This window comes from Eleutherodactylus coqui, chromosome 11 (assembly GCF_035609145.1).
Source record: "Eleutherodactylus coqui strain aEleCoq1 chromosome 11, aEleCoq1.hap1, whole genome shotgun sequence".
NCBI lineage: Eukaryota > Metazoa > Chordata > Amphibia > Anura > Eleutherodactylidae > Eleutherodactylus > Eleutherodactylus coqui.
Genome location: NC_089847.1, coordinates 7310843 through 7379186, shown reverse-complemented (window position 1 = coordinate 7379186; position 68344 = coordinate 7310843). Strand labels below are relative to the sequence as shown.

The 68344-nt window shown below is 49.1% G+C and overlaps 1 protein-coding gene across 1 annotated transcript; it reads left to right on the top strand.

Moving 5' to 3' along the window:
* Positions 1-14291: 14291 nt before the first annotated feature.
* On the top strand, positions 14292-58525 carry FA2H (fatty acid 2-hydroxylase). Its single transcript, XM_066582478.1, has 7 exons — positions 14292-14584; positions 45098-45184; positions 53041-53183; positions 55689-55795; positions 56796-56968; positions 57580-57832; positions 58015-58525. The coding sequence occupies exons 1-7, from the start codon at positions 14327-14329 to the stop codon at positions 58089-58091; spliced, it is 1098 nt and encodes a 365-aa protein (XP_066438575.1). The 5' UTR covers positions 14292-14326; the 3' UTR covers positions 58092-58525.
* Positions 58526-68344: the final 9819 nt, after the last annotated feature.

The following is a 68344-nucleotide window of genomic DNA, read 5'->3' as shown; positions in this document are numbered from 1 at the left end:
AAAAAAAGATCAATGTAGCGGGAGGGAATGTAACAGCAGACAAAACCGGTTTTGGGATGGCTGCACACCGGCGGATTTGCATTGCGAAATCCAGAGCGGGGGTCTGCATCTTGATTCCGCAGCAAATACCACCTATAGCCTATAATGGAAAAGCGCTTTTTCCTGCACACAAGCGGAAATCTATTGCAATTTTCCACTCCCGGAAATAAAAGGCTCTATTTTTTTAAGTGGATTCCATGTGGACGGCTTCCATTGAGCTCAATGGAAGCTGTCCGACCCGCTGCCCTTCACAAGTTGACATTGTGGAAAGGTTGCAGGCACCCTCGTCATCGTCCAGTGACGCCGCAAGAAAAACAGGGACTTAAAAACTGTACTGCCCATGTCCGACGGCTCGCCGTAAGGACCATTTGCATTACAGAAAAGAAGACGCAAAGACAGGTACGCATGAAATCAATGCGAGCCGTGTCTGCAGTTACAAGTGCCGGCCACTAGATGGGAAGTTGGTGCTCAGCTGATCGATCAGGGTCTCGAGCGACGGCCCCCGGCTGATCAACTATTGATGACCTATCCTGATAAGTCAGCAACAGTATTTCCCTGGAAAACCATCCCGTCACCCTGATCCACCCCAGCATCACCACTAACCAAAATGGAGCACTCTCCCTGAAAAGGACAACCCAGGTAATTGAAGCTGACCTTGTGTGGCCCTATTTGCAGATGGCACTTATTATGGCTTGAGGCCGCGATGTTAGAGTACCTCGGACCCCTAGAAATAAAGCAAGCAGTGTTCTGGATGACGATGGATAAATCAATGAGTGAGAAATGGTCTGTACTACGTGCAGGATGACGATGGATAAATCAATGAGTGAGAAATGGTCTGTACTACGTGCAGGAGTCTGCGAGGACAATGTTATACAGCGGACCTTATATGATGATGATGAGGATGATAGTATGAAGTCCAAAGGCAAAGATATATCGACGCTATCGTGTGCCGAGCGACTCGCCATTCTGAAGACGCTATATCTTATGAGACCTGAGTGACACATGATGTTCCTTCTGGTTAAAGTTATCATGCAATGTTGGGAGTATTACTACCTACTGCCCCCTTGTGGAGCGGAGAGACACCTGGAAAGTTTCACTTCAAGAAAAAGTGTATTATTTATTTAAAAAAAAAAAAAATTATGCTGACTCCGCCTCTATCTGTCATCGCCGCGCCATACGTAACACCAACATGTACTTCATGAGACTGAGCAGGGATGACCAGATATGTGATTGGTCCTGGGGAATCCTAGTCATTGTTTAATCTCTGATGATCTCCCCCCTGACAGACCCCACTGATTAGAGGATTTTTCCTGTTTGCAGTAAATGCTGACCCGCAGAAGGACAGGCCTGGTGCAGGCAGTTGCTTTTTTTTCCTCCAAGCAGGGGAAGGGTGAAAGCCCACATTTCCTCAGTGAATGGCGCCATTGTTGGGCTCTTTATAAGGAGGAGGCTGGCATGAAGATCATCACCAGATCTGGACAATAGACTCCAATAAAGGTGCCCTTTGCATCCTGAGCGCCAGCTGTGACTGGCAAGAACCTCTCATTGTCCTCACACAACACTGGCCGAGTGTCTCCCACCACGTCCATCTCCCTCTGCTGAGCTTACAGGAACGCGCTCCAAGGATTGTGGGGTGATCTATGGGGGCGCCCAGCATGCTACGGCTGCCCGGGACATACGTGTGACGTGTTGCAGATTCTGTCACCGCTTCTGCTATAATTTGCAGTTTGTGCATCTTGTGAACACGGAATGTAACATTGGAGTCACAAAACTAGCGCTCCTGTGCGACACAGAAGGGGATTGTGGCTCAGAGAACCCCGTCTTGTGATCCAGAATACATCATTTTGTAGGAAATGACATTTTTGTGACAGATCAGCATTCTGTGGCGCCGGGTGACGTATAATATCACTTTGTGTGGCATAGAATTAGCTTGGGTAAAGTTGGGTTTAATGTTACATCTGGAGGTGCGAAGGTTTAACTGGGCGATCCCCTATCCTATAACTAGTGCTTAACTTTATTTGTTGGGGCAAACCCTTTAACCCCTTAATGCTATATGCCGTACGTTTACATCCTGGGCGCAAGGTACGTAACACAACAGGATGTGAATGGTACGGGCTAAAAAGCTTAAAACCTCCAAAAACACAATAAATTGAACACATACAGAGATCTCTCCCATCATCTGTTATACCCAGGACTGTAACAAGGGGGCGCTCTAATAACTATGTATAGATATATCAGGGGTCAATACAGAGATCTCTCCCATCATCTGTTATACCCGGGACTGTAACAAGGGGGCACTCCAATAACTCTGTATAATATATCAGGGGTCAGTACAGAGATCTCTCCCATCATCTATTTATACCCAGGACTGTAACAAGGGGGCGCTCTAATAACTATGTATAGATATATCAGGGGTCAGTACAGAGATCTCTCCCATCATCTATTATACCCAGGACTGTAACAAGGGGGCGCTCTAATAACTCTGTATAATATATCAGGGGTCAGTACAGAGATCTCTCCCATCATCTATTATACCCAGGACTGTAACAAGGGGGCGCTCTAATAACTATGTATAGATATATCAGGGGTCAGTACAGAGATCTCTCCCATCATCTATTATACCCAGGACTGTAACAAGGGGGCGCTCTAATAACTATGTATAGATATATCAGGGGTCAGTAAAGAGATCTCTGCCATCATCTATTATACCCAGGACTGTAGCAAGGGGGCGCTCTAATAAATATGTATAAATATATCAGGGGTCCGTACAGAGATCTCTCCCATCATCTATTATACACAGGACTGTAACAAGGGGGCGCTCTAATAACTATGTATAGATGTATCAGGGGTCAGTACAGAGATCTCTCCCATCATCTATTATACCCAGGACTGTAACAAGGGGGCGCTCTAATAACTATGTATAGATATATCAGGGGTCAGTAAAGAGATCTCTGCCATCATCTATTATACCCAGGACTGTAGCAAGGGGGCGCTCTAATAACTATGTATAGCTATATCAGGGGTCAGTATAAAGATCTCCCCCATCATCTATTATATCCAAGACTGTAACAAGCGGGTGCTCTAATAACTATGTATAGATGTATCAGGGGTCAGTACAGAGATCTCTCCCATCATCTATTATACCCAGGACTGTAACAAGGGGGCGCTCTAATAACTATGTATAGATATATCAGTGATCAGTACAGACATCTCTCCCATCATCTATTATACCCAGGACTGTAACAAGGGGGCGCTCTAATAACTATGTATAATATATCAGGGGTCAGTACGGAGATCTCTCTCATCATCTATTATACCCAGGACTGTAACAAGGGGGCGCTCTAATAACTATGTATAATATATCAGGGGTCAGTACAGAGATCTCTCCCATCATCTGTTATACCCAGGACTGTAACAAGGGGGCGCTCTAATAACTATGTATAGATATATCAGGGGTCAGTACAGAGATCTCTCCCATCATCTATTATACCCAGGACTGTAACAAGGGGGCGCTCTAATAACTATGTATAGATATATCAGTGATCAGTACAGAGATCTCTCCCATCATCTATTATACCCAGGACTGTAACAAGGGGGCGCTCTAATAACTATGTATATCTATATCAGGGGTCAGTACAGAGATCTCTCCCATCATCCATTATACCAGGACTGTAACAAGGGGGCGCTCTAATAACTATGTATAATATATCAGGGGTCAGTACAGAGATCTCTCCCATCATCTATTATACCCAGGACTGAAACAAGGGGGCGCTCTAATAACTATGTATAATATATCAGGGGTCAGTACAGAGATCTCTCCCATCATCTATTATACCCAGGACTGTAACAAGGGGGCGCTCTAATAACTATGTATAATATATCAGGGGTCAGTACAGAGATCTCTCCTATCATCTATTATACCCAAGACGGTAACAAGGGGGCGCTCTTTACGTCTAGAGGAAAGAAGGTTTCTATACAACATAGAAGGGGGTTCCTTACTGTAAGAGCAGTGAGACTATGGAATTCTCTCCTGAAGACGTGGTGATGGCAAATTCGATAAGAGTACAAAAGGAGCCTGGAGTGTGATAATATTACATGTTATATCACTGATTACTCAGAAGGGTCGAGGATTACTCTGATTGACAGATTGGAGTCAGAAAGGATTTTTTTCCCTTAAATGAGGAAAATTAGCTTCTTCCTCATTGGAGTTTTTTGCCTTCTTCTGGATCAACATTGGGGGTTAATAGGCTGAGCTGGATGGACAGGTCATTTCTCAGCCTGACATAATATGTTACTTTGTGAATTACACGACCATCCGGCATTTACTATTAAAGAACCATCCTCAGGTTGGGTCATCGATAGTTGATTGGCGCTCTGGATCCCCACCGATCTGCTGATCCTCTATTCCGGTGCAGCAGAGCCAGACATCCCCACCAGCGCTCAATGTCCGAAGTGTAATAGAAGCGATCACTCCAATTGACTTCAATGGTTTCGAAGCCGCTGGTCACACTTCCAGTTCTGACTGCCCACATGGATTGACTGCACTGGCAGTGGGCTGGAGGACAAGGTAAGCGGGAATCCTGAGTGGCGGACCCCTGCCGATCAGTGGTAAATGCCTGGAATACCTCTTTAAATTTGACATGAAGCAGACTCCAATGTCAGCCTGCTGATTCCATCTTTCACCATTAGGTGGCTCCCTCTGCAGCAGATCAGAAAGCCAGGACCGTCACCTGCTGATGTAGAACTACAAGTCCGAGTTACTCCAGAAATTCCTCCACTCACATCTCCCAAGGAGTTTTCCGGCATGTTCTTTTAAGGCGCATTTATATGGATGAGCGCGATATCGGTCGGAGAAACTCAGATTGCATTGAAAAAAATGGGTCATGATCACGCTTGATATCTGACCGTATCACCCATGTGAATGCACCCTTAGGGCGCATTCAGACGACCGTATATCGGACGGGTTTTCACGCCCAGCTGATATATGGTGTCCTTCTCTGCAGGGGGAGGAAGCTGGAAGAGCCAGGAGCAGGAACTGAGCTCCCACCTCCTCTCCGCCTCCTCTCCGCCCCTTGCCACTATTTGCAATTGGAGGGGGCGGAACAGGGGCGGGGCTTAATTTCCTCCAGAAACAGAGCAGAGAGATGTAAACCCTGAACTGACCCTAACACAGGTGTGAGAGCAGCCTCACCTGAACTGACCCTAATGCAGGTGTGAGAGTAACTTACATATTATACGACAGGTATAATGTTTTTAGTTTTTTTTATCTGTAGTCCCCTTCCCAATCCTACTAGTCACGTCTGGGCCTGATCTATGAATCCTCGATCAATTTTTTAGGACTTTGTCCAGAAAACACAATCAAAAAGGGAAATGTTGGACGCCAACGCAAACAGAGCGCGCCGGCGCTGACCGCCCTCTCCTGACACTTTTATTGATTTTTGAGATTTTTCTGTCATTACGTCAGAATTTGTCCAGAATAGGAAACATTTGTAATTCAGAGGAAACTGCAGCAGGTGGAACTACAACTCCCAGCATTGCCCTGACAGCTGCAGGCTGGGGGTCGTACCGGCACCACAGCTGGAGAGTCGCTTGTTATACAGCCGTAAAGCTGAAACGCTGCGCTAGTGTAATTACTGCGGGGATTCCGCAGCGTTCACAGTACGAGCCGTGTGGAGGGGATTCAAAAAATCCTCATACGGTGCGAATATTTTCCACGGCGTTTTTGAAATCCGCAGTAGATTCTAAACCCGTCGCATGTTTATTTATACTGCGGAATCACGCTGTGGGAATACAAGGGTTAAATTCCGCCAGTAAAAATGAAGCCGCATGCACACCTTTCATGCGGGTATTCCGTTGCAGGACGCTCGCAGCGTTCTGAGGATGTCGCTTCAAATTTTTCAGCGCGGATTCCGTCTCAAAATCCGTTGGAGGAATCAGCAGCGGAGCCGTGGACTCGCGCCCGTGTTTCCTGCGGATTTGGATGCAGATTTAGCCCTTTTCAATGGGACAAACCCAGGTGCGGATTTCTCAATACGGATTTCACATCAAGAAGTGAAATTACGCCTTTTTTCCTGCACGCTAATATCCCATCCGTGCATAGCAAGAAGAATCCATGCTGCACCGAGTTTGGCGCAGATTTCCATTAAAGCCGAAAGAGAACTTTGTGGATTTGTGAGGGAGTCGGCGCAGGTGCAGCGTCAAGTCGGCAGAACAATCCATGGTGTAAAAAAGGTGACATACATGCCGTCCGGAGGTTTGTCCGTGTGGGTTCTAACGCCACTCTCACACATGCGTTCACAAAACGCCATCTTTGAAACCGAAGCGTTTACCTCGATTTCGCGCAGCATTTTCTAACTCATTCTGCAGCATTGGACATCCGTTTTTAATGCAGCCAATCATTGTGATGGGTGATGAGAGGCATTAAGAAGCGCAAAAATGTACGAAACGCCGCTCTGCACACCGTAAAAAGCTGATTGTGTGAGAGCAGCCTAAGGGGCAGATGCTCGTCCGAATCTGCTTATAATCCGCGGCAGGGCGCTGAGACTTGGAGTTCTGCTGTGGATTTATGCAGCCACCAGCACGGTTTCCGCATCAAAAACTGAGATGTCCGTTTTTTTCTGGAGCGCGGATTTCAGGTCTGCATATGGAAAAATTTGCGCCATAGTTCTTGCCATGAGGGCAATGGAAAAACTGGACCGATCCCGACGCGATTTTGATTGCACAATATGTCGAAAACCGTGCTGTGATATCATACAGCCGCTGCACTCAGGGAAGTCGCAGTGCGAGACGCGGGTTACCGTTGCCAGCATGCGTCAGAGATGGCAACCTGCAATGGCAGTATGATGTCACTGCGCTACACATCGGTCTTGACCTCATTGCAACACCCCAGAGAGATGACCCCGAGCTGGGAGGGATAAGTGTCGGCTTGTCACGGCGGCATTTACCAGGTTCTGGTCCCGGAGGGATGACACATAGCCAAGGCCAGAGCGGGATCACAGGACACCTTCAACACCCCTAGGATAGGGAGTGCCAATACACAGGATGAGGGGGGTAGTAGTTATCACTCGTGACGCCACCGTTCCCACACGCCAGTCTGTTACGCGGCAGAGAAAAGAACACAGAGACTTGCGTATGGTACCTCGGGTCCCCAGGAACTGTTAGGGCCCGGTATAACTTTACTTCAGGAATAAATTTTGATAACAGATAATAAATGCCCTACAGTACAATTCTCTTTAAGTGCCAGCTGCCTCAGAGGTAGGGAGGATACTCAGGATGAAAACAGTCCTACAGTCCACGTTACCTGTACGGTACCGCTCCTGGACTGGGAGCACTCCAGAGGAGGAAGGGGAGTAGGGGTCACTCCACAGACTCTCCGGCAGACCATTATTTAAAGCAAAAGACTTAACACTAAACAGACATGTGGGTGGGACTCAGTAGAATACCTCTGTGCGGTGATCCTGACGTTGGACGGCCGCACAGAAAAAGCCTGTAGTGTAAACGGGTACCTGTACAGTGGGCTCCTCTATACAGAACTATTGGGGGATGTTCTCTTTCTCTCTTAGGATCGTGGTGCCTCACTCCATTCACATCCAGACTCCAATCATAGCGGGATATCTCTCCTTCTCCTCCATCTTCACCTACATGGAAGCTGAGGGTGCTTCGATGTGGCTCTGTGTTGGCCCTCTCTCAGGTAGACAAGGTGGAACTCCTCTGGACACAGATTGAAGACCTTTTCCTGCTCTCAATCACTCCTACCGGTATTTATACCTTCACCCTGTGACTTGCAAGTACATTAGAGAAAAATCTAGCAGGGTGGACAGAATCCAAAGGCACTAGTATTGCTATGGAGCTTCTAACATAACACTTTGCTCCAAAGACTAGTAGTGTAAGACCAGTGGAATGACCATCACTGTTTCTTACTATGAGGAGAAATACAGTGTTACCATACACAAAAATATGAAAAGGCGACTGGCAGGAAAAAGAGCAAAAAATATCATCAGAGCCGTCAGTAGCTTAAAGGGGTTCTGCCAGTGAAATAAAAAATATGCATACTCACCCACATCCCGCCCTGCATCCCTTTAAGAGTTAAACCTGTAAAAAGAAAAGACTGAAAAACAGAAATAACTCACCTAATCCCGTTGTTGTTCTCCTTCTGCTGTTTACCTGCCGAGTGCTGGGTCAGCTCCTGCGCGCTCTTGCTGTCCTGGCCGCGTCTCACCTCTGCGGTCCACAGAGAGATGACGGCGAGTGCGCATGCACGCCAGGAAGGGGGACGCATGCGCACTCGCCGTTGACTCTCCGAGGACCGCAGAGGCAAGATGCGGCCAGGTCAATCAGCAGCATCTGTGGGAGTAAACGGGCTGGAGTCTGTCGCTCTCCCATGAAATGGAAGCTGAAGTTGGCATCCCTATAAGTAAGCATAAATGGATGCAGCAATTCTGGGATATACTCCCGGACGACTCCATTACCCAGGTGGATCAGGATCCAAATCGGGTGTCCCGCTTGGGCTGTCATTCCATTCCTTCTAAAGAAGTGCTGCGTTGGAGGCCTTGTAGAGCCTTCTATGTCCTCCGGCGTTGGGCAGGTGGGCAGCCTAGTGATCAGCGAGTCCTCCTTCCAGTACATCGGCAGCCTCCAAGGAACCGGCTCCACAGTAGCCACAAGAACTCGGCGCAGCCTCCGTGTTCTATCAGTGGGATTCTTCTTGCTTTCTGCCTGGCTAACAATGCTCTGTGCCCAAGAGTCTGCAGCCGCAGTTAACTCCTCCCACTTTGGGCACCAGCAAGTCCATTCAGTAGGAGTATTCCCCCCCTACTTTGCGCCCAGCCAGGGCGTTGTCTTTTTGGTACCATGTAGCTTTGGCGGGAGTGAACCATAGAGGAGAGCATTATCATGAAATGGGCGCCATCATGGGTGGCCTCATTAAAATTTAAGTGGCAGTCCATTAGACTTGTTTTGGCGCAGCAGATCCTGTGCCAAGTGACGCCAGAAAAAGAGATGCTGTTTTTCTGGCCACTACATGATGACACCGTCGTGGCCAGATGGTAGCATAGCCTAAAGGTCACAGGGCCGTACTGCCGAATCACAAGGAAGGAAGGCAATGCGGTCGTGTTTGATCTGCAAGTTACCGGTTAACTCAGTCCGGTCAACAGAGATCCAAACTCCCTGGATATCAATACGGCTGCATCCACTTTCATGCGTTGTAGCCACTGAAACACTTGGGTCATGTGACGTGACATGCGGCTGAAGTCCCCGCACAGCCCCGGGCTCTGGGTGCAATCACACATCCAGTTATTGGAGCCAAAAAAGTAAAAAATATAAAGGATTCTGATTGTTCTCCTTCCTGCTGGATCCACCCGTGTGTTTGACTCAAAAACTGCATTTAAAAAATGGCCCTCAGTGGGATCCTATGGGTATAATTGTGTGGCCCTCGGGATCCTATGGGTATAATTGTGTGGCCCTCAGTGGGATCCTATGGCTTTAATTGTGTAGCCCTCAGAGGGATCCTATGGGTATAATTGTGTCCCTCAGCTGGAACCTATAGGTATAATTGTGTGGCACTTACTGGGATCCTATGGGTACAATTGTGTGGCCCTCAGCTGGATCCTATGGGTATAATTGTGTGGCACTTACTGGGATCCTATGAGTATAATTGTGAGGCCCTCAGTGGGATTCTATGGGCATAATTGTGTGGCCTTCAGCTGGATCCCATGGCTATAATTGTGTGGTCCTCAGTGGGATCTCATGGGTACAATTATGTGGCCTTCAGCGGGATCCTATGGGTATAATTGTGTGGCCCCTCAGTGGGATCCTATGGGTACAATTGTGTGGCCTTCAGCGGGATCTTATGGGTATAATTGTGTGGCCCTCAGTGGGATCCCATGGGTATAATTGTATGGCCCTCAGTGGGATCCTATGGGTACAATTGTGTGGCCCTCAGTGGGATCCTATGGCTTTAATTGTGTAGCCCTCAGAGGGATCCTATGGGTATTATTGTGTCCCTTAGCTGGAACCTATGGGTATATTTTTGTTTGGCCCTCAGTGGGATCCTAAGGGTATAATTGTGTCCCTCAGCTGGATCCTATGGGTATAATTGTGTGGCACTTACTGGGATCCTATGAGTATAATTGTGTGGCCCTCAGTGGGATCCTTATGGGTACAATTGTGTGGCCCTCAGTGGGATCCTTATGGGTACAATTGTGTGGCCTTCAGTGGGATCCTATCAGTATATTTGTGTGGCCCTCAGAGGGATCCAAAGGGTATAATTGTGTGGCCCTCGGCTGGAACCTATGAGTATAATTGTGTGACACTTACTGGGATCCTCTGGGTATAATTATGAGGTCCTCAGTGGGATTCTATGGGAATAATTGTGTGGCCTTCAACGGGATCCGATGGATGTAATTTTGTGGACCTCAGCAGGATCCTATGGGTATAATTGTGTTGCCCTCAGTGGGATCCTATGGGTATAATAGTGTGGCCCTCAGTGAGATCCTATGGGTATAATTGTGTGTCCCTCAGTGGGATCCTATGGGTATAATAGTGTGGCCCTCAGTGAGATCCTATGGGTATAATTGTGTTGCCCTCAGTGGGATCCTATGGGTATAATAGTGTGGCCCTCAGTGAGATCCTATGGGTATAATTGTGTGGCCCTCGACAGGATCCTCTGGGTATAATTGTGTGACCCTCAGCGGGATCTCATGGGTATAAGTGTGTGACCCTCAGCGGGATCTCATGGGTATAAGTGTGTGACCCTCAGCGGGATCTCATGGGTATAATGGTGTGGCTCTCAGTGATATCCTATGGGTATAATTATGGCCCTCAATGGGAGCTGATGGGTGTAATTGTGTGGCCCTCAGCAGGATCCTATGGGTATAATAGTGTGGCCCTCAGTGGAATCCCATGGCTACAATTGTGTAGCCCTCAGGGGGATCCTATGGGTATAATGGTGTGGCCCTCAACAGGATCCTCTGGTATAATTGTGTGGCCCTCAGCGGGATCCTATGGGTATAATTGTGTGTCCCTCAGTAGGATTCTATGGGCATAATTGTGTGGCCTTCAGCGGGATCCTGTGGGTATAATTGTGGCCCTCAAGGGGATCCGATGGGTGTAATTGTGTGGCCCTCCTCCGGATCCTATGGGTATAACTGTGTTGCTCTCAGTGAGATCATATGGGTATAATAGTGTGGCCCTCAGTGAGATGCCATGGATACATTTGTGTAGCCCTCAGAGGGATCCTATGGGTATAATTATGTGGCCCTCAGTGAGATCCTCTGGGTATAATGGTGTGGCCCTCAGCGGGATCCCATGGGTATAATTGTGTGACCCTCAGCTGGATCTCATGGTATAATGGTGCGGCCATCAAAGGGATCCTCTAGGTATAATTGTGTGGCCCTCAGAGGGATCCCATAGGTATAATTGTGTGGCCCTCAGAGGGACCCATGGGTATAATTGTGTGGCCCTCAGCGGGATCCTATAGGTATAATTGTGTGGCCCTCAGTGGGATTTTATAGGCATAATTGTGTAGCCCTAAGCAGGTTCCTATGGGTATAATTGTGTTGCCCTCAGTTGGATCCTATGGGTATAATTGTGTAGCACTCAAAGGGATCCCATGGCTATAATTGTGTAGCCCTCAAAGGGATCCCATGGCTATAATTGTGTGGCCCTCAAAGGGATCCCATGGCTATAATTGTGTGGCCCTCAAAGGGATCCCATGGCTATAATTGTGTGGCCCTCAGTATGATCCCATGGGTATAATTGTGTGGCCCTCAGCGGGACCCTATAGGTAAAATTGTGTGGCACTCAGTGGGATTTTAAGGGTATAATTGTGTAGCCCTCAGAGGCATCCTATGGATATAATTGTGGCCCTCAGCGGGATTCGATGGGTGTAATTGTGTGGCCCTCAGCGGGATCCCATGGGTATAATTGTGTGACCCTCAGCGGGATCTCAAGGGTATAATGGTGTAGCTCTCAACAGGATGCTCTGGGTATAATTGTGTGGCCTTCAGCAGGATCCTGTGGGTATAATTGTGGCCCTCAACAGGATCCAATGGGTGTAATTGTGTGGCCCTCCTCGGGATCCTATGGGTATAATTGTATTGCCCTCAGTCGGATCCCATAGGTATAATTCTGTTGCCCCCCTTGGGATCCCATGGGTAAGTTGTGTGGCCCTTAGCGGGATCCCATGTATATAAAAGTGTGGCCCTCAGCGGGATCCTATAGGTATGATTGTGCGGCCCTCAGTGGGATTCTATGGGTTTAATTGTGTGGCCCCCAGCAGGATCCTATGGGTATAATAGTGTGGCCCTCAGTGTGATCACATGGCTATAATTGTGTAGCCCTCAGAGGGATCGCATAACTATAATTGTGTGGCCCTCAGTGAGATCCTATGGGTATGACTGTGTGGCCCTCAGTGAGCTCCTATGGGTATGCCTGTGTGGCCCTCAGCGAGATCTCATGGGTATAATTGTGTGACCCTCAGCACGATCTCATGGGTATAATGGTGTGGCCCTCAACAGGATCTGGGTATAATTCTGTGGCCCTCAGTGGGCTCCTATTGGTATAATTGTGTGGGCCTCAGAGGGATCCCGTGGGTATAATTCTGTGGCCCTCCTCGGGATCCCATGTGTATAATTGTGTGACTCTCAGCACGATCTCATGGGTATAATTGTGTGGCCCTCAACAGGGTCCTCTGGGTATAATAGTGTGGCCCTCAGCGGGATCCTATGGCTATAATTGTGTAGCCCTCAGAGTGATCCTATGGGTATAATTGTGTGGCCCTCAGTGGGATCCTATGGGTATAATTGTGTGGCCCTCAGTGGGATCTTATAAGTATAATTGTGTGGCCCTCAGTGGGATCCTCTAGATATAATTGTGTGGCCCTCAGTGGGATCTTATAAGTATAATTGTGTGGCCCTCAGTGGGATCCTATAGGTATAATTGTGTGGCCCTCAGCGGGATCCCATGGCTATAATTGTGTGGCCCTCAGCAGGATCCCATGGGTATAATTGTGTGGCCCTCAGCAGGATCCAATGGGTATCATTGTGTGGCCCTCACCGTGATCCCATAGGTATAATTGTGTAGCCCTCAGCGGGATCCTATGGGTAAAATTGTGTGGCCCTCAGCGGGATCCCTTGGGTATAATTGTGTGGCCCTCAGCGGGATCCCTTGGGTATAGTTGTGTAGCCCTCAGAGGGATCCTATGGGTATAATTGTGTGGCCCTCAGCAGGATCCAATGGGTATAACTGTATGGCCCTCAGCAGGATCCAATAGCTATAATTGTGTGGCCCTCAGTGGGATCCTATGGGTATAATTGTGTGGCCCTCAGCAGGATCCAATAGCTATAATTGTGTGGCCCTCAGTGGGATTCTCTGGGTATAATTGTGTGGCCGTCGACGGGATCCTATGGGTATAATTGTGTGGCCCTCAGTGGGATCCTGTGGGCCACATTTGTCATGACAGTCTAGCTGTAAACTGCCCTTGTTGCTATAGCAACCCATAATAATGCACCTGTCATTTTTTTCCCAGGAGATTAGGAAATGTAAGCTGCACTCTGATTGGCTGCGTTTGGTTGCTTTAGGCAACAAGGTGAGTTCTACTGCTAGACGGTCATTAAGGTAATTGAGGTATATAAGTATATAGCTGTGTGGCCCCTAGAGGAGCAGGTTAGGAGCCCCGCTCTACCGGTCATTATATATATAAGTATATAGCTGTGTGGCCCCCAGAGGAGCAGGTTAGGAGCCCCGCTCTACCGGACATTATATATATAAGTATATAGCTGTGTGGCCCCCAGAGGAGCAGGTTAGGAGCCCCCTATACCGGCCATTATATATATAAGTAAATGGCTGTGTGGCCCTCAGAGGAGCAGATTAGGAGCCCCGCTCTACCAGACATTATATATATAAGTATATGGCTGTGTGGCCCTCAGAGCAGCAGGTTAGGAGCCCCCTCTACCGGACATTATGTATATAAGTACATGGCTGTGTGGCCCTCGGAGCAGCAGGCTAGGAGCCCCCTCTACCGGACATTATAGGTTTATGTGCCCCCCGCCGCTGCACTAACAGCAGGTGCGGAGCGGCTGTCATCAGCCTCTACTGACAGGACGGCTGCAGTAAGGCACTGCAACCACTGGAGGGCAGTGCAGAGCCGGCCACGCTGCTCCTCAGCCGCCTCATTATGTATGCGGCGCGGCCCCGCCCCGCCGCTGAATATTCAGTGTATGCAGATGAGGCGCTGCGGGGTGACTGTGCCGCCCGTGGCGGGCGCACACTTGTCTTTACCTCACGGTCTATGGCTGAGCGCCGGGTAACAGCCGCCGAGCTCCGGGACCGCTGCTCCGCGGGCGCCTGCTGGCTCCTCCGGGGGAGCAGCGTCTACGATGTGTCCGGCTTCGTCAAGCTCCATCCCGGCGGGGAGCAGCTGCTGCAGGACCGAGCCGGGACCGACATCCAGCGGGACCTGGACGGACCGCCGCACCGGCACTCGGACAACGCGCTGCGCTGGTTACAGCAGTACTACGTGGGGGAGATGGAGCCCGAGGAGCAGCAGGTGAGGGGCCACAGGTGTCTGTATAGAGGGGGCCACAGGTGTATATAGAGGGGAGAGGGGCCACAGGTGTATATAGAGGAGGGCCACAGGTGTCTGTATAGAGGGGGGGCACAGGTGTATATAGAGGAGGGCCACAGGTGTCTGTATAGAGGGGGGGCACAGGTGTATATAGAGGAGGGCCACAGGTGTCTGTATAGAGGGGGGGCACAGGTGTCTATAGAGGGGAGGGGGGCCACAGGTGTATATAGGGGGGGGGCACAGGTGTCTATAGACGGGGGGGCCACAGGTGTCTGTATAGAGGGGGGCCACAGGTGTCTGTATATAGAGGGGAGAGGGGCCACAGGTATATATAGAGGGGGCCACAGGTGTCTGTATAGAGGGGGGGCCACAGGTGTCTGTATAGAGGGGGGGCCACAGGTGTCTGTATAGAGGGGGGGCCACAGGTGTCTGTATAGAGGGGGGGCCACAGGTGTCTGTATAGAGGGGGGGCCACAGGTGTCTGTATAGAGGGGAGGGGGGGCACAGGTGTCTGTATAGAGGGGAGGGGGGGCACAGGTGTCTTTATAGAGGGGAGGGGGGGCACAGGTGTCTTTATAGAGGGGAGGGGGGGCACAGGTGTCTTTATAGAGGGGGGCCACAGGTGTCTGTATAGAGGGGGGGGCCACAGGTGTGTATATAGAGGGGAGAGGGGCCACAGGTGTATATAGAGGGGAGGGGGGGCCACAGGTGTCTGTATAGAGGGGGGGGGGCACAGGTGTCTTTATAGAGGGGAGGGGGGCCACAGGTGTCTGTATAGAGGGGGGGGGGCACAGGTGTCTTTATAGAGGGGAGGGGGGCCACAGGTGTCTATAGAGGGGAGGGGGGCCACAGGTGTCTATAGAGGGGAGGGGGGCCACAGGTGTCTGTATAGAGGGGGGGCCACAGGTGTCACATGTGTAGGGGGCCACAGGTGTCTATAGGGGGCTGCAGAAGTAACCTTCCGTATAGGAGTCAGCTGAAGTAATGTGTCTACAGGGGGCTGTATGTGTTATACGGTTCTATAGGGGCTCCACCTGTTATGTCCATAGGGGCCGCAGAAGTAACTTTTCCCTACAGAAGGCTGCACCTGGCACATCTATAGGGGATGTCTGAAGTGATCTATACAGGGGGCCGCAGCTGTAACATCCATAGGGGGCTCTCTGTCATATCTGTAGGGGACTGCATGTGTCATGCAGCTCTATAGGGGACCACACCTGTAATTGCTGCACCTGTTGTGTCTATAGGGGGCTGCTGGGAATATATAGCTGCACCTGTAACCTTTCTATAAGGGAGCTCCCTCTGTCATATCTATAGGGGCCACTGAAGCAATCTTTATATAGGAGTTGCTCATGTTATACCTCACCTGTAAGTGTTACATATAAGGGGTCCTAACAGTATAGGGGGCTGCCTCTGTCACATCATTAGTGTATAGGGGGCTTCACCTGTTCGGAGCTACTTATAGACCATCAGATGTCGTTCTCTGTATACAGGGCTCCTGCTGTGCTATAGGTGATGGGCCTGTCCATAGGGGCCGACCATGCTCTGTATGGGAGAGCCCTGAGGGCAGGCTGTGATGTTGGGGACAGCTGTGGCCCATCTACCTGCCATGGCCGCCCCTAGGGTGTAACTGGCAGAGCCCACCTGCTGTACAATGTCCTGCTGCGGGGTCAGTACCGCTTGTCACCTGTAGGGGTGTATAAGGTGTCACTGAGCCGGGATCTAAAGAGGGTGGAGGGTGTCACATGGGGTGGGGGATACTGTGGAGAGCTGGAGGGGCGGGACACAGGATTGGGGGGCTACAGGTGGGACACTTGGGGGGGGGGGGTATTAAGGAGAACTTCAAGTGGGACACAAGGGGGGATTCTGAGGGAATATTTTGGGGGGTCTGCTCGGGAGCTCCAGGGGGGACACAGGATTGGGGGGTCTGCTCGGGAGCTCCAGGGGGGACGGACGGACACTGTCGTACTTTTCCAGAGGTCCTTAGAGAAGGTGATGAGCCGGTATAGCAGAGGTGAAAGTGTTGTGTGACTGCTGGGTGCGGCTGTGCAGCTCTGTGTACTTGTGGGTGTGACCGTGACAATGACAAATCTGCCCGAGCTCGAAATACCGGCCTGAGCCCCCCGCGTAGCAAGGAGCGGGCTGCCCCCGACGTACCGGCCTGAGCCCCCCGCGTAGCAAGGAGCGGGCTGCCCCCGACGTACCGGCCTGAGCCCCCCGCGTAGCAAGGAGCGGGCTGCCCCCGACGTACCGGCCTGAGCCCCCCGCGTAACGTGCCGGCCTGAGCCCCCCGCGTAGCAAGGAGCGGGCTGCCCCCGACGTGCCGGCCTGAGCCCCCCGCGTAGCAAGGAGCGGGCTGCCCCCGACGTGCCGGCCTGAGCCCCCCGCGTAGCAAGGAGCGGGCTGCCCCCGACGTACCGTCCTGAGCCCCCCGCGTACCAAGGAGCGGGCTGCCCCCGACGTACCGGCCTGAGCCCCCCGCGGAGCAAGGAGCGGGCTGCCCCCGCCGTACCAGCTCGTTGTCCATATGTACAACTAACGGCACGTGGACCCCTTGCGGTCAGCGGCTGTACAAATAAACCGCGGCACGACCTGCGCTCCTCCAGTGAGAACCATCTGTTTGCGTCAGCGGGGCGCAAGGAAAAAGAATCGTATGACACGGACATAAACGGACGCGGTTCAGGCGCTCAGATGTCGCACGGACACGCGCATTAAAATTGGTTGTTTTTTCGTGCACCAAAACCAGAGAAGCTCGTAGAATAACGCTGATTAGATTGTAAGCTCCGCGGCCCGGCGGGGCGGGGGGGGGGGCGGCCGCTGGATCGGGGCGCAGGAGGCTCTTCTTCATTGATAGTTTTGTTGATTTGCAGATTTTACAAAAAAATGTCAGAAATGCGGTTTTGGATTTTCTTACATTCTTTCACCTGCTTCACCGGTTATCGCAGTTCTTCCAGTTTTTGCGCAGTGGGAGGGCTTATCTTGGTGGCCTTCAGGTTGGGGTTGAATGTTGTCGCCCTGCGATGAGGTCACAGCGGCCCCTCCGTATATAGTCATATAGTCCGTATATATACGCTCCGCAGGCTGGACCGACCTTTCCGGCTTTAGGTTTAGCAAAACTTAAAGGGGTCTTCAGATGTAACAAGTTGTTGCCTATCCATGGGGTTGAGGGTAACTGGCCAATTTGTGGGGGTCCGACCACTGCGACCCCCACTGATTCCGAGAGCGGGGTTATAGTCCGGCTGCTCCATTTATTCCAATGAGACCACCATAGATAGGCGAACGCCTGAACTCCGTAATCTCCGGTGGTCCCACTGAAATGAATGGAGCCGCAGTGCACTCCAGCCTCCACTCTCAGGATCAGCGGGGTCCCAGCAGTCGGACCCCCACCAATCGCTGTCCACGGGGTAACCAGCTGGAGAATTGTCCAACCACTGAACATCGGACTGCTGAGACCCCCAGTGATCCCTACAGGAGGACGCCTGATTGCCCCCTGTGAATGAAGCAGGGCTGCACATTCTCAACCATCCACTTCTAAGGGACGGAGATCATTGCTCGGCAATCTTTCCCCATCCCAGTGAACGGAGCGGGGGTCACGCGTGTGCAGGGGCTTATGGATGTCCCAATGGCGCCTGGGCCCTCCTATGTGAGGTGTTTTAGCGTATGCTGTCTGTGATGCCTTCACAGCTCCTACAAGGCTTCGTTGTCCACGTTCTGTCAGTTTACAGGGTCTCCCTGAACGTGGCGGCACAACATGGCCAACAGTGGCCTCTGGAAGGTCCAGAAGCTGCAATGTCCATACTGATGGGTTGGTGACATCCCCCCACCGTCAGACCCCGTTGTCAGCTCTACACCTGGTGACATCCCCCTGCAGGACCCCGTTGTCAGCTCTACACCCGGTGACATCCCCCCGCAGGACCCCGTTGTCAGCTCTACACCCGGTGACATCCCCCCGCAGGACCCCGTTGTCAGCTCTACACCCGGTGACATCCCTCCGCCGGACCCCGTTGTCAGCACTACACCCGGTGACATCCCTCCGCCAGACCCCGTTGTCAGCACTACACCCGGTGACATCCCTCCGCCAGACCCCGTTGTCAGCACTACACCCGGTGACATCCCTCCGCCAGACACCGTTGTCAGCACTACACCCGGTGACATCCCTCCGCCAGACACCGTTGTCAGCACTACACCCGGTGACATCCCTCCGCCAGACCCCGTTGTCAGCACTACACCTGGTGACATCCCCCCACCGGACCCCGTTGTCAGTTCTACACCTGGTGACATCCCCCCACCGGACCCCGTTGTCAGTTCTACACCTGGTGACATCCCTCACCGGACCTCGTTGTCAGCTCTACACCTGGTGACATCCCCTCACCGGACTTCGTTGTCAGCTCTACACCTGGTGACATCCCCCCACCGGACCCCGTTGTCAGCTCTACACCTGGTGACATCCCCCCACCGGACCCCGTTGTCAGTTCTACACCTGGTGACATCCCTCACCGGACCTCGTTGTCAGCTCTACACCTGGTGACATCCCCCCACCAGACCCCGTTGTCAGCTCTACACCTGGTGACATCCCACCACCAGACCCCGTTGTCAGCTCTACATCTGATGACGTCCCCCCATGGTTACTTCATTCACAGGGGGCGTTGGGGTGCACTGGTGCCAGGGTTTCTGGGGGTTTCAGTGGTCGGACGTTTTCTCCCATCCTATATTTTTAGTCATGTTAGTGCTCCGGTGATGCCCCCCCCCCCTTATTCATCCACACCGATACACTGTAACAACCCCTCACATGTATGGGACACGACTCCCATCTCTGGATTCTGGCGGTCTTCCAGTCACTGACAGCAAATGTTGAAATACTTTGTGTTTCGATTCCTCACCATATTAGAAGGTTACAGAACTTTGACCGCTGGCGCTGTGATCCCCGGAGAGCCGCCCGCCGTGTCATCTATGGGGCGGCAGCCCCCGGTCAGCGGGGAGCTGTTGGATTTGGCAGCATGATGTCATTGCAGAGTATTTGATCCTTTTACTACCCGGCAGAAGTAATCCGGGGGCGCCGCGTTACCTGTGGGGGGGGCGGCGCGTTACCTGTGGGGGGGGGCGGCGCGTTACCTGTGGGGGGGGCGGCGCGTTACCTGTGGGGGGGCGCCGCGTTACCTGTGATAGGGCGTCTGGGAATGCACGTGGGATCGTGGAGCCCCCATGTAATTGACCTAGATGTGCTGTCTAGGGTCCCTAAATATTGTCTATAACCCGCTTGTAACCCCGTTGCTGGTGAACCCCCTTCCTCTGGGAGCGGCTTTACCACCTCCCTGCTATCATTTTCGGCTCCCTGTAGCCTCGTCCGCCGGCGATTGTCGCCCCCCCCACATCTTACAAGTTCTCGGAGGAGCGCTGTGGATTTATTATTGAATCGGTAACCTATTTGTAGAAACGGCATTCTGCTGTGTTTTGATAAGTTTTCCGTGCGTGGCGCCCCAACGGGCACGAGACTTACCCCCTCCGCGGCGGGGATTCCGGACCGCAGAGACCTCGTTCCTCGATATCACGTGAATCGGGCTTAGCAATATAACAGTTATTGCGCCTTTATTCAGGTGACTGTGTCTTACACGCGCGAGATCGCGTCCGCAGCAGCCATAGAAGCCGCGCCATGGGGAGAGCTGGGACGGAGGCCGGCTTCATACGGACGCGGATCTCTCGTGACTGTAGTACGCGGCGAGATACAGAAGCTCACGTGAATATGACCTCCATTCTTTTGCCCAGCGTCGCACACGAGCGTCCTGGGGACTCCTCGCCTGTTGGTTTCAATGGGACCTTAAATGCCTCCCAGGCCGTGCGATGTGCGTGCGATGGGAGGCTTACTATTGGAATCAGTGCGAAACGCTTCCGATCCGCTATCACACGAGAATCGGAATTCCGAAGATACGATGCAAGTCATTTTTGCCTGAAAATCGGGTTTCTGGGCCCAACATCGTGCTTAACCGCGTGCAGTTAGTCTGAGGATGGGGTTTCCCAGCAACAGGAACTTCCAGCATTGGAGGGGTTAAGACAACGGGGTCCCCGAGTCCTCCGAACGAGTCACTCATAATGAATCTCATAAAAACAGATAAGAATTTGCTAAACGGAGATTCCAGGAGGAGCAGGGAGAGGGACGTGATGGGGACAGCGGGAGCCATGTAGTGTATGGGACTGAGCATGGTGGGACAGTATTCCCGGATTCTATCAGGGGGTTTTGGCCGACATCCTAAAGGGAGGAGTGGATTTTGTAGCCCGGAGAGGTTTGCCATTGGGCATAGGGTGGCCCCTAGTGTGTCAGAGCGATGGCCAACCTTCTACATGGTGCGACCACCGCCAGGTCCGGCACGGGTAAATACCCGCTCAGAACAGGAGTTTGTCATGATGGCACCTATAAGATGCCATATAGTACGTGTCAGAGGGCATCACGTTGTCTGCGGCGCACATCTCAGAAATGACCATCTCCAACAAGAGTTTAGTGGGGGTTTCCGCATACGCTGGTGGTCTCGGCCCTTTCTGTGTTTCCTGCTGCCATGTATTGTGAGGTAGGAACCAAGAACCTTGCAGAACCCTCGGCTTGTCATACTTAGACTGGAGGCACAAGAATGCCCCCCACGTGCCCATGAAGGCCGGGCAATAGATGCTCATGTGCACTAACCATTCTATCAGCCCCCTCTAGTAGCGCTGGACTCCTTTGGCCTTCAGACCTGCAGCGATTGGTTGTGGTGTAACCTAGTATGTAAGGCCGGATGAGGACCATGTCCGTCCAGTCCAGCCTGTTTATCCTCCTATGTTGTTGATAGACTCCAACAGGTGATGAAATCGTCCTGCAGGAATATTGGCCCCTGCGGACAGGAAGCTTCTTGTAGTTGTCGCAGATTAGATGGCGGTGCTGACATGTTCTGACCGGCTGACAGGAAGGGGTCAGCGATTCATGCTGCTTGTGCCAAATTCTGACCTCCCATCAGCAACAGACATCTGGACCCATCTGACCAGGTGATGTTTCTCTGCTGCTCAGTGATACAAGTTTTGCGCTCTGTTGCCCGCTGGAGTCTCGTCTTCCTGTTTCTCTTAGACACAATGGCGCTGAAATTGGTCGTCTGCTGTTATCCCATCCGTGTGGAGGAACGGCGAGTTGTGCGTTCGGACACGTTAGTTGGAGCGCCAGCGTTGTATTCGGCTGACTATGATTATCGCTCAAAACTATCGTTCAAACAATGCCTTTTGAGCGATAATCGTTGTGTGTAATCGCTACCATTGTTTGACGGCCAGCTGATAGTAGGGACCACAGGCTGTGATTCACCACAGCAGCGCTGATAACATTGCTTTCAGCTGCTGTCCCGCGGGAGAACAATGGAGCTGTATGCAGATAACAGACCACCCGCCGGTTTAAATGCAAATGAAGCAAATAGGCTACTAATAAGCATTCGTGCCCATTAGTAGCCATGCACAAGAATCGCTCAAACTGTCTCTTGAATGATCATCTTTGCGTGTAAATGGGCTTAACGCCTCCTGAATCCGCTCCTCTACAGATGATAGTCAGGTACATTTACAAAGGCAATGTGAGGTTTGGGTGTTGCGAGATGAACAAGTCACATGGCAGAGAAAAAAATGGCAGCTTGTCCTATTTTTGAGCGATTTTGTTCAATAATTGCCCATTCTATCCCATAGGAGGAAAACAATGGCCCCCGGCGTGCGTGTAAATGTGCACTTCATGCCAGCGCTGATCTGTTCCTGCTATTGAAATAACATGTAATTTGTTCACACGCGGGAGAATCGCAGCAAAATGATGCGCTTTTCTTGCACGATGCATCACATTTGGGTGGATATTGCGCTTACAAACCTGCGATTTCTTAGCCAAGTGTCTCGGACAGATATTACACCCACCCCTGTATATGCCCCCGAGAGCCGCCATGTCTGCTGTGAGGGCATCTCTGCAGCGCACTTCAGTAGGAAGATCTCATTGCAACGGATTCGCAGAGATTTCTGAGAAACCTCATCCACATGGCCGGCCAACCCCGGGATTAGCGGCCGCATGCGGATTTGTTGCGACGAAATTCCGGACGAATTTCTGCAGTGTCTCTGGCTGGGGTGTCGGGGGGGGGGGGGTCGTCTCTGGCTTGGGGGGGGGGGGGGGCGGCTGCGGTCGCTGGCTGGAATATTCGTTTTTTTATAGAAATCTACAGCTGAGAAACGAGAATAAGCAGACGATCAGCCGCTCGCTGCAGAGATAAGCTACTGCCTGTGCGCACCTCAGGTTTAACCCTTTAGGGTTGCAGTGTCATCAGTGCGGGGCGGAGGGGGATGGGGTTTGTATTGGGGTTGTAAAGGAGAACTCCGCTTCCACGCTCCATAAGTAGAACTGCTAACAAGTGCAAGGGCTGGTGCGGGTGAAGCTTATGTCGTACTGGGCCGCTGTGATGGGCCCATGTTGCGCTCACCTTTATGTTGGCCCGGTGTGATCACGGTGAGCGCAGCACATTACATGCCATCAGCTTCTGCTTTCGGTATTGCACTCGCTGATCTGCCGGTCGCTGCGCCGCCCCCGGGGTCACTCTGTGGCCGAGCGGACACTTTGCAGTTCTGGCAGGAGGCACTAATTAGTTGTTGACGGCCCAACAAGCCGCCTCGGGCATCGCTGCCATGGAGCTTCTGGTCGTGGGGCTGCTGTGTTGTTTGGCTCTGCTTTGGGTGGGGCTGGAATAATACCCCATTACGGAGCGCAGGATTTGGCGCTTTGGGTCGGGTTTTACTCTTCTGGTTCCTCTTTCTTTTTTTTTTCACAAGTGAAACTGTAAAAGTGGAAAATGAAGACCTGATGGAAAGACGGGGCGCCTTCATTTAGGGTCTGCGGCCGCTGGAGCAGATCTGACCTGCCCTCTATCTGCTCCACCCTTTTACTATATGTCTGACCACCTGCTGCATCATGTTTTATACTCCAGTCACCTCCAAAGCCGCATTCCAAAATCTGACAGGGTCTCATTACCAGAAAGCGGTGCATTGTAGGAGACGCTGGGGCTCTGACCAGGCCTCCCTGCCACAAATTGTGATGGTAGCACCCACCAGGAGAGGAAGTCGTGTGTGTGGGGCACTCTGGCTGGCACGGTTTATGGGGGCGATTTGACACTGTTGTTGGGGTACTATGGCATTGTGTTGTCGAGGTACTCTGGGGTCCTCCAGCACTGTTATAGGGCTGTCGTAATATTCTGGCACTGTTAGGCCATCCTGGAATGGTAGAGTTGGAAGGGACCTCCAGGGTCATCTAGTCCACCCCCCTGTGCAACACCCCAGAGGGCATACCCCGGACACTGGGAGGGCCAAGTGTTGTCTTGTCACGGCGGCACTTACCAGACTCTCTTCACACAGGGATGACACGTAGCCAAGGCCAGAGCGGGATTGCAGGCAACTTTTGACACCCCTAGGATAGGGAATTCCAATAAACAGGATGATGGGGGGAGTAGTTGTCATGCGTGACGCCACCGTTCCCACACACCGATATGCTAAACGGCGGAGAATGAACACAGACACTGGTGTATAGAACCTCGGGGTCCCGGGAACGGTTAAGGCCTGGAAGAAACTTTAGTCCTACAGTCTGTTATCTGTACGGTACTGCCCCTGGACTGGGAGCACTCCGGAAGAGGAAGGGGGTAGGGTCACTCTGGCAGCAATTATTTACTGTAAAGATGAGCACCCCGCACTGGGTGTGACTTAGTAACGTACCTCTACACGGCGATCCTGACTTTGGACAGACGCATAGGACAACTTTGAATTTTGAAAATGGTACCTCTGCACTGGGTCTCTTTATGCAGAATTACTCAAGTATGCGCTTTCTATTGTGTTTTGGGGGGCTCAGTCCACTCACATCCAAATTGCAGTCGGTACGGGATATCTCTCCTTCTCTTCCATCTTCACCACAAGGAAGCTGAAGGTGCTTCCATGTGGCTCTGTGTTAGGTGGTATTCTCTGAAGATGGGTTCTGAATACAGATTGAAGACCCTTTTCCCGCTCTCCAGCACTCTTATTTATACCCTCACTCACACCACATGACATGACAGACTGATACATTTACATGCAGGCAATGTTTTTATGAAGTTAACCTCTCAAGTGCTGCAGCTGTGCAACACGCACACTGGATATGACAGGACAGGCTTTGTACAGTGCATCTACATAGGACAAACATGTATGACATTTATGGAGGGGACCAGGATGGTGGGCTGCTTAATGCAGGATTCACTAAATCATCCCAGACAGATGTCTGTCCGGCCTTTGTTTGAACACTTCCATTGAAGCAGAACTCCCCACCTCCTGTGGTAACCTGTTCCACTCATTGATCCCCTCATTGTCTAATATCTAATCTGTGTCTCCTCCCTTTCAGTTTCATCCCATTGCTTCTAGTCTTTCCTTGTGCAGATGAGAATAGGGCTGATCCCTCTGCACTGAGACATCCCTTCAGATATTTGTAGACCGCTATTAAGTCTCCTCTCAGCCTTCTCTTCTGCTAACCACTTCACAGAGGCAGGAAGGTCCCCAGTTACTTAATCAAGCTCACTTTTAGGACCCAAAAATATAAATTCATAAAAATTAACTTTTAATAAATATTGCTTAAAAACCTTATGGACACACAAACAAAAAAATCCGGTAGGGAATGTGAAATTGTATCATACAGGAACACTTCAAGATCAGTATCGATCCTGGACGTTTTCTTTATTATGTCTTTTACGTCCATAGCTCTTTTTTTTGGGGGGGGGGGGGGGGTTTGTTTAAATATTCTAAAAAAAACCTATGCATTTTTTCCAACTCATATAGTCCAATATATAATAGACACGAGATGTTTTTATGTACAGAATAGACCTTGTAATTTCCCTACGCGTTTCGCCCACTGCGTGGGCTCCTCAGGGGCTCAGGTATCTCCTGGGATGATTCCCTGGAGAAAGGTTATCAGAAAATTGTTTATAGATTAGGACTGTAATCCATTAGAGGCAATGAGTAAGTATAGGTAAGGTACTGTATTGAATTAGCACCCCACTATGAGGAGTGATCGCTCCTCAGCTGATATGCGGTACTTGATAGCCTAATAATATTTCCTAGAGGAACAGTGCCCAGTTATCACTTAGAGGGATGTCTTGGTCAATACCCAGATAGTCTGCGCACTAAAAAAAGTTCCCCAGGTAATGCATCGCTGTCTATTAGATCCTTTTAGTAGGTGAGTTTTGATATACTCAAAGGCTATCAATAGTATAGCTCCCACTAAATAGGGTTTTTCTGCAATCAGGCAAGTGCTCAGCCTAGTGAAGGGTTGTAAGATTCCCCCCCCCCCCCCCTTATCAGGATCAGATAAAGCAGAAATGAAATCATAAAAAAAATAGAACAAGCGGCAGCATGACAGTCCTAGTGGTGGACTGCTAAACATTCCCAGATCCTTTAACTGTTCCTCATAGGACATGATTTGCGGACCGCTCACCATCTTGGTAACTCTTCTCTGAACTTCCTCCAGTTTGTCTATGTCTTTTTTTTAAGGTGGGGTGCCCAGAACTGGTCCCAGTATTCCAGATGAGGTCTGACTAAGGAAGAGTAGAGGGGGATAATGACCTCACGTGATCTAGACTCTATGCTTCTCTTAATACATCCCAGAATTGTGTTTACTGTTTTGGCTGCTGCATCACATTGTTGACTCATGTTCAGTCTGTGATCTATTAGTATACCCAGGTCTTTTTCACACGTGCTGCTGCTTAGCCCAATTCCTCCCATTCTGTATGTGCTTTCTTCATTTTTCTTGCCCAGATGTAGGACTTTGCATTTCTCCTTGTTAAATACCGTTCTGTTAGTCATCGCCCACTGTCAAAGCTTTTGTAGATCTTTTTGAATACGCTCCCTCTCTTGCCTAGTGTTAGCTATCCCTCCTAGCTTTGTGTTCTTGGGAAATTTGATCAGTTTACCCTTAATTTCCTCCTCAAGATCGTTTGTAAAACTGTTGGCCAACCCTGGGCCTAGGACAGAGCCTTGTGGTACCTCACTTAATACATTCTTCTACTTGGATGTGCAGCCATTTATGACCCCTCTTTGAGTACGATCACTCAGCCAGCTGTGAATCCACCTAACAGTTGCCTTGTCAATCTCATATTTGGTCATTTTTTTCAATAAGTCTGGTATGAGATACTTTGCCAAATGCTTTACTAAAGTCTAGATAAACTATATCCACTGCATTTCCCTGATCAACTCAGTCGGTGATTCTGTCATAGAAGGAAATTAGATTCTTCTTGCATGACTTGTTTGTTACAAACCCATGTTGGCTCTGGTTAATTACTCCACTTTCATCATACATGCTGTTTAATAATTTGTTCAAAGATCTTTCCCAGTATAGAAGTCAGGCTCACAGGCCTGTAGTTTCCTGAATCCACCTTCCCTTTTTTTGAAGATGGGGACAACATTTGCCCCTTTCCAATCTTCTGGGACTTCTCCTGTTCTCTAGAAATTTTCAAAGATTATGGCGGGTGATTCAGTAATTACCTCCGCTGCTTCCTTCAGTATCCTAGGATGTAGTTAATCTGGAGCTTGAGACTTTGGTTCGGGTTAGTTAGCTAAGTGTTCCCTCGCCATCTCTGCTTATATTGCCCTGTGTTCTTTTATTCCTTCAAAGGCACAGGGGAGATGGGGGCAGTACTGGAACTGCTGGGGACCCCGCTGTTATGGGGGGGGGGGGGGGCAGTACTGGAACTGCTGGGGACCCCGCTGTTATGGGGGGGGGGCAGTACTGGGACTGCTGTGGGGCCTGCTGTTATGGGGGGGCAATACTGGGACTGCTGGGGGCCCCGCTGTTATGGGGGGGGGGGGCAATACTGGGACTGCTGGGGGCCCCGCTGTTATGGGGGGGGCAGTACTGGGACTGCTGGGGGCCCCGCTGTTATGGGGGGGGGCAGTACTGGGACTGCTGGGGGCCCCGCTGTTATGGGGGGGGGCAGTACTGGGACTGCTGGGGGCCCCCGCTGTTATGGGGGGGCAGTACTGGAACTGCTGGGGGCCCCTGCTGTTATGGGGGGGCAGTACTGGAACTGCTGGGGGCCCCCGCTGTTATGGGGGGGGGCAGTACTGGAACTGCTGGGGGCCCCGCTGTTATGGGGGGGGCAGTACTGGAACTGCTGGGGCCCCCGCTGTTATGGGGGGGGGCAGTACTGGAACTGCTGGGAGCCCCGCTGTTATGGGGGGGGCAGTACTGGGACTGCTGGGGGCCCCGCTGTTATGGGGGGGGCAGTACTGGGACTGCTGGGGGCCCCGCTGTTAGGGGGGGGGGCAGTACTGGAACTGCTGGGGCCCCCGCTGTTATGGGGGGGCAGTACTGGAACTGCTGGGGGCCCCGCTGTTATGAGGGGGGGGGCAATACTGGGACTGCTGGGGGCCCCGCTGTTATGGGGGGGGGCAATACTGGGACTGCTGGGGGCCCCGCTGTTATGGGGGGGGCAATACTGGGACTGCTGGGGGCCCCGCTGTTATCGGGGGGGGCAATACTGGGACTGCTGGGGGCCCCGCTGTTATCGAGGGGGGCAATACTGGGACTGCTGGGGGCCCCGCTGTTATCGGGGGGGAGCAATACTGGGACTGCTGGGGGCCCCGCTGTTATCGGGGGGGAGCAATACTGGGACTGCTGGGGGCCCCGCTGTTATGGGGGGGGCAGTACTGGGACTGCTGGGGGCCCCGCTGTTATGGGGGGGGCAGTACTGGGACTGCTGGGGGCCCCGCTGTTATGGGGGGGGCAGTACTGGGACTGCTGGGGGCCCCGCTGTTATGGGGGGGGCAGTACTGGGACTGCTGGGGGCCCCGCTGTTATGGGGGGGGCAGTACTGGGACTGCTGGGGGCCCCGCTGTTATGGGGGGGGCAGTACTGGGACTGCTGGGGGCCCCGCTGTTATGGGGGGGGCAGTACTGGGACTGCTGGGGGCCCCGCTGTTATGGGGGGGGCAGTACTGGGACTGCTGGGGGCCACGCTGTTATGGGGGGGGCAGTACTGGGACTGCTGGGGGCCCCGCTGTTATGGGGGGGCAGTACTGGAACTGCTGGGGGCCCCCGCTGTTATGGGGGGGGGCAGTACTGGAACTGCTGGGGGCCCCGCTGTTATGGGGGGGGCAGTACTGGAACTGCTGGGAGCCCCGCTGTTATGGGGGGGGCAGTACTGGAACTGCTGGGAGCCCCGCTGTTATGGGGGGGGCAGTACTGGAACTGCTGGGAGCCCCGCTGTTATGGGGGGGGCAGTACTGGGACTGCTGGGGGCCCCGCTGTTATGGGGGGGGCAGTACTGGGACTGCTGGGGGCCCCGCTGTTAGGGGGGGGCAGTACTGGAACTGCTGGGGCCCCCGCTGTTATGGGGGGGCAGTACTGGAACTGCTGGGAGCCCCGCTGTTATGGGGGGGGCAGTACTGGGACTGCTGGGAGCCCCGCTGTTATGGGGGGGGGCAGTACTGGGACTGCTGGGGGCCCCGCTGTTATGAGGGGGGGGGCAATACTGGGACTGCTGGGGGCCCCGCTGTTATGAGGGGGGGGGGCAATACTGGGACTGCTGGGGGCCCCGCTGTTATGGGGGGGGGCAATACTGGGACTGCTGGGGGCCCCGCTGTTATGGGGGGGGGGCAATACTGGGACTGCTGGGGGCCCCGCTGTTATGGGGGGGGCAATACTGGGACTGCTGGGGGCCCCGCTGTTATGGGGGGGGCAATACTGGGACTGCTGGGGGCCCCGCTGTTATCGGGGGGGGGGGCAATACTGGGACTGCTGGGGGCCCCGCTGTTATCGGGGGGGGGGGCAATACTGGGACTGCTGGGGGCCCCGCTGTTATCGGGGGGGGGGGGCAATACTGGGACTGCTGGGGGCCCCGCTGTTATCGGGGGGGAGCAATACTGGGACTGCTGGGGGCCCCGCTGTTATGGGAGGGGACACTCTCTGATAATGGACATTTCCTCCAGTGAACTCCGGGAATGTTATGAACTAACCCGAGGTCTACTCACCGATTCGTTCCAGCGCCGCCGCTGCGGTATTTAATGCTTACGCGAATGCAGCAGTGACACACTTGTATGCACATGTGACTACTTCAGCCAATCACTGGCCTTGTGACTGCGGTGGTCACCTATGGATACGGGCACGTCACCGCTGCAGTCGTGTTAGCAAAACCTGGCAGGTAATGGCGGTGGCAGGTGGGTGTACCTTCTCTTGTTATACCATTTCCTGCCCTCGCCCGTGTTTTCGAATATCTCAGACACCCCCTTTAACCCTTTGTACAACCTCCTTCATGAATGAGATGCGGGAGGAGGTAGCGATGCGCCCTGACTGCGCCTAATCATGAGTGATGAAGTCATCCGCCCGGATTAGTGGTGTCCTTGGAGCTGCGGGTGGAGCTGCGCCGGATGCTATGCTGCCGAGCTCGTCTGACTGCTGTGTAGATAACGAGGCGCTCTCTATTCCGTCCATGGGTTGCAGGTGGTGTACGTGGTGGCGAGTGAAGCCGCACAGAGGGCGTGCCCAGGTCGCAGGCAGGTGCGCACGGATTCGCACGACCTGCTGGTTTTATCATTTATAGTCAGCCTCACGCAGACCATTGTGGATGCGCTGCTGACAATGCGTACGGTATGGGGGCGATGGCCGTCTCCTTACCCGCGAGGCTCTGCTGCACGTGAACGAGCGCCAATCAACACGCTTTGTCTGTTGGCGCTCGTTCACAGCAGTCTTCTGTATTGACTAATCGCACTCTTAAAACGGCATTTGTTTTACTGCCAAAGTCTGCGGTTTTGCTTTGTGGTTTTCAGCCGAGCCGGTTCTGCGGTCCAAGCGCATGATTTTAATAAGTTTCACCCATAGAAGCCGCTTGGCTGCGAACCGCAGCGCAAAACTGCCGCGCTTTAAGGAAAAATGAATGAATACACATCAAAAACACCATAGAAAGAGCAAAGTGCAAACCTGGGCTCGGATACAGTGGTTCAGCACATAGTATCACACCTGAAGGGCTTAGATACAGCGGCTCTGTAGACAATATACCACCAGATGAACTTGGATACAGCGACTCAGTAAACCGTATACCACTTGTTGAGCTTAGATACAGCGGCTCGGCAGACGGTGCTGCGCCCGATGGGTTCGGATACAGCGGCTCGGCAGGCGGTGCTGCGCCCGATGGGCTCGGATACAGCGGCTCGGCAGGCGGTGCTGCGCCCGATGGGCTCTGATACAGCGGCTCGGCAGGCGGTGCTGCGCCCGATGGGCTCTGATACAGCGGCTCGGCAGGCGGTGCTGCGCCCGATGGGCTCGGATACAGCGGCTCGGCAGGCGGTGCTGCGCCCGATGGGCTCGGATACAGTGGCTCTTCAGCAGTTGGTGGCAGTGTTGGCGCCATTGACTTCCTTTGCAGTGAGATTATTATATTGGTATGGGAGTAGTGCCTGGGTGCGACTGGCATTGGCCGCGTCCGCGCTGTCCGGTCGCCGTGGATGCTGCACATTAGGACATGCAGCAGTTTTAGTTTTCACCCAGACCATCGGTTATTTATGCGCCCGTGTGCAGAATCCTGCGTATACATATAGTCACCGTTGCCCGCGGTCCGCAGAAGATCGCTCGGACTTCTATTACAGACCAACTGATCTGTTGTATCAGCATCACGGTCCTGAACTCCTCTTCCTGTCATGTGACTGCGCATTGCTGAAACGGGAGACCTTTGTGATCCGGATGAATCCCCTTCGCGTTTGCTGCACCTGTACGGAGCGCCTGTAGAGGGGTATATAGGACCCGTGGGGGGGGGGGGGGCTCTGGGGTCTTCCTGCACTGTCGGCTCTTGGCACCGCAGACTCTAAAATGAAAGCAGAACTTAGTTTTTCCCCTGTTGCGGGCCGAGTCCTGAATAATGGAGCTTTCATAAGCCCGTGCCGCAGCCTCATGGACCGGTATTTCCAGTTTAGGTCAGAAATGTCCCAAAACAGATCCCAGCCAATCGGGATCTGCCGAAGCCTCGCCATGTGGGAGTCTCTGAGCGACTGCGGCTTCGAGAAATGTCACCTCTCCTCCAGAAATCTGCGCACACCCCTGGGGGAAAATGTCGCTGCATTGTAAGGAATCTCACCGGTATGGCGGAATCCATTGACAATGGGAGGACTTTCTGCATAGCAGTTTGTTGTTCCCTGTTATCACCCATTGTTCTTGTATTATTGTACCGGACTTCCCAAAATTCTTTGCTTGTTACCTTCATGATGTACAGATGCAGCAAACGCTACCTTGACTTTTCATTGGGTTTTGTGTGTTAAGGGAGGATTAAGAATGGTTCTCTTAATTTTCCAGAAACAGCGCCACCTCTGTCAGTGGGCGGTTTCTGGTATTGCTGTTCAGCCCTTTCACTTGAATAGTAGATACTGCCCATGGTCGGACGTGACTCTATTTCGTAAAACAGATTCTTCGTTCTTGTCCTGGATGGTATTCCAATCTTGGTCCATCGTGGTTGAGATGGATCTACTCCTCTGTACGCCGCAGCTGGGAGATCTGCGCCGTTTCTGTATTCCCCACAGAAGTGAATGGGAGATGCGGAAATAGCGTAGCGAGCTACATGGTTTACGCATTAAATACTACGGGGCTATGGACACGGTGTAGTGCAGCGCCCTCCGCTGTTTACACACTCCTGGCCGCTACACCATTGGTCAGTTCTGGACGCCAGATAGGCGGGATTTGCATCTATCACACTATTTTGGCGTATTCGGGTGATCTGGAATAAAACTCCCAGATGGGAATACGCCTTTAATGCTGCTGCTACAATGTATTCAGTGTTCTGTTGGGGTTCGCTACATCTGTATCTACACTGTGACCAGCTCCAAATCCGGCTGAACAGAGGAGCAGACTTTCCACTATGATGGTGTCTAATCCTTGTCCTGAAATGCGCCAAAGTTTGTTGCACTTCTGGTTCATAATGTTATATTACGTTTTAGACCAAGTGTACCGAAAATAATATTCCACAGTGCCTCGATCACTAAAGGATCAAGACCAAGCGGGAACGGACCACGTGCCCCAGGAACCCTGCATACCCCAAGGGTGCCCTCACACGGAGCGATGGCTGCTCTGTGGGCGGCAGCGGAGATCCCTTCTGGCCTCCATTCACTGTGAATGGGCAGTCGTTCACGCCGATGCAGCAGTGCTAACTCTGCGACTCCACTAATGATGAAGTGTGACTCGGCACAGCTGCGCTAATTGTGAAGCAAGTCTGTCGTTCCAGGTGAACTGCAGCGGCCGGCTACCGGGCGCCGGCTGGTCTATGCTGCAAATGTAGTGCGCCAATATTTAAGGATGGCGCTGCTACATCTGTAGTTCTGCCTGTTTACACCGAGAGAGAAGTCGCTCGTTAGTAGAAGCGACTAGCAACTAATTTCTCGCTCCGTGTCGTGTCCAGTCGCGCTTTTACACAGAACCACTATCCGTCACAATAGTCGGCCCGTGTAAAGGTTCCCTAAGGCCGGTTTCACACTTGCAATAAAATCACATGGTGCGAGGGTGAGCGAGGGCGCAGAATTAGGAAACCAATGGTTTCCTTCACATTTGTAATGTTCTTCTTCGTGATGTTGCGAGGGGGGAGAAAAATCACAGCGGTTTTTTTTCTGCGATTTATTTATTTATTTATCCTTGCGCCAAAGTCGTGTTTGCCAGCGAGAAGTGAACTCTAAGCCAATCTGTGACATAAAGTTAGACAGAATTGTCTAAAGATGTGGCAGATGTGCCATCTAGCAGGAGGTGCGGTGATAAATTTGGCGCATCCCTTGACTGCCTGGACTATTAGGGCTCCCTAACGCAAATGTCAATGGGACTTTCTGATAACGCATCGCACAAAAATCACAAAGCCAAAAACTTTCAATACGCTTTTAACACTAGAAGGTTCCATTGACATCTGCGTTAAAAACCGCAAGTGTGCGGGAGCCCCGGGGTACGTTCATGGGGGGCAGATTAGAAGGGGTGAAATCTGCGGTGGATCTTAACCGCCATCTGGTGCCGACCTGCTGTTGTGTGATCGCACCCTTAGGAGTCCAGGTCAGTAACCCGTAACAGTCAGGGTACACAGCGCAGACAATGGGGGCTCTGATACCTGCTGTGCCTGTTGGATCTACATGCTGACCGGCATTACCTGTCTGACTGGATGACCATCTAGATAGCAGTTGCGCTGTCGGACTGTGGCTGGGCGTGCCGCTGTCCCTGCTGACCCCTCGTCTGGCCTGGAGATGGTTAACTGACTGCAGAGTAAATGGCTGGTTCTCATCGGCACCTAGTATAGGGATCAGAGCGGCGCTGTTACATGGCATGTAACGCCCAAAAAAGACTCGTGTCCATCCAGTTCAGCCTATTACCCCCCCAATATTAATACGTCTGCCATCTGCATACACCTGTACGAGCCCATAGGGTAAAGCACAGAATGCTGCTGTGTGGCCCCTCACCTGTATCATACATAAAGCATGAAGGTAAAAGTCACCTTGGAGAACGGCAACAAACCTTCAACACGTCCCTGACTGATAAAGTAATCTGTTAGACGTAATCTCCAGTACTAGCAGCTCGGTGACACCGAATCTGGTTACAGTGACATTCCCAAGTGGGGCATGATGGGAGCTGTAGTGCTGTGGGCTTCTCTGGGGCAGTATTATAGTAGTTATATTCTTGTACATAGGGGGCAGTATTATAGTAGTTATATTCTTGTACATAGGGGGCAGTATTATAGTAGTTATATTCTTGTACATAGGAGCAGTATTATAGTAGTTATATTCTTGTACATAGGGAGCAGTATTATAGTAGTTATATTCTTGTACATAGGAGCAGTATTATAGTAGTTATATTCTTGTACATAGGGACAGTATTATACTAGTTATATTCTTGTACATAGGGGGCAGTATTATAGTAGTTATATTCTTGTACATAGGGGGCAGTATTATAGTAGTTCTATTCTTGTACATAGCGGGCAGTATTATAGTAGTTATATTCTTGTACATAGGGGGCAGTATTATAGTAGTTATATTCTTGTACATAGGGGGCAGTATTATAGTAGTTATATTCTTGTACATAGGGGGCAGTATTATAGTAGTTATATTCTTGTACATAGGGACAGTATTATACTAGTTATATTCTTGTACATAGGGGGCAGTATTATAGTAGTTATATTCTTGTACATAGGGGGCAGTATTATAGTAGTTCTATTCTTGTACATAGCGGGCAGTATTATAGTAGTTATATTCTTGTACATAGGGGGCAGTATTATAGTAGTTATATTCTTGTACATAGGGGGCAGTATTATAGTAGTTATATTCTTGTACATAGGGGGGCAGTATTATAGTAGTTATATTCCTGTACATAGGGGGCGGTATTATAGTAGTTATATTCTTGTACATAGTGGGCAGTATTATAATAGTTATATTCTTGTACATAGGGGGCAGTATTATAGTAGTTATATTCTTGTACATAGGGGGGCAGTATTATAGTAGTTATATTCTTGTACATAGGGGGGCAGTATTATAGTAGTTATATTCTTGTACATAGGGGGCAGTATTATAGTAGTTATATTATTGTACATAGGAGCAGTATTATAGTAGTTATATTCTTGTACATAGGAGGCAGTATTATAGTAGTTATATTCTTGTACATAGGAGCAGTATTATAGTAGTTATATTCTTGTACATAGGGGGCAGTATTATAGTAGTTATATTCTTGTACATAGGGGGCAGTATTATAGTAGTTATATTCTTGTACATAGGGAGCAGTATTATAGTAGTTATATTCTTGTACATAGGGGGCAGTATTATAGTAGTTTTATTCTTGTACATAGGAGGCAGCATTATAGTAGTTATATTCTTGTACATAGGGGGCAGTATTATAGTAGTTATATTCTTGTACATAGGAGGCAGTATTATAGTAGTTATATTCTTGTACATGGGGGCCAGTATTATAGTAGTTATATTCTTGTACATAGGAGGAACTATTATAGTAGTTATATTCTTGTACATAGGAGGCAGTATTATAGTAGTTATATTCTTGTACATAAGAGGCAATATTATAGTAGGTATATTCTTGTACATAGGGGGCAGTATTATAGTAGTTATATTCTTGTACATAGGGGGCAGTATTATAGTAGTTATATTCTTGTCCATAGGGGGCAGTATTATAATAGTTATATTCTTGTACATAGGGGGCAGTATTATAGTAGTTATATTCTTGTACATAGGGGGGCAGTATTATAGTAGTTATATTCTTGTACATATGGGGCAGTATTATAGTAGTTATATTCTTGTACATAGGGGGCGGTATTATAGTAGTTATATTCTTGTACATAGGGGGCGGTATTATAGTAGTTATATTCTGGTACATAGGCGGCGGTATTATAGTAGTTATATTCTTGTATATAGGGGGCGGTATTATAGTAGTTATATTCTTGTACATAGGAGGCAGTATTATAGTAGTTATATTCTTGTACATAGGGGGCAGTATTAGAGTAGTTATATTCTTGTACATAGGAGGCAGTATTATAGTAGTTATATTCTTGTACATAGGAGGCAGTATTATAGTAGTTATATTCTTGTACATAGGGAGCAGTATTATAGTAGTTATATTCTTGTACATAGGGGCAGTATTATAGTAGTTTTATTCTTGTACATAGGAGGCAGCATTATAGTAGTTATATTCTTGTACATAGGGGGCAGTATTATAGTAGTTATATTCTTGTACATAGGAGGCAGTATTATAGTAGTTATATTCTTGTACATAGGAGGCAGTATTATAGTAGTTATATTCTTGTACATGGGGGCCAGTATTATAGTAGTTATATTCTTGTACATAGGAGGAACTATTATAGTAGTTATATTCTTGTACATAGGAGGCAATATTATAGTAGTTATATTCTTGTACATAGGAGGCAGTATTATAGTAGTTATATTCTTGTACATAGGAGGCAGTATTATAGTAGTTATATTCTTGTACATGGGGGCCAGTATTATAGTAGTTATATTCTTGTACATAGGAGGAACTATTATAGTAGTTATATTCTTGTACATAGGGGGCAGTATTATAGTAGTTATATTCTTGTACATAAGAGGCAATATTATAGTAGTTATATTCTTGTACATAGGGGGCAGTATTATAGTAGTTATATTCTTGTACATGGGGGCCAGTATTATAGTAGTTATATTCTTGTACATAGGAGGAACTATTATAGTAGTTATATTCTTGTACATAGGGGGCAGTATTATAGTAGTTATATTCTTGTACATAAGAGGCAATATTATAGTAGTTATATTCTTGTACATAGGGAGCAGTATTATAGTAGTTATATTCTTGTACATAGGGAGCAGTATTATAGTAGTTATATTCTTGTACATAGGAGGCAGTAGTATAGTAGTTATATTCTTGTACATAGGGGGCAGTATTATAGTAGTTATATTCTTGTACATAGGGGGCAGTATTATAGTAGTTATATTCTTGTACATAGGGGGCAGTATTATAGTAGTTATATTCCTGTACATAGGGGGCAGTATTATAGTAGTTATATTCTTGTACATAGGAGGCAGTATTATAGTAGTTATATTCTTGTACATAGGGGACAGTATTATAGTAGTTATATTCTTGTACATAGGGGGCAGTATTATAGTAGTTATATTCTTGTACATAGGGGGCCGTATTATAGTAGTTATATTCTTGTACATAGGGAGCAGTATTATAGTAGGTATATTCTTGTACATAGGGGGCAGTATTATAGTAGTTATATTCTTGTACATAGGGGGCAGTATTATAGTAGTTATATTCTTGTACATAGGGGGCAGTATTAGAGTAGTTATATTCTTGTACATAGGAGGCAGTATTATAGTAGTTATATTCTTGTACATAGGGGGCAGTATTAGAGTAGTTATATTCTTGTACATAGGAGGCAGTATTATAGTAGTTATATTCTTGTACATAGGAGGCAGTATTATAGTAGTTATATTCTTGTACATAGGGGGCAGTATTATAGTAGTTATATTCTTGTACATAGGGGGCAGTATTAGAGTAGTTATATTCTTGTACATAGGAGCAGTATTATAGTAGTTATATTCTTGTACATAGGGGGCAGTATTATAGTAGTTATATTCTTGTACATAGGGGGCAGTATTATAGTAGTTATATTCTTGTACATAGGGGCAGTATTATAGTAGTTATATTCTTGTACATAGGGGCAGTATTATAGTAGTTCTATTCTTGTACATAGAGGGCAGTATTATAGTAGTTATATTCTTGTACATATGGGGCAGTATTATAGTAGTTATATTCTTGTACATAGGGGGCGGTATTATAGTAGTTATATTCTTGTACATAGGGGGCGGTATTATAGTAGTTATATTCTTGTACATAGGGGGCGGTATTATAGTAGTTATATTCTGGTACATAGGCGGCGGTATTATAGTAGTTATATTCTTGTATATAGGGGGCGGTATTATAGTAGATATATTCTTGTACATAGGGGGCGGTATTATAGTAGTTATATTCCTGTACATAGGAGGCACTATTATAGTAGTTATATTCTTGTACATAGGAGGCACTATTATAGTAGTTATATTCTTGTACATAGGAGGCACTATTATAGTAGTTATATTCTTGTACATAGGGGGCAGTATTATAGTAGTTATATTCTTGTACATAGGGGGCAGTATTATAGTAGTTATATTCTTGTACATAGGGGGCAGTATTATAGTAGATATATTCTTGTACATAGGGGGCAGTATTATAGTAGATATATTCTTGTACATAGGGGGCAGTATTATAGTAGATATATTCTTCTACATAGGGGGCAGTATTATAGTAGATATATTCTTGTACATAGGGGGCAGTATTATAGTAGTTATATTCTTGTACATAGGGGGCAGTATTATAGTAGATATATTCTTGTACATAGGGGCAGTATTATAGTAGTTGTATTCTTGTACATAGGGGGCAGTATTATAGTAGTTATATTCTTGTACATAGGGGACAGTATTATAGTAGTTATATTCTTGTACATAGGGGGCAGTATTATAGTAGTTGTATTCTTGTACATAGGGGGCAGCGTTGGCGTATTTATAGCGAAGCATTTTGGGGGAATGCCTGATTTCCTCCCCCCCTTCCTGTACCGCGTTTTGATGAAGGGAAAAAATGGCACATGTATATGATCCTATACAAAAGACAGGGGTTCATATTTGTACCAGATTTGCAACACACAAGTCTCGCACTTTTTTCTCGGCCGTGTGAAAGACGTCTTACATGGATAAGGAATGGGACATTTCAGTGCATGTCAGTATGTGCCTCCTTGTAGGTCGGGCAGCACACGGGCTTGTGTCTATGGGGTGTCTGATGTGAGTTGTGCCCTAACTTCTGGGCCAGAACTCGCACAGACGTGTCATGTTCACCTAGCCTTAGTAAAGGGAATAGATGTGCTTCACAGTGCATCTTTCGGGAGTGCTTTGTGTCCTCGCCCGCTCGGACAGTCATTGTATCTCATGGAAACCACAGATGACAGCAGTCAGTGTCCTGGAGAGCAGCGGCGACGGCTCTGCGCCTCTCCCCACGTCCAGTATGGGATGTGAATGTACGTGGGCCGCACTGAATGAGCGCTCTCTGTGTCTATGGAGGGAGAGCCGGTGGGAGCTGGAATCTCATGAATGCCGCGACTGAAGCGAACACACTGCACATTTTTGCCAGTGTCATTGTATTAACCCTTTGTGTCTTCCCGTCTCTGGGATGATCTGCCGAGGAAAAAGGAGCAGTCTGCAATTCTTGAACCGTTCTACGAGAAGGTCCTCCAAGGTCGGCCGCATTAACGTAACAGAACCCTGGTCATACACGACAAATATTTGTGCGCTGATAAAACTTCATTCAGATGCAGATATGATAGAATTATCCAAATGGCCAGCAGGCGGGTGTAAGGGCGGTCATCAGGCGGATTAACCCCTACCACAGTACAATGGTGTGAGACCAATGCCAGTAAGCTGCAGCAGCTCAGGAATCGCCCAAGCAATGTGCATCCTGCCCTTATAGCAGCGGCTGCAAGACTACACGTCCCAGCATTCCAGGCAGCTGCGAATGGAAATTTTTGAATACTGTGAGGAAGGCAGGGGGGGGGGGGGGGGGTAAATTTAGTGAGTCCTACTTTTCCACACAATCACAGTAAACTTGCCCATTAGGTTAAATCCCGCGCCGCTCTCTTGTGAACATGCAAGTGCGACGTGACTTTCAATAATCTTCTCTTTAAAAAACTGGATATTTTATTTATTTTTTTACCCCCCCCCCCCCCCCCCCCGCATAAACTCGTGTAAAAACCACATGTTTAGTGATGTGACGACATTAGCTCATAAATTGCATCATTTTCCGTGAAAACCGCACTTTTCCATGTGATATCAGTTTGTCGGCCGTGTGACTCCAGTATTGTTTGCTGGATGGTCCCAGCTCCGCCCTAGATGGAGGCAGGTTATGAGCGACCATCCGTCTGCACTTGTGGGGTCAGGTTGTCCACAATCGCCCAACATGCTATAAATGAATTGGTATAACCCCCTTCCCTCGTCGCACGGGTGAAGAGCTGCAGGGTCTACGTGTCCAAACATCTGCTGTACTACTATAGCCATAGCGCCTCCGGTGTGATAGTAGTATAATACCACCTTATGATGCTATAGCAGCCATAGCGCCTCCGGTGTGATAGTGGTATAATACCGCCTTATGATGCTATAGCAGCCATAGCGCCTCCGGTGTGATAGTGGTATGATACCGCCTTATGATGCCGTAGCACCTAATGTGTAATATAGAGTACAAATAATACCGCCTTCTGATGCCATAGGCTTCAAATCAGAGCGTCATGTAGTGACCAATTACAGTACCAGGCGTTTCAGTGCCCAAGCTGCATTGGTATGACGGGTTAGCTTGCTCAATTTAACGAGGAGTCGCCCTATTTGTAGCCGCCCTCACCCTGTAATTATAAGGTTTTCGCCCTGTTGCCCAGAAGGGAAGTGAACATTAAGGTGCCGGTGCTGCAAGAATCCTCAATCCTTCATTATCTAGTGGGTTAGTGTAATAAATGGCAGCCTGTACACGGACCCTCCTCGTGCTGCACTGGGCGCCGCTGCAATGGGTGCTGACGCCAGCCAGCAAGTGGATGGGCAGAAAACATCCTGATGGTGGACGGTGTCAGGACCCGTGGCAGTGATGGTCCAGAGCTGAGCTAGAGTGGGGAGGAGGGGGAGGGGGAAGTCTACAGTCGGGTCTGGAGATGGCATATTGTGTTTGGTTTTTTTTTTGTGGGGTCGGACTATATTAGGGGTTGGGTCTAGGGTCTGAAATTAATACAGGGGGTCTGGTGAGTCACATTATTTAAGGGGTTTCATCTTGGGTTTAACTAGAATTAGGGGGTCTGGTCTGCGGCCTGACATTATTTAAGGGTCTGGCCTGTGGTCTGAAATTAGTATAGGGCAGTGGCTCCCAAACTTTTTCAGCAATTGAGCCCTTTTTTTGAAAAATAAGTTTCTCGTGGAGGGTGTGGTCAGGGGTGTGGTCAGGGGTGTGGTCAGGGGGTGTTTTTTCACTATATATGTATTTTAACCTTGTTTGTTATAAAAAGGACAGGGCTGTTAAAAAAAACACCCGGGGAGGAGCGCTGGAGCTGCTATTTGATATACATTAGATTTCAAATTTAACATACTGCAGAATTAAATCCCGCACCTCCTGTCATCCGCACGGGTTTACTGCAGATTGTTTCCACACCGTGTGGATGATTTTCAAAATCTCATCCACTTTGCTGCTAAAGCTACTGTGAATACCGCAGCAAATGTAGTAATAGTGACCCCCTATATTGGTGGCCCCAGTGGTAATAGCATCATCTATATTGGCCCCAGTGGTAATAGCATCATCTATATTGGCCCCAGTGGTAATAGCATCATCTATATTGGCCCCAGTGGTAATAGCATCATCTATATTGGCCCCAGTGGTAATAGCATCATCTATATTGGCCCCAGTGGTAATAGCATCATCTATATTGGCCCCAGTGGTAATAGCATCATCTATATTGGCCCCAGTGGTAATAGCATCATCTATATTGGCCCCAGTGGTAATAGCATCATCTATATTGGCCCCAGTGGTAATAGCATCATCTATATTGGCCCCAGTGGTAATAGCATCATTTATATTGGCCCCAGTGGTAATAGCATCATCTATATTGGCCCCAGTGGTAATAGCATCATCTATATTGGCCCCAGTGGTAATAGCATCATCTATATTGGCCCCAGTGGTATTAGGGTACCCCCTTTGTTGTTATGCTCTTCAGATGCAGGGAGAGGTTTAGCAGGGCAGGTTACAATAGGTGCGATTGGGATGGCCATGGGCCCCCTTGAAGTCTTGGGCCCAGGGCGATCGCCCCTATTGTAATCCACCATTAGTCCCAGCTCTACTCGCCCCTGTAGCAGTGTCCTGACAGCCTGAAATGAGCATGCAGGACCTGTGGTCGGCATAGCAATACGGATCACATGACCAGAGTTGGCTCATGTGATCCATGTTGCTATGCCGACCACAGGTCCTGTTTCCTCATTACAGGCTGTCCGGACACCGCTACAGCAGTGAGTAGAGCTGGGACCTAGACCCTCCATCGGAGCCCCTGACAACCACTGCGGAGCACACTTTGGGAAACCCTGATAAAGGGGATCGGGGCTCTGGTCTGTGGTCTAAAATTAGAAGGGGGTGTTAATTCTGAAATTAGTATAGGGGTTCAGAGGTCTGACATTATTTAAGGAGTTTGATCTATGGATTAACTATCTTTAGGGGGTCTTGTCTGGTGTGTCTCATTATTTAAGGGGTCTAGTCTGTGGTCTGGAATTAGTATTGGGGTATGGTCGGGGGTCTGATATAAATGAGGTCTGGAAATGTTGAGGTTGCCTGTTCTGGGGTCTGGTTGTCTGAGAATGGTAAGACATGGCTGCTGTCAGTGGAGGCGAAAACTGTATAGACAAGGGGGCGTGGCTGTGGGCAGAAAAGGTGGAGCCTAACAGTACACTGACACAACTCATCTGCAGCTTGGAGGGAGAAAAGATGGGGCAGCAGTGGAGGTGGAGCCTAAGCCTACAGTGTAGCATATAAGGCTCCACCCACACCATCAGCTCCTCCCCCACCTGTTTCTTTCCAAGCTGCAAATGAATTCTCCCGCCCTAGGATTGGTTTCCGCTGGCTGCGCTTTTGGCAATCGTTTTATTCTATTCCTGGGCAACCTCTTTTAATATAGGGGGTTGAAATATATTTAGCACCGCCCTCTTATACAAGACACACCTCTTGGGAAGACCACTCCCATTTTTGTCTTGCCCTGCTGCTCAGGTATGACCAGAGCTCTCCCAGGTTTACATCTCTGTAGCACCCATGTAATGCCCGTTACAGTGCCGCATGATGCCAACCAGCCGGCTTATAGTGTTTGGATGACTAATTAGCGGGACCAAAGAGTTGTCAGATTGTGCAGGTCAGCGGATAATGGCTGATCACATGAGGCTTCACCCCTCCTCTAGTATGGCTGATGGTTGCATTAGGGTTGATGAGGGAATGTGATTCTGCTTGGGTCTTCCAGGATCTGTGCAATGGACTGATGCCACCTAGTGGCTATATTACTATGAACATAGCTGCAAACAAAGCATTGCACATCTTGGAGGGTATCACTTAAATGGCCCCGCCACCATGACATGGTCGAAGCCATTACCCGCTCCCCAAACCCAGGACTAGAGGGGCTGGTCACCCCTTCCTCAACCCCACCCCATGTCTTAGAGGTGGCAGCGAGAAGAACAGGTTCAAGTCATCCACTGTGTAACCCAAATACCCCGCTCTGTCTGACTGAGGATGAGCAGGACGATAGCAGGAGGGGATTCTGGGACTCGGCCTCCTTGGCGTTCTCCGGGTCAGAACCAGAATTTAGGAATTTGGTTATTAGAAAGCTTGCTTTTTTTCAGTGCAAAAACCTTTATTTGCACGTTTTATCTTTATTATAGGATAAATTGGTGATAACAAGTGGAAATTGTCCCGAGGCGGGGGAGGGGCTGTGGGGTTCTCATTCTCCCCAGTTGGAGGTCGCTCCAGTCGGTCCCCGTACGGAACAAGTCTCCATCTGTAAAACAGATTGGTACAGAGACAAGACTCCTACTGTTGGGCACACAATATCTTTCAGAGTGCGTGCCAGCGCCCCGAGCCCCGTACCACGGCCGGCAGGGTGCAGAATGAGCTGCACTGTTGGGGCCAGCTTCATTTCTTATGGAAAGTACAGATTTTATAATGTGACTGTATTGGTTACCCATCATCCCCCTGTAACTACCGAAGGGGAGAAAAGTGTCCCCCGCAACAGGGTGTAGTTAGGGGGCAGCTGGCAATCTGGTGTAGAAAAATATATATATAGTAAGGAATGCTGAATAAAGCAGCAGAATAGTGAGTGCAGCTCTGGAGTATAATACAGGATGTAACTCAGGATCAGTACAGGATAAGTAATGTATGTACACAGTGACTCCACCAGCAGCAGAATAGTGAGTGCAGCTCTGGGGTATAATAGAGGATGTAACTCAGGATCAGTACAGGATAAGTAATGTATGTACACAGTGACTCCACCAGCAGAATAGTGAGTGCAGCTCTGGGGTATAATACAGGATGTAACTCCGGATCAGTACAGGATAAGTAATGTATGTACACAGTGACTCCACCAGCAGAATTGTGAGTGCAGCTCTGGAGTATAATACAGGATGTAACTCCGGATCAGTACAGGATAAGTAATGTATGTACACAGTGACTCCACCAGCAGAATAGTGAGTGCAGCTCTGGAGGATAATACAGGATGTAACTCAGGGTCAGTACAGGATAAGTAATGTATGTACACAGGGACTCCACCAGCAGAATAGTGAGTGCAGCTCTGGAGTATAATACAGGATGTAACTGAGGAGCAGTACAGGATAAGTAATGTATGTACACAGTGACTCTACCAGCAGAATAGTGAGTGCAGCTCTGGAGTATAATACAGGATGTAACTCAGGATCAGTACAGGATAAGTAATGTATGTACACAGTGACTACACCAGCAGAATAGTGAGTGCAGCTCTGGGGTATAATACAGGATGTAACGAAGCATCAGTACAGGATAAGTAATGTATGTACACAGTGACTCCACCAGCAGAATAGTGAGTGCAGCTCTGGGGTATAATACAGGATGTATCTCAGGATCAGTACAGGATAAGTAATGTATGTACACAGTGACTCCACCAGCAGAATAGTGAGTGCAGCTCTGGAGTATAATACAGGATGTAACTCCGGATCAGTACAGGATAAGTAATGTATGTACACAGCGACTCCACCAGCAGAACGCAGCCCAGCCCTCAGTTTTGCTGCAGACCTCCTGGCGGTGTATGCTGGGCGGCACGGTGCCCCCGCAGTACATTGTACCTGTAGATAACATGTGCTCCTCATTAATACTTAAGTGCTTAATTTCTTTCTTGTTCCTTTTCAGCACCTTAGAGAGCGAAGGAATCACAGCACGAAGCAGTTGCCCCACGACCCAAACACAATACAGTTTAAAACGTTTAACCCAGAAAAGGTGAGGAATTCAATTTTTTTATACTGTTGGTTGCTGCTGTAATGCTGGTTACTGCATATGAAAACGGGCATACCCCCCCCCCCCCCCACCCCACACACACATATAATGTCCCCCTCCACCCGACTGCCCAGAGACACACAGATGTAGCCACAAATTGCAAGACTGTCTTCACAGATTGTTTGTTCTTAAAATCTTGTACCAAGATTGAGTTTTGTCGTCTATTCACAGGGTAGGTTAGAAATCTGATTGGTAGGGATCTTGCTGCTGAGAGCGGGGGTCCCGTGTATCCTGTCCTCCTTGCTGCGGGCTCCCTGCACTCCATCCCTCACCCCCCCAGTTTGGAGGAAGATTCCATGGTGCGGCGCTCACACATGTACGGTCCCCTCCTATTCATTTCAATGGGGCTGACAAATGGCTGAGTAGAAGCGCTGCACTGTCTCTGGCTTAACTGCTGCTTCATTCAATCTCCACGTCACTGCGGAGGGGTGCAGCGAGCCTGCGGCAAGGGGGACAGGGAGACCCCCACTGATCAGACTTGTACCACCCCTCCTGTGGATAGCTGATAAGGCAATCTTGGTACAACCCCCTTATTAAAAACGAAAGGGCTCCCAACAAAACTGTTATAAAGACCAAAACTGTTTGCGAGGGTGCGGGGTTAAAGGGAATACGCCAAGATGGAACGTTCTCTATCCACGAGATAGGAGATAACATTCTCATTTGTGGACCTGGGACCGCCGGGACCCCCAGCGAGAACTGGAGTCTCAAAGCTTCCCCAAGAATGAAGCAGCGGTCATGCATGTACACGGCTGCCCGGTTCGTTTTAATGAGAGCGCTGCCCTGTTCTCAGGAGCCGTGGGGGTCCGGAGGTCAGACACCCCACATCAGAAAGTTAGGTCCCATCCTACTGATAGTGAATAACATTGTCTCGATACAACCCTTTAAACCACTTGTTGTCACATGATGGGGCTGTTGGAGTCATCTTTTTTTGGAAGGGGGGGGGGGCGCAGAGATGCCGAATGTTTTTTTTTTTAATGGTGTTCAGTGTGTAGGTTTATTGTCTGGGACGTTGTGTTTTTTGTGTTTTTTTTAAATAGAAGGCCTTAAGATGAAGAGATATTGAATACTTGTCAATCCCAGCGGCTCCCCATCCAGCGCTGCAGCCCCAATGCCCACCACCCAGAAGAAGCAGCGGGCGGCCATGTGCCGCTCATTGTGCCCGTTACCACTCGGCCGCTCAAAGGTTTCAGCTTCAAATTTTTCCACGGCTGTTGAAACCTATGATGGTGTGAGCGGTCCTGTGCACCATGTACAGCACCATGCGGTAGGCAGGATGGGGCGCCGCCAGGATACCAGAGTCTTCAATTTCTCTTTTGTTTTAAGTCCTCTGAAAAATTTGTAATTATTTACTTTTGATTGTTGTCCAGATAAGCCCTTACATGCGATGACTTCTAGGTTGGGTTGTTACGGACACGGCCATATTATGTGCATCTTTTTCCTGTTTAATTTTACACAATAGAGCAGGCAATGTTTGTGTGGGTTTTAATTAACCCATTAGTGACCACAATGCAGTCTTATTCCGACCGTTGCTAACGGGCTTTATTCTGTTGCATGCGGCTTTTTATGGCGCTGCATCAGACGCCCGGCACCGGACTCAGAAAGAAGGGTGCCGACGCAAAGCGGATTTCTTCCTAAGTGAATTCTGATCCAACAGCTGGAATGACCTGAAAAGATAGAAGAACTCCTCAAGTGTTTAGAGCCCCTTACAGATGCTCCACGTGGCGCCGTTGGTGTCACAGCAGATGACAAGTCGGTCGTCTCGTTCTGCCCTGACGCGGCCCGGCATAGCCTCCGTTATCGATTCCACTACAGTGCAGATGCGTTGTCTCAGGTCGTCTGGTGTCACCAGCGGCGCCCACATGGACCATCGGTAAGGTGCATCAAAACCTGAAGAGTTCTTCTATCTTGTCAAGTCATTCTGGCTGATGTATGAAGAAATCAACTTTACGTCTGCAGCGATCCCGTGGAATCATTCTGACTGTCTAATGTCAGCTGGACTCCTGCTCTGACAGCCATTGTAGTGCCTTAGATGCTGAGGTGCGGTTTACTAGGCTTCCATTTAAAAAAACAAAAACGCAATACTGAAGTATTGCAGTGTGTTCTAGAAACTATCAATCCAAGTGACCTTAAAGTTTCCTACTGGGATTGTATTAAAAATGTAAAAAAAAGTAATTTTAAACTTTTAGAAACTTTTGCCATGCCATCGGAAGAACATGTGAGACATTTTGACCGGTTGGAGTCGGGGTGCTGAGATCCCACGATTACTAAAACAAATGGGCAGAAGCCTAGATTGGAATGTTCCTGATTTTATGTATCTCAGGAGGAACGAGGGAAAAGGGTGATCAAAAAATCGTCTAAGCTACAAAGTGGTATCCAAAACTGCTGTCCGTTCCACAAAGCGAGCCCTTTCATCACAGCGCCCCCTGATGGGAAAGTAAAAGTGTCACGGCTTTTGGAATGCCGCGCAGAAATGTACAGGTGACGGTTCAGCGCGCCTCTGTTATGGCGCACGGCTTAGCGATGATAATGCCAAAAGCCGTACAGAAAATGGAAAGCTGGCGGTGAAGAGCGGCACTCGTGCCTTTAAGATCCCTTCTTTATTCAAGGGTGAAAAACCGTACAAACAGCGAGAGCTCCTCGCCGCCGCTTGTGTGTCCTTTAATCCTTGAGTAAAGAGGAGCTCTTAGCGGCTTACCTGGGATCACCGCCACACTAAACAAACAGTGAAAGAAATCATCTATTGTGCACAAATGATGATCGCCCCGACACAAATACAGTTCTGCCGCACGGTGGACGCCCTAAGAAACTAAACCTCAAACTGCAGAATGGCACTTTTTTTTTCGACCCCCAAAAAGCCGTACACGGACGTAGCCAAGTCTAACCAGACTCTATTTAACCTGTTCAACGACATTTCATACCCCTGTCAGTGTTGACAATTTAAATGTGGGTATCAGCCGCGTTCGGCGTTATCTCTGATCATTGCTGTTGTGGACCGATGTCTGCTGTTGGACAGCCGACACCCGCCGTTTATGGGGCGAGCTCTGGTCCCAAAGTCGGTCCCGGTTTTCCTTTACAGAAGGAAATCCTAACAGCTTAAATGCTTTGGTCGCTTTTGAACGGTGCAGCTAAGGACAGGCTTTGGCGATAACTGTGAGCCCTGCTGTTGCAGCAGGAGCCTGGCTGTTTACACAGCTGGCCTCCAGTGCAGATGGTGCATGGCTCAGCTCCGGCCACGTCCCCCATCTTCATCCTCGCTGTCCTGTTTATGGCTGCAGCAGGAGCCTCCCCCCTCTGCTCAGGAATACACAAGACTGGACATCTGTCCACATGTCTTTGGCTACTAAACCAGTAACCCCAACGTGGGGGGCAGACCGCACCTACCGCTGTGCTGCTCATACTTCATCGGGGACCCCGAAGCTGTTCGTCAGCTGATCATTAAATGGCCCAGTTGTCAGGCCTTGGGCCTCCTAATTGGCCCGTGTAAAAGGATCTTGCGTCGGCCCCCTTCTCTGTACCGGCTGATGCAGCGTCACTACCCCATTATTGGTGCATATGTCCACATCTAACCTCCCTTGAGAGTAGATACACCAGCGCAACCGCCGCTGCTAACGGGAGGGGTTAACTGGCAGCCCTGAGCAGATGTCTTCTGTGGAATCCATGAGTCCCGCCGCCGGATGATGACATACGAGGTCTATGCCAAAGCCATAATCATATATGTAATGTTTAGAGATACGAGCGCCATAAAATCGTTAGGTAACTTAAAGGGGTTGTCCCGCGCCGAAACGGGTTTTTTTTTTTTTCAACCCCCCCCCCGTTCGGCGCGAGACAACCCCGATGCAGGGAGGTAAAGAAAGCTCACCGGAGCGCTTACCTGAATCCCCGCGCTCCGGTGACTTCTCTACTCACCGCTGAAGATGGCCTCTTCCTCCGTGGACCGCAGCTCTTCTGTGCGGTCCACTGCCGATTCCAGCCTCCTGATTGGCTGGAATCGGCACGTGACGGGGCGGAGCTACACGGAGCTACACGGAGCCCCATAGAAGACTGCAGAAGACCCGGACTGCGCAAGCGCGGCTAATTTGGCCATCGGAGGGCGAAAATTAGTCGGCACCATGGAGACGAGGACGCCAGCAACGGAACAGGTAAGTATAAAACTTTTTATAACTTCTGCATGGCTCATAATTAATGCACAATGTACATTACAAAGTGCATTATTATGGCCATGCAGAAGTGTACAGACCCACTTGCTGCCTCGGGACAACCCCTTTAATATCTGCAAAGCATGAGCTATTGTCCTGTGTTATCAGCCAAAGTTCAGAGCACAATGCAGAATACTCGTAAGGCTGGGGTCACACGGGACGGAAATGCTGCGGAAATCTTGTGGAATGACCGCACAAAAACAGGTTTTATCTCCCCATAAAGAGCAGAGGGGCCGCTGCGGAAACGACAAAAGAATTGAATTCCGCGCCGCATGTCAGTTTTCGTGCGGCTGGGCCGTGACACCTGGAGATTTTGCAAAATCTCGTCACCTTTACTGGCTAATCCCGGGATTAGGAGCCGCAGGCTATCTGTAAACCCAGCCTTACACGGCGGTACTAGACTGCTGTACACGACTCCCCTGCTAGGGTGATGGCGGATGGGAGCAACAAGCATAGAATGTTTATTGGCGGCGCCACCCGATGTTTGTTTGGTGGGCTACAAGGTGAACTAAGGTGGCCGACATTAATATTTATAGTCCTATTCCAGGTTTTGAGTTGGAGCTTGTTCTTAGAGTTGTATTTTCGGTCTTGGCCAGGCCTAAGGAGAGAACAAATAACATAAGTCATAGTGAGTGCAGCTCTGGAGTATAATACAGGGTGTAACTCAGGATCAGTACAGGATAAGTAATGTATGTACACAGTGACTCCACCAGCAGAATAGTGAGCGCAGCTCTGGGGTATAATACAGGATATAACTCAGGATCAGTAATGTATGTACACAGTGACTCCACCAGCAGAATAGTGAGTGCAGCTCTGGGGTATAATACAGGATGTAACTCAGGGTCAGTACAGGATAAGTAATGTATGTACACAGTGACTCCACCAGCAGAATAGTGAGTGCAGCTCTGGGGTATAATACAGGATGTAACTCAGGATCCGTACAGGATAAGTAATGTATGTACAGAGTGACTCCACCAGCAGAATAGTGAGTGCAGCTCTGGAGTATAATACTGGCTGTAACTCAGGATCAGTACAGGATAAGTAATGTATGTACACAGTGACTCCACCAGCAGAATAGTGAGTGCAGCTCTGGGGTATAATACAGGATGTAACTCAGGATCAGTACAGGATAAGTAATGTAATGTAATGTATATGTACACAGTGACTCCTCCAGCAGAATAATGAGTGCAGCTCTGGAGTATAATACAGGATGTAACTCAGGAGCAGTACAGGATAAGTAATGTATGTACACAGTGACTCCACCAGCAGAATAGTGAGTGCAGCTCTGCAGTATAATACAGGATGTAACTCAGGAGCAGTACAGGATAAGTAATGTATGTACACAGTGACTCCACCAGCAGAATAGTGAGTGCAGCTCTGGAGTATAATACTGGCTGTAACTCAGGATCAGTACAGGATAAGTAATGTATGTACACAGTGACTCCACCAGCAGAATAGTGAGTGCAGCTCTGGAGTATAATACTGGCTGTAACTCAGGATCAGTACAGGATAAGTAATGTATGTACACCAATAGCTTCCTCTGGGGGATATAAAACTATTAAAAGGGAAAAAAAAGTGCACAATAAAAGCTGGAATGTCATATTAGTGACAGTCCTATAATAAAGCATTGCAGGGACGGCGGCCATGACGACATTCCATCTTTTACGGTCATTATGGTCCAGTTATACTATGCTGACTGCCTCCTGGCCCGGCACTGTCCTACCTTGATGATACCAATAAGGGAAGGGCTTTCACTCCATTACCGGCTACTTTATATGTGCACTTTATTATGCATAGTTTCACCTGGTTTAATAGCTTCATAAACCTGAAGGGAGGGGTATGGTCTGCTCGAGGAGAGCACCTAGGAGGAGACTTATAAGGCCATGCACGCAAATAAGGATGATAGAACAATACCTCTGCAGCGCCACCTATTGGATGCCAGTATCCCTTCAATCCAATGCCCGACCCTGGCCTTTACAATGATTGCGAAACCAAGGCAGATTCCATACACAGACAGCTGTTTCGGGGTGTTCGCCCCTCAGCAAATCTACAACAGTAGCTGCGAAGTTGGGAAGTAGATTTTCCGAGCAGATAATCTGTAGCCACATATGCAATAAATCCGCAACCGTCGCTGCAGGAAATCCGCAGCACATCCGTCCTGTGTAAGCAGGGCCTTAGGGTGCGTCCGCTGATTGGCTGCGGATTACACCCGTACAATTGAATATAAATTTAAGGGCTGAAATTTGCTGCAAATTCACGACAACATCTGCGTTCCGGGCGCGTTCGTATGGCGGAGGTCACAGCGGGATTTGTAGTTTGAATTCCGCTTCTAAAAAATGCGTATTTTCAACGAGGTTTTTGTAACCGATCTGCAGACGGATGTAGCCCTGCCAGTGGTCACCGCTTGTCGTGGAAGCGCTCCTTTCCCCAAAGTCATGCGGCTTAACGTAGGAAGGGTTTCTCCGTGTAGATTTGGGACGCGTTCCTCGGCTTGATGCAAATCCGCACGTGGGTTTAACCCTTTAGCCGCTCTCACATAGGCTGTTTTTAACAAGCGTTTTTAGCAAAGCCTTTATAACTCGCGCTAAAACGAACACCGTATCGTGCATTCAGCGCATTTTTGATGTACCACATCACCCACTGCAATGATGGGCTGCGTTAAAAATACTGTAAAAACGCCATTCTAAAATGCAGTGTTTAAAAATATGGCGTTTTTGACAAACGCCTGCTTAAGCGTGGCCTCAGGGTGCGTTTACATGGCGGAATTCACCGCAACCTCTATGTGAATTCCATCCACCTCTAAAAACATTAGCAGAACTTGCTGCGTTTTGCTGTGGATTCGCGCGGATCTAACCCTGTCCGATGGCAATCTGCGTGCGGAATTAAGCGTTTCCACATCCAGAGGTGGCACGTCACTACCGGAAACACCATTTTTCACTTTGGCATTTCGCACTCCCATTGAGAGCAACAGATCCGTGGCAGAAAGACAGATTTTGGCGCGGCTTTGACAGGCGGAATTCATGCAGAAAATTCCGTGTTGAGTTCTTCCGTGTGAACATCCCTTAGCGTGTAATATCTGTGCTGAGTAGTCTATGGCGTGGCATACATATGGTCACCACTTCACGGACCCTCCTACATGTAAAGCCCCTCCTCCTTTCTGCTTGGGTGCTAGAATGCAGCCACTAGAGGAGAGGCCTAATAACCTGTAGAAGGGGCAGAGTGAAGGGTCTTCATCAGGATCCCCGACTGCTATTCCAACCATTGGCGCCCTGCAGGAGGGGAGGCGAGCAAGTACCTTTCTAGTTTCATAAAGTTCCTAATCCTCTCACCTAACCGGCAGCCGGGAGGCAGCAGGAAATGAATGCCAATACCTGCTACTTATTATCTCAATCGGTAGATACAAATGAGTTCACTGAAACTTGGCAACAACACAAAAGCCGAAGGGTTGGTCCCTTCCAGGATATAATTGTCTTCAGATGACTTCCTGCAGGTTTAGGTTCTGGGCTTAATGCTGCGGAACGACACGCCGCACATCACCCCTCTTTATAGGCTACTCTAGGGCAGGATGCGCCTGTGTAATAACTTTTATTTGGTCTATTCTAGGACCTGGTAGACTGGGAGAAGCCGCTGCTCTGGCAGGTTGGTCACCTGCGGGAAAAATATGACGAATGGGTTCATCAGCCGGTGGACAGGCCCATCCGACTCTTCCAATCAGACCTTGTGGAGTGGTGTTCAAAGACCGCCTGGTAAGGGCCCCACCTGTCCTTGTGTGGCGTCTGCTTCCAGAATCCTTATTGACGCAGTTTATTCTTTAGCGCAAAACTTTAATTCTAAGATGTCAATGTACAGGTGACTTGTCCTTACACTGCTGGGAAAGGTAGGTCATCCTCTCCATAGGTGCTTGTTGGCCATCTCCTTCCAAAACCATGGACATTGTGAAGGAGTAGATATGATGGAGTTGGTTCCCCTCCATCCTTTTGGGATGGTTTTGGAAGAGGTCTACAGAGATTGCCATCATTTCAGCCCCATGAGCCTAGCGAGGTCCGGTACTGATATCAAAGGGAAGCGGTCAGGCAGCGCAGTCTGATATCAGCGGTCTGTCAGTCACGGGCGCGACTTGCATTGCACATGGGCGCCTCTTCCTGTGGAGACGGCGCATTGCAAGTCCTATTCTTGCCTGAGACTCGCACACATAAATCCGCTCGTTGCAAATAGCTTTTATTTCCGTGTGAGTTTTATGCATCGCGCAGCACAAAACCCGCGGGAGAATATCTGCAGGGTAAATATGGCCGCCTACTGATTTGGCAAATTTTGCCTATAAAGCTTTGCGGGGCCGGACTGGAGCCAGGGAAGCCCGTTTATATTCCTCCTCCGGATGATCGGCTACATGGAGCGCGGATATGAGGATACATGAGCTTCTTGGGACTCGTCAGTTCGGCTCTGCAAAGATTCAAAAAGAAGACTTGCAAAACCCCCAAGCAGATCAGTATAAAGGCCCATTTACTCAGCGATGATCGCTCCATGTAAATGGGCCTTAAAATCAGTGTTCTTGTCACTGCGCTCTGCTATCCGCTACTCGGGCAGCTTTGGGGACTATCGTTTTGAAGCACTTTCTAAGGGCAGGATAAGGTAGTGACGGAGGCGATTGGATGGAGTGTCGGCACCCATGGGTGGTGCTGCTCCATTAATGTCAATGGGCTGACGGAGGTAGCTGAGTACAAGTGCACCACAAGGGGCATCACACGTGCGAGCGCCGCTGCACTCTCTCCTGTGTGGGCTCACTGCACACTCCACAGAGAGGGGGATACAGGACCCCCATTCTCCAGATCGGTGGAGGTCTCAATGGCAAGACCCCTACTGATCAGCCTTTTATCGCCTATCCTGTGGACTGATGACAAAAGTTGATTTTGGTGTAACTCCTTGTTTAGTCTGATGCGTTCTACTGCTCCTGTCTATGGAAGCTGTAAGGCCCGGCTTCTGTTAGCAATGGCTGAAGACCCTAATTATGGCGCGCTCGTACTGATGGCGTATAGCGGTACATAAACTTACTTTTGCTCATCTGAAATTCCTTTGTGTCTTAGAAGTCGTATCCAGAGCTGTATTCATAATTCACCTTAGGAATGTATTAGTACCATAGCAGCGCTCCCATAATGCACAGCGCTCAGGTAGATGTAGTAGCTGAACTACTTTATGGTGTCTCCCATAATCCTCTGTCCATACACTGAAATGACAGGAAGCCTGAGAGCTAACAGGGAAGCAGCAGAAGGGCCAAACCTTATAACTTCCTGTAGGAGAATGAAAGTAAAGGATTTGTAAGACCTAAATGACCAGATGCGCCCCGCTGGAACTGGTCGCCCGCTGTTATACCATCCGTGCGGAGGAACGGCGAGTTGTGCGTTTGGACAGATTAGTCGGAGCTCCAGCGTTGTATTCAGCTGACTGTGCAGCCTGTTGGTCAGAACGATTCCTGACATCCTCCTCCGACCCCTTACAAGGACAAAGTGGTTTCCGTCCGCAGGATCCCCTTTTGCTCGAGAGCAGCGGGGCTCTAATTATAAGGGGCCGATAGATGAATAAGTCTCCTAGAATCCCCGAAAGGAACGTTCTGTATAGTGGTCACATCTGACGCAACCACCGCTCCTCATGGAGTCTGGACACCGGTGACCTGCATCTTCTCTCGGGCGCTCTGCCACACGTCCGGTATGATTGGCTCCATAATGCAGTCGGCAGCTTTCCAAACACTTTGCTTTACGTCTGATTTGCAGCCACCTCATCTTTTCTTCTCCATTCACATCTCAAGCTATTACCAGAGTTCAGCTCCTTTGGTGTGACAGGAACTTCAGAGCAGTGCATTGTGGGAGCTCAGATTACTGTTAAACAATCAGGGCTGGTCTGTTTACCGTATTTGATGATTCAGGGGAGTTAAACAGACCCTATTTCTCTTCTGGGTGAGAGCTAATTTGCATATATAGTCCCAGGAAGCATTGCTGGGTCTCCCCAAGGAAAAGTGGTACCTTCCAGGGTCTCGTACAAACCCCATAATCTGTGGAGTAGACGTGGCACTCTGGAGAGCACCGCAGGGTTTTATACACGGCACGCACCTTGTGGAGATAAGCGGCAGCCGTGCCCTGCAGCGCCATCTGTGCCAGCACAATTACTAGGGATTATTTGTGCCATGTTACGATAACTGGCACTGGAGTTTGGCTCCAATATGATGGATTATTCTAATAGGTTTTCTTTCCTCCCCTCAGGTACATTGTGTTGGCAGTGTGGGTACCAGCCATCGTGTATTTATCCTGGTACTGCCTCTCGGAACTGGCTCGAGGGGACATCAAGCTCTTCGCGTCATTCACCACAGGTACAAGGTGCAAATATTAGGCAACGAGCCCAAAGGGGGTCACTTCCCATATCACAAGGTCCTCATCCCTCTTTCTACTTATGTGCAAGCACTGCTTAGTGTAATCTCAGGGCTGCAGAATAGTGAGTGCAGCTCTGGAGTATAATACAGGATGTAAGTCAGGGTAAGTAATGTATGTACATAGTGAGTGCAGCTCTGGAGTATAATACCGGATGTAACTCAGGCTCAGTACAGGATAAGTAATGTATGTACACAGTGACTCCAGCACCAGAATAGTGAGTGCAGCTCTGGAGTATAATACAGGATGTAACTCAGGATCAGTACAGGACAAGTAATGTATGTACACAGTGACTCCAGCAGCAGAGTAATGAGTGCAGCTCTGGAGTATAATGCAGAATGTAACTCAGGATCAGTACAGGACAAGTAATGTATGTACACAGTGACTCCAGCAGCAGAACAGTGAGTGCAGCTCTGGAGTATAATACAGAATGTAACTCAGGATCAGTACAGGATAAGTAATGTATGTACACAGTGACTCCACCAGCAGAACAGTGAGTGCAGCTCTGGAGTATAATACAGAATGTAACTCAGGAGCAGTGCAGGATAAGTAATGTATGTACACAGTGACTCCAGCAGCAGAATAGTGAGTGCAGCTCTGGAGTATAATACAGGATGTAACTCAGGATCAGTACAGGATAAGTAATGTGTGTACACAGTGACTCCACCAGCAGAATAGTGAGTGCAGCTCTGGGGTATAATACAGAATGTAACTCAGGAGGAGTACAGGATAAGTAATGTATGTACATAGTGAGTGCAGCTCTGGAGTATAATACAGGATGTAACTCGGGATCAGTACAGGATAAGTAATGTATGTACACAGTGACTCCAGCACCAGAATAGTGAGTGCAGCTCTGGGGTATAATACAGGATGTAATTGTTTTTCACAGAGCTGAAGGAACCTGATGTCAGATACTAAATTCCACCATCTTTATTTTGTCAGAATACTCCATCCCTGTCCGCGTGTTCTGCTTCTTTCCTCTCTTCTTCCTTGGGATGATGGTCTGGTCGCTTATGGAATATGGAATTCATAGATATATATTTCACATGAACCCCCCCGCCAGCAACTATTTCCTTATAACCCTGCATTTTATGCTGCATGGACAGCACCACAAGGTGAGATGAGGGGCCACACTGTTGTATGTCTGATAGAATGGGGGGGATTGGGGTTTTAGCAAATAAGTTATAAGTGATACAATGTTGCAGCACTTTCTGTATTAACTCCTCGTGGTGGTTCAAGATCTCTGCTTCCCCTCCTTCACTAAGAACCTTTAGGCTGCGTTCACACTTGGCGGTTTTGGTGCCTTCCTGCAACACAGCAAAAGAGAAGAAAAAACACTCCTAAACAAAGACCTTTTCAAGAAGCCGCGGGCATTTTTTGGGGCCTTTTTTTTTTTTTCGTTTTTGTTCTTTGCTTGGTTCAGTAATGCAAAAAACAAACACCATTATCGCAGCCGCTTCGTTAACTTAAAGAAACCCCGCATTGTTGCTCATTACACCCGTGTGCCCATCACAGGACCAGAGTTGTCTCCTTGATGCAGAATGCTCAGGTTAGCGGGGGTCTCTGCCATTAGGCCCCACCGGTCCCACAGCTATTGCCATAAAAGTGAAGTAATAAAAACGTACCTTTTAGCGCTGTATGTGCATGGGAGGTATATGCCAGGTTTTGCAGCACGCTGTAAAATAAGACCAGTAACCTCCTGACAGTCTGTTTTTCTCCCTCCTAGGCTCCCTTTGACAGCTCTCGTTTGGTTTTTCCTCCGGTCCCAGCATCGTTCGTGATCATCCCGCTATACGTCCTCGTGCAGGTGATCTTCCCCCAAGTAGTGGGGCTCTCGCTCTTTGTCGGGGGGCTGTTCGGATATGTGGCCTATGATATGACGCACTACTACCTACACTACGGCTCACCCTCCAAAGGCTCTTACCTCGCCTGGCTCAAGTCTTATCATGTCCGCCATCACTTTGAACACCAGAAAACAGGTACGTGGCAAAGCCTTCTGATCGCTGCACGGTATCACTAATAAAAGAAACGGCACAACCGGTGTGCCAGCATGGCGGATCAGTAATGTAACCCCACCCATAGATGCGACATTTCCTATTGCTATCTCCTGTATGGACATTACCGCTTACTCACATTTCCTTTCTTCCTCTCCCTCATATAGGTTTTGGCATCACCAGCACTCTATGGGATCGTCCATTTAATACCCTCATCCCCAAAGACGCCATTAAGGAATACTAGTTGCTTTGGAGAATCAGTGTTTGACTAGAATGCCTGCTGACTGCAGTTGAAAAGTTGGGGGAGGAGAAAACCTCCGTATTTCAGTCATCTGTATATTTTATAATTATTTTTTGGCTTATTTTCAGTTTTTTTGTTTTTTTTTCCATTGATCCCACCACGGAAGTGTTTTCAGCAGGAATTAATTATTTATTAAAGGCCTAAAATGAAAAATCAGAGATGTTGCAGGGAAAAATGAAGCGGCCCGTTGGAGCGCCGACCCCTCCGGCTGTGACCGCACCGCAGGCGCCGTTCACCCGAAAACAAAAGAATGGACTCCTGTTTTTAAATAGCAAAATGGCACTGACCGTTTAAAAATGTTAACCCGTCATGTGAAAAACGCGCTATAAAATCTGTAATATTTACAAAACGCCTGAGAAATAAACTAATGACTTTTTTATAAGAAAAATAGACCATCTTGTATAGAACTTTTTTTTTAATTTAGATTTTAAAGTAGGACTGCAGTGTAAAGCATGGAAAGAGGCCTTTGAATTACATCTGCTGTCTCATCAGACTCCAATAGACAATGCAGTAATTATGCCGATCCTAGCCATATCCTGATGGAGTCGAGCAGCAGTGTAAAGCATAGGGGAAGGATAGCAGCGGCCTGAACCTTCAGTGAGGGGCCTTTTGGACCCTAATAGATAGTGCAGCCATCTGATGCCACATAAACCATGTCCCTGCAGGCGGCTAATATGGCACGCACAGACTCCTATTCTGTATATATGTGTATACACTCTGGGCGCTCATCACGAGGAACGACAAGAAGGAAGAGGTTAACTCAGACAATCGAGGGTTTTCCAAACTGGTATTTCTGGATGTGAAGGTGCGTGGCGGACGTGTTTATGTTCCTGACAACACGGGTGCATCGTCTGAAGAACAGGTGACTGTATACACTCTTGCTGTCGTCGCATCGCCATTTACAGCTGCCCCCAGGGCTGCAGGGAGTATCTGCGGGACCATCTGATCCCCCCTCAGCGTTGAGGCGATTGCAGGAATTGCTGTTTAAGCCTTTTCTTTACATACTGTATGTGTAGGATGCTCTTCAGTCTACGTTTGGCCATCTACTGTCTATTCTGTCTCGGCTTTACGTCTTCCATGCAAAAAGCTGCATGACAACAGAACCAGGGGGTGAGAATGTGAAATGGGGACCTCCTTGGCTTCTCCTCCATGGTGCCATCCTGGCTTCTATCCCTATGCAGGACAGGAACACAAGATGGAATTGGCGCTGGAGTGTCAAAACATCATCTGAAAAGAGCCGAAGTTCAGTAAGATTGGGTTGACATTTACATCTGGTTCTGTTGGGAGACATGTATCCCCCATCTAAAGGAGAACACTGGGCGTCTGACCACGTCGATCCCGAATGATCCCAACACCTGCGCTCACCCAACTCTCCATGTTAACGGCTGGCCGCTCCAATCTGTTCTATGGGACAGGCGGATATCAATCCGCTCAGCAATGTCCCTCTGAATGGAGTGGTGGTCACACAAATGCAGTGGTGATCCCCATGGATCACTGAGGGTCCTAGCGATCAGACATTGATCACCCGCCCCTTTTTAGGCTATCCTCATAGTATCCAGATTTGCAGCAGATTTTCTACATAGAAAATCAGCACTTCCGGGACCGGAGGTGGCGCTCTCTGTACTTCATCTCTCTTACAGCAGTTCAGTCCCATTTTCAGGGGCCTAAGATAGCCCCGCCATCCTATCTAATAACCCATAGTGCATTGGTAGTGTCAGACTTACAAGCACCATATACCTGCTTTGTGACTGGCTATCTCTGTTCACATGATCAATTTAGCCAATCACAAAGCAATGCATATTCTAGCTGGTAATCTTATATGTATATCGCCAACTCATTCTGCAGCGCTTGGTGGCGGTCATCATGGCCAGCTTAAAACTGGACTGGAAGCAGTGCATGTCCTATATACCCCTCTGGTCCCAGAACAGAGTTTTGTCCTGGAAATATAGGGTCATGTTTCCCAACTGCATTAGGTTGCAATGTGGTGCGGTTGACAGTCATTGGATGCAATGTCATTGTTCTCGTCATGTCACATGACCAAAGTCCCTCCCCTTCCGTATGGCGAATGTATCGCTGCGGACACAGCGCGCATGTTGAGAGCTTTCCTAGAGTACATGCGACGACATGGCAAAACTAATAATGGAGCCCTAATTACAGCGTGCGCGGCGCTGATCGATCACTGCGGTCAGGATCACTTTCCGGGCGAAGGTCGCTCCTGCTGTTGGGCGACTCTGTAGAGTTTTCTTTGCGTTTGCAGTAAACTGGTCGGACCGCAGCGATTGTTGCTGGGCTGGTTTTGCCGCCTCCTCTGGGCGGGCGCACACGTACGCGGCTATTCAAGCTTCACAGTTGCTATCAGCCGCTTTGTTTGTAAATGGAGGCCGCAAAGTCATCTGAGTGCATTTCAGCTCAGCGTCGTGGAGATGGGTCATTGGTGTAGCAGAGCTGTATATGGAGTAGTGCGAGGTTATCTGCTGGAAGTGGTCAGTTCTGGACAGATGCTACCTGCACACAGCGAGCGCGATATCGCACATGCAAAAGTACGTTTTTCATGTCTATGCAAAGCGTTTTTATTGCAAAAACCGCCTCCCATCACTGCAGTAAAGTAGAGATCTTCCGGCGCGGCTTTCAGCATTTTCCGTTTTCTATGGGAAACCTCACAACGCACGCCGTACGACGCGCTTTATTGTCTCACTGAAAACATTGGGCGAAGGGTTTCGAAGAAAGTGAAAAGCTATAAGATGCTGGAAAACAATGTATGTACATGACTCCTAGTCATGCTAGATTTATGCGTCTCGCACGAGTTTCTCGGTAGTGTGAACCCAGGCTAAGGGGGCTTATACACGAATGACTTATCATTCCAATGAGTGAATGAACATTCATCGTTGGCCATTTTTACTCAATGATTATCGGTCAAATTCAAGCGGTTCAGCCATTTGATTTTTTTTTTTTTTTTTTTAACGGTCGTTCCGCGTAACCTCGCCTTAAGGTCTTGTTCACACAGGTGTATTTTCGCTGCATATTACATGCACAAGCTTTATGTGTAATATACAGTGAATGGGACCCATTTACATCAATACGTCTAAAACACATTTGCATATTTTTCACAAGATGTTCATTCGTCTGCAAAAATATGCAGCATGCCCTTGTTTGGTGTGTTACAACAGGCCATTGTAGAGGATGGGCCGGCGTGATTACGCAGGAAACCTCAAAATTTGCGTATTAAATCAATTGGCCCTTTTGTGTACCTTTTTTGGTTGCGCAAATACGAAGTGTGTTTATGCACACAGACCTGTAGGAGGGAAATACGCAGGCAAATACGAATTTCCGTTGCGTCTATATGCAGATATACGTGGCCTAAACTTACATTCCCCGTGTGAATGAGCCCTAACCTCACAGTAGATGACAGTTCGCTCATTGAAATTGTTTATATGGGCAGAGAAATCTTGTAAACTTCGTTCATTCACTTGTTTAATTCACATTCCGTGGACCGGTGAATGAACGACTCAACAATCACTGTTTGCACGCAACAACGCGTAAACGAGCGAACAATGGTTTGTATGCCTGTATAAAATAACTACCAAATGAATTCTCATTCAGTCGTTGGCCGTGTTTACGCTGAACCATTGTTCATTCGCACAAGCCAAATTTTTAATTTTTTTTAAATCCTCTTTCCGCATTAAAGCTGCATTCACCTGGCTGCGTATGGTATCTGTAAGAAGCTCTGACTGATGGCGCACTCCCCCGGCGCGCACAATCCAATGATTCTTTTTTTTAACTAATCATTCCATGTATTATGCCCCAAAGATGAACTGCTGAGAGAACAGCTGGGGCTGCAGGACCAGACATGGGAGGAGGAACAAATGGATAAAGGACGGCTGGGGCTGCAGGACCAGACATGGGAGGAGGAACAAATGGGTAAAGGGCGGCTGGGGCTGCAGGACCAGACATGGGAGGAGGAACAAATGGATAAAGGACGGCTGGGGCTGCAGGACCAGACATGGGAGGAGGAACAAATGGATAAAGGACGGCTGGGGCTGCAGGACCAGACATGGGAGGAGGAACAAATGGATAAAGGACGGCTGGGGCTGCAGGACCAGACATGGGAGGAGGAACAAATGGGTAAAGGGCGGCTGGGGCTGCAGGACCAGACATGGGAGGAGGAACAAATGGATAAAGGACGGCTGGGGCTGCAGGACCAGACATGGGAGGAGGAACAAATGGATAAAGGACGGCTGGGGCTGCAGGAGCAGACATGGGAGGAGGAACAAATGGATAAAGGACGGCTGGGGCTGCAGGAGCAGACATGGGAGGAGGAACAAATGGATAAAGGACGGCTGGGGCTGCAGGAGCAGACATGGGAGGAGGAACAAATGGATAAAGGACGGCTGGGGCTGCAGGAGCAGACATGGGAGGAGGAACAAATGGATAAAGGACGGCTGGGGCTGTAGTGCCAGATATAGGAGGAGGAGGAACAAATGGGTAAAGGACGGCTGGGGCTGCAGGACCAGGCATGGGAGGAGGAGCAAATGGGTAAAGGACGGCTGGGGCTGCAGGACCAGACATGGGAGGAGGAACAAATGGGTAAAGGACGGCTGGGGCTGCAGGACCAGACATGGGAGGAGGAACAAATGGATAAAGGACGGCTGGGGCTGCAGGACCAGACATGGGAGGAGGAACAAATGGATAAAGGACGGCTGGGGCTGCAGGACCAGACATGGGAGGAGGAACAAATGGATAAAGGACGGCTGGGGCTGCAGGAGCAGACATGGGAGGAGGAACAAATGGATAAAGGACGGCTGGGGCTGCAGGACCAGGCATGGGAGGAGGAACAAATGGATAAAGGACGGCTGGGGCTGCAGGACCAGACATGGGAGGAGGAACAAATGGATAAAGGACGGCTGGGGCTGCAGGAGCAGACATGGGAGGAGGAACAAATGGATAAAGGACGGCTGGGGCTGTAGTGCCAGATATAGGAGGAGGAGGAACAAATGGGTAAAGGACGGCTGGGGCTGCAGGACCAGGCATGGGAGGAGGAGCAAATGGGTAAAGGACGGCTGGGGCTGCAGGACCAGACATGGGAGGAGGAACAAATGGGTAAAGGACGGCTGGGGCTGCAGGACCAGACATGGGAGGAGGAACAAATGGATAAAGGACGGCTGGGGCTGCAGGAGCAGACATGGGAGGAGGAACAAATGGATAAAGGACGGCTGGGGCTGCAGGACCAGGCATGGGAGGAGGAACAAATGGATAAAGGACGGCTGGGGCTGCAGGACCAGACATGGGAGGAGGAACAAATGGGTAAAGGACCGAGTCTAGATGAGCCCCTGCCCGGGATATACCATTCTCAGATGGCTGAAGTGGCCGATGTTGGGAAATCCTACCAGTGGCTGCAGAACGCTGGACTCAAAGATGGCACTTAGTACCGGATCCATAGAAGCAGGGATCTACCCCACTGGAACCACAAAAAGGATAGTCGACTTGGTGAATAACGTTATTGAATGCCAGCATGTGACGCATTTCGAGGCCAAACTGCCTCTTTTTCAGATGACTAGAGTTTAATCTCAGAAGGACCATCAAAGAGACATATCAGAGGGCGTGGAATACAATGGAAACCAGAGCCATGGTACCGGTTGTTTTCAGCAAAAAGGCGTCAGGCAGTGGCTGTAAAGCTGTAGCTTCCCATTGGAGACACCCGTATCAGTGGAGATCAGCACGCCATCTAATATCGCATTTTGATATTCCCTCAGCGATAAACTCCAGCCATTTGAGAAACAGCCAGTTTTGCCTCGAAACGCGTCGTGGTGGCATTCAATAAAGTTCTTCACTATTCACCATCCTTGTCAACTATCCGTCATGGTTCACACCAAGAGCCTTGTTCTTTGATAGTCTTGATTCACCTGGCAACCTTGTAGCCCACCAGCGCTGTAGGGTCCCCAAGCCAAAGAGTTGTGGCGAATAACAAGGCTAAGACCCCGTGCAACTACCAGGTACAAATGGACAAACCGTTACCGGCCAACCAACCAGACATGGTTAAAATTGACCAAAAAGACAGCAGTGGTGATAGATGTAGCGGTACCAAAGGACAGCAGCATCAGGAAGGAGGAATATGAGAACCTGGAGAAGAACTAGAGAGAATGTAGAAAGCAGTCCGGGTGTTGGTAGGAACACATAACTCCCTCGTGGTTGTACAGTAGATAAGTGGCCTTGCATGGCATCAGTGGCACCAAGATCTGCTGCCATCACTTATGCAGAGCTGGCAGGTAACTGATGGTGCCAGGTGGCCGAGTTATGCTATTCACTTTGTACAGAAGCCCGGCCACATTGGACTCCACACGACTTGGGCTCAGGAGCAATGAACTTCAATCCCTGAGGCTCTCTGCCGCCATCGGCAGAGGTCAACAGCAGGTAATAACGGCCGCGAGAGAGGGTAATGATTAGCCAGCATTGCCATGTGCTGCGCTCGTTAGCAGGCCTTATGGGTAGTCCGTTTTATAGATGCCACTGCTCTAAGCCTCAGAGCTGCATACCCGAGTACGAAGCCCTCACGGGGGCCTAATACCCCATAATTACCGGGGGCCGCAGAGTGAAGCTTGTACTATAATAGTCACTGATGGGGTGAAAAATGACAAACTGCTTCTGGTTTGGGGTCTGAATGCCGACATTAGGAAACACTTTCAGACAGCAGAAATGCTACAAAATCTGCTGGGGCAATCCTGCAGTCGTTACACTCCGAGCCGAGGGGTGTGGGGTGGGGGGGTGGGGGGCTGAGAGTGGAAACTACTGCAACGGATTCACTGCATTTTATAAAAAGTTTGCATTCTGAATCCACAAAATGTCTATTTATGCTGCCGACTCCGACCCTGAAATACCAAGAAAATCCGCAGCAACATAAACATCAGTTAGGTGCGGAGCCGACCACCATGGATTTATAACATTTATTTGGGTTTTTAGGCAGTGGAACGTAATTACTGTGAACAGAGCAGGTGGCGATGTATAATTATATATGTACAGCTGGTATAAGTTATACATCTCCTGTATATAGTGATATGTAGAATGCTGGTATAACCTGGGGATCTCCTGTATATAGTTATATATGTACAGCTGGTATAAGTTATACATCCTGTATATAGTGATATGGGCCATGCTGGTATAACCTGGGTATCTCCTGTATATAATTATATATCTACAGCTGGTATAAGTCATACATCTCCCTGTATATAGTGATATGGAGAATGCTGGTATAACCTGGGTATCTCCTGTATATAATTATATATGTACAGCTGGTATAAGTCATACATCTCCCTGTATATAGTGATATGGAGCATGCTGGTATAACCTGGGTATCTCCTGTATATAATTATATATCTACAGCTGGTATAAGTCATACATCTCCCTGTATATAGTGATATGGAGAATGCTGGTATAACCTGGGTATCTCCTGTATATAGTTATATATGTACAGCTGGTATAAGTGATACATCCTGTATATAGTGATATGGGCCATGCTGGTATAACCTGGGTATCTCCTGTATATAGTTATATATGTACAGCTGGTTGATACGGGAAGGCTGTGGATTTTGACAGATATTTTCATAAAAACACCAGAAAGCTCAGGAGATTTCGGCTCCCTTCCGGTGTTAGTACCGCTACGCCATGAATATGCCTGGGTCGTGTGTTCGCTATGTATTTACACAATCCCACTGATTTCCATTGGCTATTTTGGTGCATATTATAGATATATATATATTTTTTCATGCGAAATATCGTGTGAAAAATGTCCACATCAGAATAACGGCACTGAAATCAGTGATTTTTAGTCTGTATTACGCTGCATATTTACACCGGTGTGAATGAGCCCTTAAGGCAAGAGGCGTAACCTGAAGCTCCAGGGCCACAATGCAAAATTTATTCATAGAACTGGGTTCACTATATGGAGAAAGAGGCCTTATGGGCCCCGTAATGCTCCTGAGCCCGAGTGCAACCGCGTGCTCTGTATCCCCTATAGCTGCGCCCCTGCTTAAGACTATGGATGCAACGTGTGCGTTAGTCAGAGAAGGGGTGCAGCCCCAGAGGGTTACTTTAGCTATAAGGGCCTGTTCACACACGGAATCCGCATGCGGAATTTGCCTTGTCAATGGGCAAAAACCGCGAGGGGAATTCCAACGTGGAGGCTTTTTGATGCGGAAACGCAATTTTCCACATCAGAAGTTTGCATGCAGAATTCGCCTTGTCAATCGGCAGAATCCACATGCGGATCCACGCCAACAGCTGCTGTACAAAGCCGCAGATTTAGACGCGTGTTTTGAGGTGAAATTCTGCCCTGTGAATATATCCCAAGGGTGCCTTGCAGAGGGGTGCCTTCTACAGAAAACTGGCAGTGAATCCACAGCGGCCAAATCCACACCTAAATGGCCAAGATTGTCGTAGATTTGCTGCGAGTTTCAATCTTTGCGTTTGAAGGCCTGACACCCGCTGCCACAATCTGCAGCATAATTTGACACATTTGAAGTCGGCTGCGGATTCTGCGTAGGATTTTTGTGCTCCATCTGGCGGAGATTTTTTAGACCTTGTCCACGCGGCCCGTCCTGGAAATGCTACGGCCATTCCACGGCGAGTGCTGGGCGCCCTCACCGCGCCTGCTGAGTTACCGCAGGGGACATTTACTCTACAAGCCTTGTGGACAGGTTTTCAAAAATCACAGCTACATTGAGTGGAATCCATCGTCTACTTAGAATGCGCTGCGGACGCTGAATCTGGGGTAAGTTTACCGCCGCTGAGAGTTTTGACTGCGGATTTCAATCTTTGAAATACAAAAGGTCAAAACGGACAGCAAATCCGGGGTAAAATCCTTCCTATTTGGTGAGACTGTGGCCACTGAGCATGTATTCCGTATTAGGGGACATTTCACGCGGACGCGGGTCACACGGGTGACGGGATTTAAAAGGCTTTGTAGCCCAATTAGCTCCGGTTGTGTTCTTTTGCCTGCGAAACTGCGCAGCGTAATGCGAAATTATCCGGGTAGCTGGGGCATTCCCTACACAGACGCCTGAGCGGCCACCGAGTGGGCAGATGGTGGCATTTTGTACACTTACTTTTGATTAGTGCCCAGTGATGGAACCACACCCACTTGTTTGGCGCAGGTCATATCCGATAGCTTAAAGGGGAAGTTTCGCCAACAACGTAAAGTGTTTTGTGCAAACGATTGTGTGATCACCAGCGATCACAGATTGACTAGCTCGATCGCGCGGCACTCCTTGTGGGCAATCATACGCCCACTACACAGACCCTTAAGGGCGGCTCTATTGGAAGGTAGATAAGGTAGCATAGCAGCACTGAACACATAAGGCTTCACCGCCGCTCCCTGGTCTCCAGGGAAGGAGTCAGATTCCATCTCCATGGGTTTCTAAACATAACTAAGAGTGAAACATTATTGTCCGCCTACTTAAAGGGGTTGTCTGGCTTTAAACCCTTTTTTTTTTTTTTTTAAACATGTGGCAGTGTGATGAAATAAGAGAATAAACCATACTTACCGCTCTTCGCCCCGGAAGATCTGCTGCCACGTTCCAGGTCTCTGTTAACAGTGGAAGTCATGTGACTGCTCCAGCCAATCAGCACCTGTTCTGGCAACAGTGCTCACGTCTTGGGCGCCATGATGCTAGGAGTTCCGAGCAGCGACGTTGCAACCATCATGTGAATTCCTCTGCTAGCAGAGTATCACGGGGTCTGCCACAGTGTTTTCCATGGAGTGGAAACAGGCGAGTTTGGTTTATTCTGCTTGTTTCTTGAAAATGCGGCCGTTTTATAAACTTATTGTCAACCCCTTTAAGGCGGGGCTCACACAACCCTATGGTAAAAGGCTGCGTATAACATGCAGGGCTTCACCAGCGTGTGGGGTTCTGTATCACCGTGTATGCCTGCACACAACAGTGGATCGCGCGTGATACGTGGTACAATAGAACAGGCTGCAGTCTTTTTTACGCACATATTACACGCAGGTGTGAATGGAGCCATGTAATTTCATTGACTCTATTCACCGCGTATCATGCGCTTGTATATTGCAATACGCAATTAAATTACGCTTGGGTGAGCGCGGCCGAAGTTTAATGAATGAAACTTAAATTAAGTGAATTACACACTCCCTTTAAGGACACTTTGTGTACCAAGGAGCACCAACATACTGATGTGCAACTCTC

What these genes read in the sequence shown, in the direction of transcription:
- FA2H (XM_066582478.1), top strand. Translation starts at nt 14,327, where the DNA reads ATGGCTGAGCGCCGGGTAACAGCCGCCGAGCTCCGGGACCGCTGCTCC. An exon ending in AAACGTTTAACCCAGAAAAG is followed by an intron (nt 45,185 to 53,040) that starts GTGAGGAATTCA and finishes GGTCTATTCTAG; the next exon opens with GACCTGGTAGACTGGGAGAA. An exon ending in TGGTGTTCAAAGACCGCCTG is followed by an intron (nt 53,184 to 55,688) that starts GTAAGGGCCCCA and finishes TCCTCCCCTCAG; the next exon opens with GTACATTGTGTTGGCAGTGT.